At 38.7% G+C, this 62,420-nt stretch overlaps 1 protein-coding gene and 1 pseudogene across 1 annotated transcript; both read right to left on the reverse strand.

Annotated features, from left to right (window-relative positions):
• Positions 1–31,680: 31,680 nt before the first annotated feature.
• Positions 31,681–44,575, reverse strand: LOC107814162 (DNA mismatch repair protein PMS1-like; annotated as a pseudogene).
• A 4,866-nt stretch (positions 44,576–49,441) lies between these two features.
• Positions 49,442–59,260, reverse strand: LOC142176147 (thiamine pyrophosphokinase 2-like). Its single transcript, XM_075243230.1, has 7 exons — positions 59,128–59,260; positions 58,937–59,029; positions 58,748–58,754; positions 58,137–58,209; positions 57,056–57,154; positions 49,798–50,047; positions 49,442–49,575 (listed from the first exon to the last, which is right to left on the reverse strand). Exons 1-7 carry the CDS (start codon positions 59,258–59,260, stop codon positions 49,442–49,444), a joined length of 789 nt encoding a protein of 262 aa, XP_075099331.1.
• Between the last annotated feature and the right edge of the window lie 3,160 nt (positions 59,261–62,420).

The raw sequence follows: 62,420 nt of genomic DNA on the forward strand, positions 1-62,420 counted from the left end.
GGTGGGATTGAATCCCTTGATTTCTGGAATGAATAAAAGGATATATATGGGCCCGTCACATGCCATGTGAACCTTTTATTATTATATGATTTTAATAGATGCAACTATTGCATGGTTACATGTGCGTTTGTTATCAACTTGCAGTTTGGCTTTTGCAAGGTTGCTTGCTCAAATTATTAGAGCACAGTTCCAGAATGTAAATTGTGATGATAATGCTGGTTTAAATCCAAGTTGGTTTAGTAAAAATTGTATGCCTCCAAATATACTTAAACCATTAGTTATAAGAACAAAAGAAAATTTGGTATTAGATGTATTATTTAATATACATCAGCACTTGTACGCATCTAGCCAACAAGTTGTGATAAATTCTTCCTATCACAATTTGTTCAGGGTCAGGAGCTAAATAGTTTCCATCTAGAAATATGGATGTACTATATGATTTAATTGTTCTACCACAATGCACAAAGATAGGTCCACACAGAAGATTGGAGATATATGTTGGTGATCCCAACATTAGTGTAACTACCCGACCGGTCGTTTTGAGATTTTGCACTTCGATCGCTAGTTTTTGGGTATGACTTGCCCCGTGTGGTGTAATATGACTTATGTAAATCGTTGGTTTGAGTTTTCAGGGAAATCGGAACGAATTTGGAAGAACAATTCTCAATTTGTAGCTTGAAATTTGAAAGGTTTGACTTGTTGTATATGATCTCGGATCGGAAATTTTATGATTTGGTTAGCTCCGTTGGGTGATTTGGGATTTAGGAGCATGATCGGAATGCATTTTGGAAGTCCATGGAAGGTTTAGGCTTGAATTGGCGAAATTAAGATTTCGGCATTTTCCGGTTGATAGGCGAGATTTTGATATAGAGGTCGGAATGGAATTCCGAGAGTGACAGTAGCTTCGCTGTGTCATTTGGGATGTGTGTGCAAAATTTCAGGTCATTCGAACGAGATGTGATAGACTTTTTGATCGAAAGCGTAATTTAAGAGTTCTTGGAGTTCTTAGGCTTGAATCCTATGTTAAATTGGTGATTTGATGTTGTTGTGAGCATTCCGAAGTTTTGAACAAGTTTGAACGATGTCATGGGATGTGTTGGTTAATGCTGCACTGTGGGCCGGTCCCGAACCGGACCGGACCGGTCCCACGGTCTTAACGGGCCTCACGGGCCTGGTAGGCCGGTCCCGGTGGGCCGGTCCTGGTGGTCTCTTTAAGCCCGTGGCGGGCTGGTCTTTTTTGGTAAGCCCACGAGCCCGGGACCGTTTAGCCCGGGCCCAGCGGGCCTAACAGCTATAATTTTTATTTTTTATTTTTATTTTTTTTTAAAAACAGCCCAACGACCATATTTAAAAAGTAGCCGTTTGGGGCTTTTTTTGACCGTTTGGTATTTGGCCCCCAAACTTTATATAATTACACTTTTCCCATTTCTCAACTATAAATACCCCCTCATTCTTTCATTTTTATTCACCAATTCATCAATATATCTCAATCTCTCTCAATCTCTCTACTACAATTTCTTAATCTATTGTTGAAATTTCGTGAAAAATTGTGAAGTTGTTGAATTGAAGTTTTCAAGTGTTCAACGATTTTCAATTTTCAAGAAGTTGTTCGGCAATCCGGTAAACTCGTTTCAACTCTTACGTTTTAAGAATATATTTTTGTGTGGTTTAGATTGCATAATTATAATTAATATGGCATTTTCTTTGAAAAAAATATTTGGTAAAGGAAAAGATAAAACCGGTGAAAGTAGTGGCCAACCAACTACCCTTCCCCCGGCTCCCCGACCTAGAAAAGATAAGCAAGTTGAAAGTAGTCGTCAACCTAGACGTCCTCCTCCTTCTTTAATTCTTGATAGTGATCACCCTTGTTTTCAATTTACCGATAGTGAATTTTACCATAATGTTGCACCAGGTGAAAGATTAGATGATGAAATTATGAATGCTCTTTATCCTAATGAAACCATCTTAGAAAATATTGAGGAAAATGAGGATGATGATGAAACCCAAGCACCGGATTTAGATGATACACCTACTAGTCCTCTTAATAACCCAACTGATGCACCGGTCGACCCACCTGTAGAAACTCCTACTTTTAATAGAGAACCTGCTAAACTCCTAGAAACATCATTAGTTTGGAATTTTTTTACTCAAGTAAGAGAACAAAATAAGGCTAAGTGTAAAACTTGTGGGAAATTAATGTCGCATAAATATACTGGAGACCGTAGCGGCACGGGTAGTTTGACTAGGCACATAAAAACACACCCTAGAGATAAGGCTAGATTTTTTCAAATGAAAGCGCAGCTAGAGGGGACAAGTGTAGATTCTGCGGTTAACCCTAGTACAGGTTCAAATCTAGTTCAATCAGGAATTAACACTGTCACCGGAGGTATTTTATATTACGATCCAAATAGAGATCGTGAAGAATTAGCAAAGATGATTACTGTTATGTGCTTACCTTATACTTTTGCTTCTAATCCTAATTGGGTTCATTATATTAGAAGAGTTTTTAATCCTACTTATAAAGGTTGGCCTCGCACAACAGTTAAGAGTGATATTTATAAATTCAAACATGAATATGAACAATATTTGCGGTATTTATTTACTCATATACCTAATCGGATTTCTATTACTACTGATATTGGTAGAAGTGGTAGTGATTGTGATTATCTAACTGTTACAAGTCATTGGATAGATGAGGAGTGGATAATGCAAAAACGCATAATTGCATATAGAATAATTAATTCGCGTCACACAGGTAAGTTTATAGCTAACACTGTTGCAGATATTTGTAGATATTTTTGCTTTAGCGATAAAATAATGGCAATTTCTATGGATAATGCTTCTAGTAACACTAGTGCTATAGGCATGCTTACAACAACACTAAATCCTGCATTTACTAATATTTTCCATGTTAGATGTATTTGTCATATTTATCATTTAATTGTCGGTGATGGTATGCAAATTTTAAACATAGAAATTGAAAATGTTAGAATGGCTCTTAATTGGCTTTTTTATTCAAACCGTAGAAGTAGACTTAGAGAGTATTTTAAAAAATGTGATGAATATGGCCTTAGAGATAGAAAGGTTCCTAAACCTTGCCCGACTAGATGGAATTGTATGTACGAAAGTTTAGTAGTTGCCTATGAATATAGAAACTCAATTAATGCAACGTTTAATTCTCGGGTAGGTGGTGAGGATGATGATGAAATGCTTACTACTCAAGATTGGACGAATGTTAAAATTCTTTTAGATTTTTTAGAACATTTTCAAATTGCTACAAATGCATTTTCTAGGCAATATTATCCTATTATTTCAAACTGTTTAGTTTATATTGCAGCACTATCTGATTTGTTTGTTGAATTTGGTGAGGGTGGGGACATTTATGAACTTGCTATAAATGAAATGAAACAAAAGTTTAAAAAATATTTTTTTCCTATCCCTCCTATTTATGGTCTTGCTGCAATGCTAAATCCTACAATGAAATTGGGAGGTCCTCATTTTTGGTATTCAAATATTTATAAGGCTTTAGATCTTTCAAATGAGGAAATTGCTACACTTGCAGATGCAAAAAGTTTCAATTAAAATTAATGCTCAAACAGTTTATAATGCTTATCAACTTGCCTTAGAGCATGCTAGGCCAACTATTCCAACCCCTACTTCGTCTAGCTCACAATCGTCTAAAAGAGTTGCGGGCTTAAAAGCTCTTAAATCTTGGACGGAGTTCAGGGGTTCTCAAGGTGATAATTATGATGAAACTTCACATCTAAATGAGCTTCAAGTTTATTTGTCTCAGGGACTTGAAAAGGAGAATCCAGACGGCTCTTTTGATCTTTTGGAATGGTGGAAGGCAAGGGAAAAACATTTTCCGGTTCTTGCAAGGATGACTCGGGATATTTTATCAATTCAAGCTTCAATTGTTGCATCAGAGAGCGCTTTCAGTCAAGCAAGACTGCAAATAGGTGATCATAGAGCGTCTATGAGGGATAGCTTGGAAAAATCAGTACTGTTTAGAGATTGGATCCGCTCGGAAAGAAGAAACTTTGGAATTGCAGAAGCACAACCGGCGATAAATGAAGCTTATGAAGAAATGATAGCGGAACTTGCGGAGGATTTGGCTTCGCCCGGAAGTGGTGATGAACAAGCTTCTTTTCCACCACCACCAACGCAACCTCCTCCGAACCTTGAAGGCTTTATGAGATTTGTTAGAGATAATACATAGACTAATATGTAACTTGTATTTTGGCACATCTTGCTTAGTTTTTTTCCCTTCTAATGGTGGTATTAGTACCTTGTTGTGCTCATTCCATTGGGGGAAGGATGACTAAGAAAGATATGCCATTTTTGGTAATAAAATTTATTGCTTCTACCCTTGAATATCTTTTCGCAATATTTATTTGTCTTTACTTAGAATTATTTATAAGCTACAATATATACATAATATACAATATATATACTACAAGAAAATATATAAGAGAATATATATACATAAGATACAATATAATATACTACAAGAAAATATATAAGAGAATATATATACATAAGATACAATATATATACTACAAGAAAATATATTAGAGAATATATATACATAAGATACAATATATATACTACAAGACAATATATTATGCGAATATATATACATAAGATACAATATATATACTACAAGAAAATATATAAGCTACAATATATACATAAGATACAATATATATACTACAAGAAAATATATAAGAGAATATATATACATAAGATACAATATATATACTACAAGAAAATATATTAGAGAATATATATACATAAGATACAATATATATACTACAAGACAATATATTATGCGAATATATATACATAAGATACAATATATATACTACAAGAAAATATATTATGCGAATATATATACATAAGATACAATATATATACTACAAGAAAATATATAAGAGAATATATATACATAAGATACAATATATATACTACAAGAAAATATATAAGAGAATATATATACATAAGATACAATATATATACTACAAGAAAATATATAAGAGAATATATATACATAAGATACAATATATATACTACAAGAAAATATATAAGAGAATATATATATACATAAGATACAATATATATACTACAAGAAAATATATAAGAGAATATATATACATAAGATACAATATAATATACTACAAGAAAATATATTATGCATGACAATTTAGTGTTTTACTATTGTTTTGTTATTTTCTTTTTCGTCAAGCACTTTAATAATTAGATCTACATATATACTACATATATATTTTTAATATAGCCATGATACTACAAGAAATTGCCTTAAAAAAAAAATCCGCTAGGCCCGCGAAGCCCACGAGCCCGGCCCGTTTAGCCCAGGACCATATGGGCTTAGGCCCGTCATGGGCCGGTTCCACCCGTTGAGCCCACGAAGCCCGAGACTGCAAGGCCCGGGACCGCCAGAGCCCAGCCCCACGAAGCCCAGGCCCACGAAGCCCGTCCGGTTTGGCCCACGAAGGCCCGGGCCCGGTCCAGAATACAACACTAGTGTTGATACAATTGGTTTGAAGTTCCGAGAGTTCCGGGTAGGTTCTGGGATGTTTTAGGCCGAAAATCATAGCAGTAGCAGGTCCAGAAGGGTTGCAGGCCTCGAAACCCACCCGCGCGGTCCGCACAAAAAGAAGTGCGGCCGCGGTATGTGTTGTGCAGACCGCACAAAATGAAGTGCGGTCGCGGTAGGTGCTATGCGGACCGCACAAAATATTGTGCGGCCGCGGTGGGGAACGTTTCACTGGTCCTACTTCGGAAGCTCATATCTTTTGATCTACAAGGAATTTTGAGATGATTCAAAAACGAAAGTTGTAGCCCTTCGTGTCTAGTTTCCAGAAAAATAAAGATATCGCAATTTGGAGTTAACCTTTCTGTGTGGCGAGGTGTTATGATTTGTTGGTTATAGGCACACATGGTGCGGTTCTATTGGGGTCTCGTAGTGGAAGTCGAGCGGGAAGAGTAATTGGGTGTTTCTCGGTGAATGGCGTATTGGTTATGTCCTTTCGGGTTTGCGTGGTGTATGTTATTTACTTCACCGTGAGTATGATGAATTGCTTTGGTTCCAGATATCAAATTGTGCGTGGTTGTCGATTTCGAGCATAGTGACTTAAGGTGGTTCATGTGGAGCAGTATTGGATAGGATCGCATATCGCAGCGAAGTTATGTGGAGGTATGACCTTGCGGGTTAGATTCGTGTGTTTTGTTCCTATGATGTGAGACGGGTTCTCAACCTTGTGTTGTGGTGGTACCGGTGAGCTTGAGGTATAGCTCTTTCATTTGAGTCATTTTCATGATTTGAGTATGTTCGTACTGTTGCGTATTGGTACGTGTACCGTGCAAGTTGTGGCTTAGGCCTGTATGGACGTGTTATGTCACCAGAGTAATGTGTTGGATTAAAGGAGATCGTTGGGGATCATTAATAAATACGAACGGATGCAATTTCAGCATGTTGGAAGGATAGTATCAAGCTTCGGTTCAGAAATTTGCTGTGGTATTTGCCAGGGAAGAAGTAGCTTCATGAATGGTTGATCTGAGAAATAGTTATGGCTTACTGTGTGTTTCACTTATCATTGGCAGTATATGAAAGTGTTGGAATGAGATTTTAGTTGATAAGAGGTTTTCTACCGGTATTCGGTTGTTGTGGGTAGCTGTTATGAATAGAAGTTATCGATACAAGCGTTTGAGTTATGTGGTTTATCATGAAATGGCATCCGAGGTTGCAGGTATGGTTGGTTACAGCTGGTTCGGGCTTATTCACAGTATAAATGTGAGATTCTGATCGTATTGAGGATTTTAGAAGTGGAAATGTGATTCTATGGTTTATGGACTAGGATGGATTGTGAACTTTCAGTCATATTGTGTTATCGGACCTATGTGAGATAGAGTGACGTGGGATCACCCCCAGGTATATGCATGGTAAGGTTATTCGACAATTGGTTGGCTTTTAGAACAACTCTAGGTACGTTCGAGGACGAACGTATGTTTAAGTGGGGGAGGATGTAACGACCCGACCGGTCATTTTGAGCTTTTGCACTTTGATCGTCAGTTCTCAGGTATGACTTGCCTCGTGTGGTGTAATATGACTTATGTAAATCGTTGGTTTGGGTTTTCAGGGAAATCGGAACGAATTTGGAAGAACAATTCTCAGTTTGTAGCTTGAAATTTGAAAGGTTTGACCAAGATTTGACTTGTTGTATATGATCTCGGATCAGAAATTTTATGATTTGGTTAGCTCCGTTGGGTGATTTGGGACTTAGGAGCGTTATCAGAATGCATTTTGGAAGTCCGTGGAAGGTTTAGGCTTGAATTGGCGAAATTAAGATTTCAGTGTTTTTCAGTTGATAGGCGAGATTTTGATATAGAGGTCGGAATGGAATTCCGAGATCGACAGTAGCTTTGTTGTGTCATTTGGGATGTGTGTGCAAAATTTCAAGTCATTCGAACGAGATTTGATAGACTTTTTGATCGAAAACATAATTTAAGAGTTCTTAGGCTTGAATTATATGTTAAATTGGTGATTTGATGTTGTTGTGAGCGTTCCGAAGTTTTGAACAAGTTTGAACGATGTCATGGGATGTGTTGGTACAATTGGTTTGAAGTTCCGGGAGTTCCGGGTAGGTTCCGGGATGTTTTAGGCCGAAAATCATAGTTGTGCAGGTCCAGAAGGGTTGCAGACCTCGGAATCCACCCGCGCGGTCCGCACAAAAAGAAGTGCGGCCGCGGTATATGCTGTGCGGACCGCACAAAATGAAGTGCGGCCGTGGTAGGTGCTGTGCGGACCGCACAAAATGCTGTGCGGCCGCAGTGGGGAACGTTTCACTGGTCCTACTTCGGAAGCTTATAACCTTTGATCTACAAGGAATTTTGATATGATTTGAAAATGAAAGTTGTATTCCTTCGTGTCTAGTTTCCAGAAAGGTAAAGATATTGCAATTTGGACATCTGTAGCGAAAGTTATGGCTAAATTACTAAAGCCTGTCATTGTAGAGGAAAGCCTGTGCGGCCGCGGTCGTTTTTGTGTGGACCGCACTGGTTTTGTGTGGAACCGCGGTCGATTTTGTCCGGTCCACGGAGGTGGAAATCTGTGGGGTACTCTATAAATACGAGGTTTTGGGTTTTATTTGATATTTTGACCTAGAGAGCTCGGATTTTGGCAATTTTTCGAAGGTTTTTCAAGAAATTCATCGGGGTAATTGATTCTAACTCAGATTTGGCTAGAGTACATGAATCTATCATTGAATTCATCATTTAATTCGTGATTTGGGATGGAATTTGGGAAGAAAATTTGGGAATCTTCCAAAAATATAAAATGATGATTTGAAGGACCAACTGGTACCGGAATTGGATAATTTTCGTATGGTTAGACTCGTGAGAGTATAAGGATTCTAGTTTTGTGAATTTTGTCAAATTTCGAGAAATGTGCTTGGGGGTCGGGTTTGACCAATTTCTGGAATTTTGTGGTAATTCAATTGTTTTCGCTTGGGCTTTGTTCCCTTAGCATATTGTGACGTATTCATTCTGATTTTGGATAGATTCGACGCGCGTGGAGGCCGATTCGAGGGGCAAAGGCGTCGCGAGTTAGAGATTTAGCCGGTTCGAGGTGAGTAATGATTATAAATGATGCTATGAGGGTTTGAAACCCCGGATTGCACATCGTAGTGCTATATTGAGGTGAAGCACACGCTTGATGACGAGCATGGGGTCGTGTACTATTGGGGATTGTGACTTGGTCCATCCCGATTGATGATTTTACCGCGTATTTGACTGAAACTTATTTGTTTTCATTATGATTTGGGCTGGTTGCCATATTTGGGCTTCGTGCCAACTATTTGAACCCTTCGGGGATTTTTATTACTATTTCCTCACTGTTTTGACTTATTAATTGAACTCAGCCATGTATTTTCCACTGTTTTACTACTCAGCCATTTTTACTCCATTTGGAGACTTAAATGATATTTTAAATGATGTTTTGGGCTGAGAAATACTGTTTTACTAATGCCCGAGGGGCTTGTGAGTATTTTTGACTGAGTAAGGCCGAGGGCCTAGTTGTGAGGAAACACTAATACTGATTTGAGGCCGAGGGCCTGAGATACGTACACCACGAGGTGGCTTGTTGATATTGTTTATGAGGCCGAGCGTCTGAGATTTATACGCCATGAGGTGGCTTGATTGATATGAGGCCAAGGGCCTAAATTTGATGCCACGAGATGGCTTGATATTGCACTTGGGCCTTAAGGGGCCCCTCCCGGAGTTTGTACACCCCCAATGAGCGCGGGTACCCATTGTGATGTGAGATTGAGCCCGAGGGGCTGGTATTGTTCCATGTGATTGCCCGAGGGGCTGGTATTGTTCTGAGATGTTGCCCGAGGGACGGTTTTGTTGATATTGTGCCCGAGGGGCGAACTTATATTTGTTTACTTACCTGTCAATTACTTGTTTTACTTGTTAAAAAAGGATTTTACTCGATTCTCCATTGTCTACTGGTTTTAAGTGATTTTTACTGCTTCGGTATAGAATGCCTTGTGTTTTACGTGTTTTTTTACTTTCAGTCATTATTTATATTTATTACTCACTGAGTTGGAGTATTCACTTTACTCTCTGCAACGTGTGTGCAGATTCAGGCATAGCAGGTCCCGCTCCTAAGTGCTGATCCTTCCAGTCCAGGCGGTGTTTCGGAGACTACGAGGTAGTTGTTGGCGTCCGCAGCCCCCGTGTCTCCCTTATCATATTATTTCTAAGTTCTTCAAACAGTTGTACTATATATTGTATTTAGTAGACTCGTATCAGGATCCTTAGTTGCTCATGACTTGTGACACCTCGGTTAGGGCTGTGTCGGGTTGGAATTCCGCTTTGTTATCTCTATTTTCGCTAATTATGCTATTAAATCATGTTTGAACTGTTCTTATGCTATTTAACTGCTTAAAAGGACGAAATATGTTAGACTGGCTGGCCTTGTCTTCACTAGAGGTGCCATCACGATCGGGTTCGGGGTTAGGGTCGTGACAATTAAGGGGAGAAAATGGACAACTGAAAAATTAATACATGGAATAAATTATTATGAGTATACCTATCTTCGTACAAAAAAATGTGAACTTGAAGTTCAAATGATAATTTATTTGCAAAATATTGCTAGGCAAATTTGCTGACCCAAAGCTAAATATCATATTTCAGCTGCTAATGCCCCAAATAGAATAGTGTCCCGATGGACAGCGTCTATGGCACACATGAAGCGTAATAGACTAATCGGTTCCAAAGATAAAACTCCTTGAAGAAGGAGAGGATCAAATGATCAAGATGGTCATAATAAGGAGGCAAGTGCTCTAGAAGAGAACCACGACATAACACCTCATAAGACCTCATGGGAGAGGTTCAGGTACCTGAAAATAATAAGATAAAAAGATCTCAATAAGTTATGTCTTTATTGGGTAACGATGGAACCGCTATAAAGTGATCGTCAACGATATTGTTGATATAATGTAGTGCTCAATATTATTAATATTGACGAACATCTTGAGCTCAAATCTGTCATGGAATGTGGACAAATAAATGATTGACCAAATGAAAAATACGCAAGAAAGATTGACTTCACCTGGAAAAACATGAAGTTGGACGGATAGTCCCAAAACCTGAAAGTATAAAGCCAGTGAAGGTATAAATGTGTTCTTGTATGAAAAGTTAAATAAAAAATCAAGTCGATAGGCATAAAGACGACGTGCGGCACAAGAAGATTTGTATATATCCTGACATTGATTATATGGAAACATGTTCTCCTGAGGTGGATACCGTCATTTCAGATTTTGGTCAGACACTACATTTAATATACGTATATGAAAATCCTTGAAGGATTTAAATTATTCTGAAGCATATTAAGGTTCCCACGAAACTTATTAAATAATGCTTCAGCAAATCCTATGTGGATTAGAGCAATCATGGCATACATGATTTGTTTTTGTATCTAATGCAATAGGCTCACTAATGTATCTTGCTATAACCATGAGTATAACAATATGCTAGAGAGATAAAGTTTTACTCCTATGTGGAGATATTGAAATACGATTAGTGTTATATTACAAAAGGAATCCTTGATATAGATTTGTTTATTCTAACAAATATTGTCAAGGTTTTGTTGGTTATACAAATGCAGGGCATAGTTTGTTGTTCAAATAATCTATTTGTCTGTGAGGGTAATGCCATATTATGATATTCAATAAGATTTCAATATGCCATATTATGATATTCAATAAGATTTCAATTACATTGAAGACGATACTACATGCATAGCTCAATTGAACGGACTATCGAAGGAGACAAAATAAGCATATTTCACCAAAGTTCTATTTCAGACATGATCATTGTTCAACAAATTTGTTCAAGTGATAATTTGATAAACTCCTTCAGAAGGCATTGTCGATCTCAATATTAGAGAAGTTATACAAGCTTGGAATTCATCGCCTCCGAAAAATAAAGTGATATTTTCATCAGGGGAACAAATATGCGTTGTACTCTTTTTTCCTTAGCTAAGATTTTATCCCACTGGGTTTTCTGGGCAAGGTTTTTAATGAGGCAGCAAGTAATGTGTCACGCCCCGAGCTTGGGGGAGATACCGGCACCCGGTGCCTCATCTATTCTTGCGTACCAACTTGCGACTCAAGAATTCTGGACATATAATGTCATACTTTGGCTAGGGGCCACATTGCAAGACAATTTGCGAAGCAAAATATAAAACTGAATAGAGACTAACGCTGGCTAAATGTCAACATAAAGCTGGGTCAGTAAGGTTGTCATAACTAGTATAACTGAGAAGCCAACAAAATATACGTACAGGGCCTACAAGCCCAACATACTGCACTAACTGACAAGATATGTCTACAAGCCTCTACAGATGGATGTACTATGATCGGAACAGGGCCCAAACCTACCCATAATATATTTACAGATATACATAAGATGTACACAACACTTCTAGACCAAGAAACTTCAAAGGACGGGAAGCTTACCGATAAAGCTGAACTCGGGAAACACCTACTGAGGAGGTCTACCCGTCTGTCTGTCTAAACCTGCACGCATGAAATGCAGCGCCCCCAGAAAGGGACGTCAGTACGAAATAATGTACCGAGTATGTAAGGCAATATATAGAAAGCTGAAACTGAACTGATAATCTGAACATCTGCTTACCTGCTAATACTGACTTAACTCACTCAATATAGTAAGTAAAATAGTTGTCTGGCCCTATAAGACTCGGTGTATATATATATATATATATATATATATATAACTGCTCTGCCGTAGTAGACTTGCTCATAGGCGCTCGGCCTTACTAGGCTCTGTATCTCGACCAACTGGGCTCTCTCATAGGCTCTCAGCCACAGTAGGCTCAGTATATAACTTACCATCTGATCAGAGGTTGCCCAATAGGGGAATGTCTATCGATTATAGCTCGATGGTAATGAAAATACTTTAATATTATATAAATAAATTCTATGCTCTCATGACTGAAAAAAAGAAATACTCAATTGAATATGAAGTCCTAATAAGGAGAATATTGTAACTTACAAGACTAGGAAAATATATGTAAATTTCGGGATATGAATTTTTCTTTATGACTCATTATCAAACTCGTGTAATTACGAGATCATGCCAAAAAGAAGAAAGGGCTTCGCCTTAACGTACCTAGAGTAGGGGAAAATCCGTATGATATTCTTGAAAAAAGGTTGCACCGTACTCCTTTAGAACCCAAAATTCTAAGTTGCTATAATTTCAATAATTCTTGTTGGAATTGTTTTGTTGCAAGAAATTTTGGTGACACTTGCTAGATTATAGCGTCTGTTTGAATGTTTGAATTAGGGAGGTGTTATAAGATTTCTTACAGAAACTTGCTAGATTGAGGGACGTCTGTTTGAAATGGTTGAATTAGGAAAAATGTTATAAGATCTCTTACTTTGTTTCTTTAAGTCCAATGAAGCCAAATACTACATGACTTACACGTATTCACTTATGATGCCACCTTTCAATTAAGATCATTAGTAACTTATTTTAAATGGAGAGGCTGCCACATTTAGTCATTATCACATATATCCCTAATTAATTAGGTAATATCCCATTAACCAATAATTAACCAATTACCCACATAATTAAGAATTGTCTTAACTTACTTAAAATACTACTCATTTTTAATATACCTTATACATCATATTATTGTGGTCATATGGTACCTTGTATGGTACTAGTCCATAAGTATCGGGTATTATAGCTCGGACCATATTTTATCCAAATTCGACAACCTTCAACGAAACTCATTTTCTTTAATTCATGTACCCTTTCCTTTATGGCAGTTATTGCTTGTTATAAATAACATAAATATGCTAACTGATAATTTGTATGGGTCCACCAAGTCTTAGTGTACCTGGTCCTCTACAAGTTTCTACTGAGAGCACTTAGTAAAGCAGTAAGTAAATGAGGGAGAGGATTTTTACGTGGAAAAATCCCGCACAAGGGGATCAAAAAACCATGACCTACACATGTAGGCTTTTAACTTTACTAACTTGTAATCTTACCTATTACAAACCACTTTACAATACTTCCGATTGCAAAGGATTTACTCAACTAACTTGTGGTACCTTTACCACAAGCCACTTTGTGACTATCCTAGTTACAAAGGCTTTTTCTAACTTGTGGTGCTATCACCCCAAGCCACTTTGCAATTCTACAATTACAAAGACTTTTCTTTATGACTAAATCTAGTCACAACCTAAACTCAGCGAGTTTGAGGATTTACAAGAGGACTCCTAATTAGTATGCTTCTAAGTAAGCGATTTAGGAGATATAGTAAGTACAATAACAAGGTTACAACTCAACTAGGATAACAACAATCAATTTTTTAGGAACTGGTCCGTAGTGGCGTTCAACCTTGTTCTTCAAGCTTGAGAGGATGATGAGTTTTCTGTTTTTGCAAAGAGCTTGAATGAGAAATAGAAACCTTCCAGTGATGTTTTTGTATGAAGCTTTATGGGGTACATATTGATCACATCACTTGAGGTGATGTGAGTGCTTTGTTTGATTAGAGAGTGAGTGGGCTGACAGTGTATTGCAGTGCGGCAGAAAGAGTGCCGGCAGTCACTTCAGTTCCAGCTGTGTCCACATGACTTTGTACTGCTACATAGGAACCACAGGAGCACCAGGTCCTTGATTGGTTCCTAGCTCCTGAATCTGTAGCAGTTTATCCTTAGCTGGAATCCGTTTAAGTTTGCAGCAATCCAAGCAGGTCAGGTTCCCTATCTGGTTCTTATCAGTAAGTTTGTTAGATCATCAGAGTATTTAAGATCTATCAATTTTTCCCTTTTTGATGATGACAAACTTAAATAGTTATAAGTTCAGAATTAAGGCAGCAGAGAGCAGTGTCAAAGAGTTCCCCATGAGACGATGCCTTAATCTTTTTCAATTTATATATAAATAACCAGTTCCCCAATGTGATTCCCCCTGAGTCCATATTAATCTTTTCCCCCTTTTGGCATCATTAAAAAGAATAAAAGCACAAAGACGTCTAGCTAAGCTAACTCATGCCACATATGTGCACACTAGCATGAGAAAGAACAGAACACAAAGAGAAAGTAATAGACAAAATAAAAGAGGATTTAGATTAATAATAGTTTCATATGCCCCTTCCTTTGAAAAAGGAAGAGGCAGCATTTGGACTTGATCACGGGAGCAATAGTAGTAGTACATCCCAACCACAACAAAAAAAAATAACAAAATAATCCACCAATCATCAATAGGAAAAAAAACACATCTAGATAACTGGTCACTGAGGGGAAACTTAGGGGGCACTAGGAGGAAAAGGCTTGGAAGCAGCGGCAAGTGTCTGGAGAACAAGGTCTATTTGGGCATTTCCCGACTTTTGCTCGTTGAGCAGTTCGACTTTCAGGTTCTCAACTTGCGCCCTGAGGTAAGCATTTTCTTCAGTCAAACGGATCACCTCATCATTCGACATGGGAACCGCTCGAGCTTGCTGGCCTTCCAAGATGGCATTCCTGGCCTTCAGTCGACGTATCTCCTCAGCTGCGCTGTTTTGGGCATTAATGAACTGAGACATAGTTGAAGTGCTTCCTACACCCCCATACTTCTCAATACACTCGCACCTTCCAAGGTTGTCTGTGAGAATGTCTACTTACGGGTCCCTACTTTACCTGTTCCCAGCGGAACCTCAAAGTATTTGAACACTTTCTTGAGCAAGAATTCATAGGGAAGCCCGTGATTGCCATCCTTGAAATCAGCCACTTTCTGCATGTGCTCAATCATTATGGCAGGCAGACTCACAGGGTTGAAACCGTCCAATTGCTCCATTAAGAATAAATCAGATTTGGAAGTGACAAACCTCCTTTCTGCTCGAGGCAACAAGACTTTGTTCACCAGTTCAAACAACAACTGGTAGACGGAAAGCAGTGCTTTCTTATGAACCCGGTCCCCCTTCTGATTAGAGTTATCTTTCACGACTGCATTTCGGAAGTTGTATTGACAAACATCTCTTACACTAGACACCCCAACAGTAGGAACCTGTAGAATTTCCCCAAGTAATTTCACATCAAAGACAATATCCACCCCATTTACTAAAGCACACACATGGTCATTATCCACTAGAAAGATACTGGCAAAGAAGCTCTTGACCTCCTCCTCATACACTTTAGGAGTGTCAATGTAGAACAGATGCGTCCATTGCTGAAACTCCACCATTTCTAGAAGCTGACGCATTCCTTCCATCTCAGAGATTGTTGGGTCAAACATGCGACCCAGCAAAACCTTTTGATGCCTTAGTCGCTCCGATCCAAGGTAGACGTCACTTCTGGTTTTCTTCCCAGAACTGGGTTCTTCAACTGTTTCTCATTTGCGTTTCCTATGCTTTTCTCCACTAACTTTACCTTTCCCCTTGGACTTGACAAGAATATCTTTATCACTCACTGCCTCATTTGTCTTGGACTTGGAAGTAGATCCTTTTTCTATGGAGACAGACTCAACCTTTTTCGAGGACCTCCTAACAATGGAACCAGGTTCCTCAGGGGTTACTTCCTCCACTACAACGACAGGGATAGCTTCATCACTTACAAGGACACCATTTTTTACCAACTTTCTCCTTTTCTTTTTACTACTTTTCTTGCTATTTTGAAGTGCAGAATCATAGGCTGCTTTGACTTGAAGCCTGGTAGTAGGCCGCTTACTTTCAGACTCAGGAGTGGTGACAACCCTGCGCTGACTCAAGAATGCATCTAGGGCCACATTGTCCAGGTCTTCTTCACCACTAGACCTCATTTCTGATGCTTGAATTTTTAGGGGCGCAACATTGAAAGCAGGTATAGCACTATCCTGGGGATGAGAGTCCTGACCTGGGTCCTCTGAAGAGGGATCAAGTTCCTCATGAGATGCCCCAGTAGTGTATACTGTTGCATCCCTTTCAACAGCCAGAAGGGTCCCTTCTACCCACACGCTTTGTGACTCTTGTCTCTGAGAAATAACTTCATGCAGTATGCTATCCGCAGATACGACAAACACAGTCTTTTCTTCCTCAACAGTTGCTTCCACGACCATGGAGTCGATGGTAACGATGGCGGAGCCTTTTGTGAAGTCAGTATTTTCACCTTGTTTTCCAATTAGGGTTTTACTGGTGTGGGAATCAGATGACGTTGAGGAAGGAACAGTGGTTTCAGGAGTTTCAGAGTAGGGAGGAGGTTGGGAAACTAGGGAAGGAGTGATTGTAGTAGTGGAGGTAATACAGGGTGACACGGACTCAGTGAAGGGGAGAGGTTCCATGGATGGGTGGAGGTTTTCTAAGCCATTGGAAGAGGAGATGTGATGATCCTTCCTTTTTGGTCAATCTAGAATAGGGTTTATGGTTAGGAAGATCACACAAGAGGGGTTTTTTAAACGGAGAGGACAATTATGAAGTGAGAAGAATAGGTACCGGTTCTGAAACGGCGGTTGGGCGTGGAGAATCATGACGTTTCAAAGGGAGATGAAACGTTTTGAATTGAAGAGACGTGACAGCCGGATCTGAAAAGTTGATGACATGGAAGTTGTATTTTGTCCCTTTTAAGACGTGTATTAAAGGATGTATAGAACTACTAACCTTTAGTATAAGAACCTGGTTCTTGTGAAACATTTTCTTCAAGTTCTCCTTCCCTTTTTTTTGAAAAGAATTAATCCTCTTTTATCAGTCATGTACTGCATCTACTGCTTCTATGCTCATCATGCGTGTTTACCTGCAACGATATTGAAGTGAGTTAGGCAGGGCCAGAAAACACTTTGAACCTATTATTTCTTAATAACTCTAGCCAACTCAAAAAGGGATCAGGTTTTTAGTTTGGCCTCAACAGTCCCAACTTTACTCTGTTTCTTTCGAACTGTTCCCTACTTAGTGCCTTGGTAAAAATGTCTGCAATTTGATCTTCAGTGCTACAAAACTTCATGCATATCAACCCTTTCTCCACATTATCTCTCAGAAAATGATGTCTCACATCAATATGTTTGGTCCTTTTATGTTGGACTGGATTCTTTGCCATGTTGAGTGCACTGGTGTTGTCACATAGGAGAGGCACACTCTCAGTGAGAACTCCAAAATCCTCCAGTTGCTGTTTGATCCACAGAAGCTGAGCACAGTAGGATGTTGCAGCCACATATTCAGCTTCAGCTATTGAAAGAGCCACTGAATTTTGCTTCCTTGTACCCCAAGAGATAACACATGATCTTAAGAAGTGAGCCATCCCAGAAGTACTTTTTCTGTCCACAAGATAACCTGCATAGTCTGCATCAGCATACCCAATTAGATTAAAATTGTCACCTGATGGATAATATAGCACCAGGTCCTGCGTGCCTTTGAGATATCTCAGTATTCTTTTGGCAGCCTTCAAGTGAGATTCATTGGGGTTTGATTGAAACCTCGCATACAACCCCATGCTGAAAACTATCAATTCGACAGGCGGTGAGATAGAGAAGAGACCCAATGATGCCTTTATACATTGTTTGATTCACAGGAGATCCTGTTTCATCCATGTCCAGTCGAGTGGCAGTTGTAATGGGAGTGTCTATCACCTTTGATGCTTCCATGTCAAACCTCTTCAAGAGTTCCCTGATGTATTTTTGCTGACAGATGGAAGTACCTTTTGGGGACTATTTTACTTGAAGACCCAAGAAGAAATTTAATTCCCCTATCATGCTCATTTCAAATTCACACCCCATAAGTTTTGCAAATTCTTCACATAGAGAGTCAGTTGTTGCTCCAAAGATGATATCATCAACATAGACCTGAACAATGAGCAGGTTCCTTCCTCGTTTCTTTAAGAAAAGAGTGTTGTCAATATTCCCTCTCGTAAAGCCATTTTCTAAGAGAAATTTTGACAATCTTTCATACCACGCTTGAGGAGCCTGCTTTAGCCCATACAGGGCTTTGTCCAATTTGAACACATACTCAGGGTGCTAATGACTTTCAAACCCAGGTGGTTGCTTCACATAGACTTCTTTTTTAAGTAGTCCATTCAAGAATGCACTTTTGACATCCATTTGGAACAGAGTGAATTCCATATGAGAAGCAAAGGTGATCAGAATTCTGAAGGCTTCCATGCGAGCCACTGGAGCAAAAATTTCATCATAGTCAATCCCTTTCTCCTGATTGTAACCTTGAACCACTAGCCTGGCCTTGTCCCTTGTGGTAATTCCATGCTCATCGAGCTTGTTTTTGAATACCCACCTAGTTCCTATAATGGTTCTATCTGGGGATCTGGGTACCAGGTGCCACACACTGTTTCTCTCAAACTGATGCAGCTCGTTTTGCATGGCTGTAATCCAATCTGCATCTTTTAGGGCTTCCTTGATGTTTTTGGGTTCTATTTGGGAGAGAAAAGTTGAGAAGGCAAGTGAATTTCTAGCTCTTGACCTGGTTTGGACTCCGGAATCTAGAGGAGTGATTATGTTGTTTATGGGGTGGGAACTTTGATGTCTCCAGTTAGATGATTGGGGTTCATTCTGAGAAGAAGAAGGTATGTTTGGCTGGTTTTCCTCTATCCTTCTCTCAGATGCAAGTGGAGTTCCCCGAACTGCATCAACCACTCTTTCTTCAGCTTCAATGGTTGTAATTGAAGTGCTTGGTTCTATAGATGATGAGGCAGTGTTGTCTTCATTTGATTCATCATATCTGCCTTTCTGTTTGTCATGTCAATGACTTCTCCAGGAACAAGTAAGGGTTCTCCAATTTGATCTTCTTCAGCGTTTTTCTCAAATGATGGGTGAGATTCATCAAAGATAACATGGACGCTTTCTTCAATACATTGAGTCCGCTTGTTATATATCTTGTAAGCCTTGTTTTGAGAAGAGTAGCCAAGAAATTTCCCTTCGTCACTTTTGGCATCGAACTTACCAAGCTGATCTTTTCCATTGTTGAGAACATACCATTTGCATCCAAACGTTCTTAGGTAGGTCAGCTTGGGTTTTCTTCCATTCAGCAGTTCATATGGTGCCTTTTTCAGAATTGATCTGATCATGCACCTGTTCACTAAGTAGCAGGCAGTGTTGATAGCTTCAGCCCAAAAGTTCTTTGCAAGTCCACTGTCAATCAACAATGTTCTTGCCATTTCTTCCAGAGTTTTGTTCTTTCTTTCTACTACACCATTTTGCTGAGGAGTTCTGGGAGCTGAGAAGTTGTGAGAGATACCATTTTCATTGCAGAAATCATCAAATTTGACATTGACAAATTCTGTCCCATGATCTGATCTAATGCATACAACTCTAGACTCCATCTTCACCTGAATTTTCTTCACAAAGGCCACAAATACTTCAGCTGTTTCATCTTTTGTTCTGAGAAACAGAGTCCATGTGAATCTGAAATAGTCATCCACGATCACGAAAATGTATCTCTTTCCTCCTCTACTTTGTACCCTCATAGGTCCACACAGATCCATATGTAAGAGCTCAAGTGGTTTTGAGGTGCTCACATCTCTTTTTGACTTAAAGGAGGACTTTACATGTTTTCCTCTAGCATAGGCATCGCAGACTTTTTGAGTTTTGAATTGTGACATAGGCAAACCATGGACCAGGCCCTTCTGAATAGTTTGTTCAGAAGAGAGAAACTTGCATGGCCTAGTCTTTTGTGTCATAGTTCAGCATCATCGTCAACCGCCTTCAGACAACTCAGATCACCACTCTGTAAAGATTCGAAATCAGCAACATAGATGTTCTTGTATCTTTTGGCCACCAGGACTATTTCACCAGTCACAAAGTCAGTGACTGTACATATTTTGGGCAAGAACTCCACCTTGTTTCCCTTATCGCAAATTTGAGAGACACTTAGGAGACTGTACTAAAGTCCATTAACATAGTACACATTTTCAATAGAGTGAGTGAGTGACTTCCCAACTTTTCCAACTCCAAGAATGTACCCCTTTTGCCATTGCCAAAGGATAGACTCCCTTCATACAGGGCTTTTAGTGAAAGAAAGTTTGTGGTGTTCCCAGTCATGTGTTTCGAACATCCACTATCCATGAACCATTGTTGACCACTTCCCTTCATTGTCCCCTGCACAAGAATTTTCGGAGTTATTTTTAGGAACCCAAACAAGTTTGGGTCCCTTGCAGTAACCAAGAGGATGAATAAGAGCTCTTTTAGTCCATGCAGATAATGTGCATTTTCTATAAGTGGAACCTGGTCCCTTTTTGTGATCACAGTTTCAGCAACCACTTTATCTTTTGGTACTGATTGATTTTTGGCCTGGACACCTTCCTTGGAGTGCCCAGTGTTCCTACATTGGGTCCGAGGCCAGTTATCAGATGCAGTGGCGCACTTACTGTGAGGGTTGTAAGGATCCTTTTTCCTTGAAAAACCTGCTCCCCGCCCTTTTTCACTATCATTAGTGAACAAGGAAGTGGTAGCCTCTACGGACCAGGTCCACTTTAGAGACTTTTCAAGGTCATCCATTACTTTTTCTAGATTGGCTTGGAGGAGCTCGTTTTTCTCAATTTCAGCGCTCATCCTACATCTCAAGGCCTTCACCTCATCTTCAAGCCTAACATATTCCTCACTAACTATCTCTTTTCCTCTTTCAGGGTTTTCAGGTTTTGACTTAGTCAAAGGCTATACTATTTGTTCCTTTTGGTTAGCAGCTTCTGCCAAGAGATCACTCTTTTCTTTTCTAAGAGTTTCAATGGCATTCTTTTGATCAGTAATTACAGCCACTAAGTTTTTCCTAGTATGTTCATATTCTTCTAGTTCTAAGAACAAGGAATCCATATCCTCCGCAAGACTACAAAATGTAGTAATTAAAACATCAGCTAAACACATGAGTTTTTTTGGAGAGTAGGATTTCAAATTTTTCTGAACATCCCTGAAGTTTACCTTTTCGTTGCCATTGTCTTCATCATTGTATGATTTCCCCATCAAAGCAAGCATTGAGTCATATCCAGTCTCCTCGTCTTCAACTGTCATCGTAGAACTATCATCCAGTCTCCTAGCTTTCCACCACCAATAGCATTTTCCATCAAACTTGGGTGGGTGGTATATGGATTGACCTTCTTCAAGATTTAGTGGAGCCGTCATGAGGATCCTTCCTAGGTGTTAACCTGATAGGAGGAACCTGCTCTAATACCAATTGATAGTTTGTATGGGTCCACCAAGTCTTAGAGTACCTGGTCCTCTATAAGTTTTTGCTGAGAGCACTTAGTAAAATAATAAGTAAATGAGGCAGAGGATTTTTACGTGGAAAAATCTCGCACAAGGGGATCAAAAAACCACGACCTACACCTGTAGGTTTTTAACTTTACTAACTTCTAATCTTACCTATTGCAAGCCACTTTACAATACTTCCGATTGCAAAGGATTTACTCAACTAACTTGTAATACCTTTACCACAAGCCACTTTGTGACTATCCTAGTTACAAAGGCTTTTTCTAACTTGTGGTGCTATCACCCCAAGCCATTTCGTAATTCTACAATTACAAAGCCTTTTTTTATGACTAAATCTAGTCACAACCTAAACTCAGCGAGTTTGAGGATTTACAAGAGGACTCCTAATCAGTATGCTTCTAAGTAAGCGATTTAGGAGATATAGTAAGTACAATAACAAGGTTACAACTCAACTAGGATAACAACCATCAATCTTTTAGAAACTGGTCCGTAGTGGTGTTCAACCTTGTTTTTTCAAGCTTGAGAGGATGATGAGTTTTTTGTTTTTGCAAAGAGCTTGAATGAGAAACAAAAACCTTCCAGTGATGTCTTTGTTTGAAGCTTCATCACGTACATCTTGATCACATCACTTGAAGTGATGCAAGTGCTTTGTTTGATTAGAGAGTGAGTGGGCTGACAGTGTATTGCAGTGCGGCAGAAACAGTGCTGTCAGTCACTTCAGTTCCAGTTATGTCCACATGACTTTGTACTGCTACATAGGAACCATAGGAGCACCAGGTCCTTGATTGGTTCCTAACTCTTGAATCTGTAGCAGTTCATCCTTAGCTGGAATCCATTTAAGTTTGCAGCAATCCCAGTAGGTCAGGTTCCCTATCTGGTTCTTATCAGTAAGTTTGTCAGATCATCAAAACACAAGGCAAGAGTATTTAATATCTATCACTAACCTCAAGATAATCTCATCCCCGAGTTTATGTCAATTAACTGAAGACGAAAATTTAACGGACAAAAAATGTGAGATGTAACATAATGCGTATTACAAGATATGTGTACTCTTTTTCCTTCACTAAGATTTTTTCCCACATGGTTTTTTCTTAGTAATGTTTTAACGAGACACATTATCTATAGACATTCAAGGGGGAGTGTTATGAAATATTATATTATGCAGTGGATGTCTATAACTCCTAAAGAAGTTACTCCCACTAATCTTCTATATTAACCTCCCACTACTTCTTACCATTATGGTTATAACTCCCACACCTCTATAACCTCATCCATCATCTTTCCCCATTATCTCAAAATTTACCTTGACATCCCTTTGTATTACCTAAATATCATCCTATAAATAGAGGGTTTGGGCATCACATTATACATATTTCAATAAGAATCTCTCATCTCCTGCTCCCTACATTCTTGTCTATTTTATTGTTTTACATTATTACTTTGAGCAAAGTTTCAAAACAGATTTTAATTAATTTAAGATCGAGGCTTTGGTTCATTGACTCTTCATCTGACTGTTGGCGCAATAAATTCTCTTTCTGGCAAGCAATTGTTGGCACAGTATTTCAGCCTTCCATACTTGCGCATTTCATGAAGTGTAACTTGAGAATCCACTCAATCAGTTAATTAAATCTCCTGCTCATTGTGGAAATGGAGAAAATCGAACAAACAAAGAAATAAACACCGTTAAAGGAACAAGATAAAGTGTTTGCAAGAAAGGTAGGTAATAAAGATCGCTCTTTAAACAAAAACAAAAAAAGGAATGTATAAAACGAAGTAGATGGAAAGCAAAAAACCCCTTTCTATGTTCTCAATTAATTCTTCAACATTTTGATAATTCTAGGCAAAATGCAGCCTTGATTTACCGGTTTCCAATAATTTACAGAAAGAAGTACCCGCTTCAGTTTGGTGGTTGTGTTACCAACTGGAGAGTATAAGGTGGTCACATTCTCATCCGCTTCTATTCTTCTATGTACAGTCCTCAAATCAACCAAGTGATGCATTGTTGGTCTACCATGTGGACAATTCCACGGAGACTTGAGTCGTGATAGATTTTCAAGTATCTGAAACAATGAATTTTATATCTCGGGTCATGAAGCAACCAGAGGGAATAAGAACAATTTTTGGCCAAAAACTCCTGATAGTTGTTCTCAAGCAAGTTTTCAGAAATATGTAATGTTTTTAGAGTTTTGGAGAAAAAATTATAGTTTTTTTGGCATAAACTATCAAGCAAACACTTCGAAACTAGAAATAGTATTTGGCCAAAATTCTTTTTACCTTTTTTCCCTTCTATATTAAGCTAGACAATTGCAGAAGTGCAATGCAGAGAGGATGATACCAAAGATACTATGATATGAGCATAAATTTCAAGAGCACAGTAAAATGGACAAAAATACCTTTTGCATCTCATTTCTCCCGAGTGGATCTCCAATAACAATAGATGATTTGCAGGCATGTGATGCCAACATTGCACGAACTCTAGGAGGACATAGTGAATTGGTGGTATCATCCTTATACATGCCACACATAGGCACTGTCTATAAATAGCAACACTTGGCTTCACACAACTGTCCATTATAAATTCTGAGTGTAAAAAATGAGAGCTTACCTGATGACCTACTAGCCTGAATAGAGTTGTGCTGAGGTATCCCACCTCGAGTCATATCTTCAGTTTGAAATAGGTGGGGGTATTTAGACTTCATTTCTTCCTCCGCTTCCCATGTCATATCTTCCACATTCTTGCTTCTCCATAAGACCTTCATGGAGGTTACCTCTTTATTCTGTAGCTTGCGGATTTGTCGGTCTAGGATTGCAACCAGAATTTCCTCATATGACAAGTCCTCTGTAATCTGTACATCATCCGTGGGCACCACTTGGGTAGGATCGTCAATGCACTTCCGTAACATAGATACATGAAAAACCGGATGGACAGACTCCAATTTCGAGGGCAATTATAACTCATAAACTACTTGGCCCACTCTCCAAATGATCCTATAAGGCCCAATACATGGGCTAAGTTTGTCTTTCTTGCCAAACCTCATCATACCCTTCATAGGTGACACCTTTAAGAATACCCAATTATTAACCCCGAACTCTAAATCTCGTCGTTGCACGTCAGAATATGACTTCTGATGACTCTGAGCTATCAACAGTCGCTCCCGGATAAGCTTTACTTTTTCTATGGCCTGCTGAACCAGATCTGGCCCATGTAACCTAGATTCTCCAACATCAAACCACCTTATAGGAGATCTGCACTTACGCCCATACAAAGCCTCATACAAATCCATCTGGATACTAGAGTGGTAACTGTTATTATATGCAAACTCGATAAGAGGTAGATGTTCATTCCAACTTCTTTTAAAATCCAACACACATGCTCGTAACATATCCTCGAGCGTCTGAATTGTGCGCTCGGCTTGCCCATCAGTTTGTGGATGAAAAGTTCTGCTAAGATTCACTTGAGTCCCTAGACCTTTCTAAAATGATCTCCAAAAATGTGCTATAAACTAGGCCCACGGTCAGATATAATAGATATTGGTACTCCGTGTAGTCGTATTATCTCTTTATATATAATTTTGCATAATCTTCTGCTATATATGTAGATCTGACCGGTAGGAAATTAGTTGATTTCGTGAACCTATCAACTATCACCCATATGGAATCGAGAGATGATTTTGCAATATTTTGGAGTACAACTCCACCATTGCCAGAGTCTACTAACCGAACCCTCAAACAAACCAATTGATCAATCTCTCTAGTTAATTGTCTTTTTCGGCCTCTACATGTGCTAAGCTACCCATAGAATAGCGACTTAAGGCATCTGCTACAACATTAACTTTCCCTGGATGGTAGAGAATGTTAACATCGTAATCTTTCAATAACTCAAGCCATCGCCTCTGTCGCAAATTCAACTCTTTTTGCTTGAAGATGTATTGCAGGCTTTTATGATCTGTGAATACATCAACATGAACGCCATATAAATAATGCCGACATATCTTCAGCGCATGGACAACCGCAGCTAATTCGAGGTCGTGGGTCGGATAAATCCGCTCATGCTTCCATAACTACCTTGAAGCATACGCAATTACTTTCCCATGTTGCATCAGGACACATCCTAACCCGACACCTGAGGCATCACAATATATGACATAACCATCTGGACCCTCTAGAAGCGCTAGAACTGGCGCTAAAGTCAACATGTTTTTAAGCTCCTGGAAACTCCGCTCGCAAGCCTCCGTCCACTGAAACTTAGTTGCTTTCTTCCTCAACTTCGTTAATAGTGCCGAAAGAGAAGAAAAACCCTCTACAAACCTCCGGTAGTATCCTACTAAGCCTAGAAAGCTACGAACCTCTGTTGGAGTGGTAGGTCTAGGCTAGGATTTCACAGCCTCAATCTTCTAAGTGTTTTCCTTTATACCTCCATCGGATACAACGTGCCCTAAGAATGTTACAAACTTCAACCAGAACTCACATTTAGAAAACTTAGCATATAATTTACTATCACGGAGGGTTTGGAGTACCGCTCGCAGGTGGTCCACATGCTCATCCTCTGAATGTGAATAAACCAGAATATCATCAATAAAGACTATCACGAACAGATTTAAATATGGCCGGAATAGGCTATTCATCAAGTCCATAAATATGGCAGGTTCATTCGTCAACCCAAAGGACATGACAAGGAACTCGAAGTGGCCATATTGGGTCATGAAAGCTGTCTTGGGAATATTTTTCTCCCGAACTCTGACCTGGTGGTAACCCGACCTCAAATCTATCTTTGAAAAGCATCTAGCTCCCTGCAACTGATCAAACAAGTCGTCTATCCTTGGAAGTGGATACTTATTCTTAACAGTTACCTTGTTCAGTTGCCTATAATCGATACGCATCCTCAGCGAGCCGTCTTTCTTCCGTACAAATAGTACCGATACACCCCAAGGTGAGGTACTGGGTTTAATGAAACCTTTCTCCAGCAAATCTTTTAACTGCTCCTTCAACTCCTTCAATTCGGCAGGTGTCATTCTATACAGAGGGATGGATATTGGTTGCATTCCCCGAAGCAAATCGATGCCAAAATCAATTTCTCGCTCTGGAGGAATACCTAGAAGTTCATCTGGAAATACATCTGTGTACTCTTTGACTACTGTAATAGACTGAAGTGTAGGTATCTCAGCATCTGCATCTTTAACTTGCATAATATGATAAATGCACCCTTTTGCGATCATTTTCCTCGCCTTCAGATAGGAAATAAACCTACCTCTAGGTGTCGCTGTATTACCTACCCATTCAAGGACAGGCTCACCCGGAAAATGAAATCTATCTATCTTTGCTCGACAATCAACTGTGTCATAGCAAGCTGCCAACCAGTCCATGCCCATGATAGCATCAAAATCCAACATCTCTAGCTCAACTAGGTCGGCTGAGGTCTGATGACCACAAACTGACATCGTACAACCTCGGTAAACCCGTCTAGCAATAATAGATTCTCCGATCGGTGTAGATACCGCAAAAGGATCACTTAGTATTTCAGGCACTATACCAAATTTCCCCGCAACAAATGGGGTAATACACGATAAAGTAGATCCTGGGTCTATCAAGGTATAAGCATCAAGAGAGCAAATGGTCAACATACCTGTCACAACATCTGGTGAAAACTCCTGGTCATGTCGACCCGCTAACTCATAGCTACGATTCTGGTTACCACCTGAACTGGAACCTCTGCCTCGACCTCTACCAGTCGAAGACTGAGACTTGCGCCCTGAAGGATGCACGGACATAGATGATCCTATTGCTGAATTCGCTGGTTGTGACCCCCCCCCCCCAAATCTCTATTTGGGCAATCTCGCATCATATGCCCCGGACGTCCACATGTATAACAAGCATCTAAACCGGCTCGGCATTGGCCCAAGTGTCCTCTACCACAGATGGCACACCGCGGCGAAAATGACCATATCTACCCCGAACCTCATTGTCGCTGCAAACTTGACGCCTGGGGGCTCTCACCTGGTCCTGACTGAATATAATGGTTATACATGTAACCCTGTGACTGAGGTGGCGGAGGTCTAGGTGGCCGTTCAAAGTACTGGGGCCTATAACTACCCTGAGACTGCTCCTGAGATCTGGCAAATCTTATCCTCTCACATTGCCCTGACTCAATCCTCTTCGTACCCTGCTGCCGACGCCTACCCCTTTCTATATTCTAGGCAAAAGCATGAATCCGGAGATATCCATACTATCCTGTAATGCAGCGGTGGCATATGCCTCGGTCAACTCTGGGGCCAACCCTGCTATAATCTTGTGGATCTTGTCCCGCATAGTAGCAACTATGGATGGTGCATATCTGGCCAGTGAGTCAAAACGGAGACTATACTCTCGAACACTCATATTGCCCTGCCTGAGGGCTAGAAGCCGATCGACTCGAGCCTATCGGATCTCCCGCGGTAAGCACTGGTCAAGGAAGGCATCTGAAAAATTCTTCCAAATAGCGAGAGGTGCATCACGTCCCCTGGATCTTTCCCATCCATCGTACCAAAGGATGGCTATATCTTTGAGATAAAAAACTACTAGCTCAACTGCCTCTTTCTCCGTGGCATGCATAACCCGAAAGATCCTGTGAAGCTGATCTATGAAATCCTGCGAGTCATACCTCTGATCTGTCCCAGTGAACTATGGGGGACCCAAAGCAATAAACTCTCGGACCCTTGAACTCTCAGATCCCTCAGAAGGTCCTGCACTAGTAGATGCCCTAGCTTGTTGCTGGGTAGCTACCAACTGTGCCAACAAATGCACCGCTCTCCTCAAGTCCTGATCTGATGGAAGCGGAGGGAGAACTGGATGTACGGTCTCCCTAGGAATCTCCTCAGGTGGCGGAGAAGCCGGTAATGGCTGAGTAGGGGTCTCTCCCTAGGCCTCCGATTGGTCCCCATCTACTAGGGGTACCCTGTTCGTCCCCTCACCTACTGTTGTCTCTCTCCTCTAGCTAGTCGAAGCCTTCCTAGTTATAGTCATTTGTGCATGCAACGCCAACACGTAAGTTTAACTCAAATTTCCTATAACTCAATTCTACAACACGATTTAGATTTGAAAGAAGGGTAACCACGCCTAAATGCCTTGTAGTCCCCTACTTATATAATGTGGTGCACCACACATCTATAAACAAGACCCTACTAGACACGGCTTGTAAACTCCCTAGGAAAGAACTGCTCTGATACCACTTTTGTCACGCCGCGAGCCTGGGGGCAAAACCGACACCCGATGCCTCATCTATCCTTGCGTACCAACTTGCGACTCAAGAATTCTGGACATATAATGTCATACTTTGGCCAGGGGCCACATTGCAAGACAATTTGCGAACAAAATATAAAACTGAATACAGACTAACGCTGACTAAATGTCAACATAAAGCTGGGCCAGCAAGGCCGTCATAACTACTATAACTGACAAGCTAACAAAATATACGTACAGGGCCTACAAGCCCAACATACTGCACTAACTGACAGGATATGTCTACAAGCCTCTACTGATGGATGTACGGTGATTGGAACAGGGCCCCGACCTACCCATAACCTATCTACATACATATACAAGATATACACAAAACTTATAGACTCAGCAACTCCGAAGGACAGGGAGCTTACCGATAAAGCTGAACTCGGGCAAATACCTAATGGGGAGGTCTATCCGTCTGTCTATCTGAACCTGCACGCATGAAATGCAGCGCCCCAAAAGGGGACGTCTGTACGAAATAATATACCGAGTATGTAAGACAATATACAAAAAGCTGAAACTGAACTGATAATCTGAACATATGCTTACCTGCTGATACTGACTCAACTCTCTCAATATAGTAAGTAAAATAGCCGTCCGGCCTTATAAGGCTCGGGAAATATAGTAAGTAAAATAATTGTACGACCTTATAAGGCTCGGTATATATATAACTGCTCTGCCATAGTAGGCTCGCTCATAGGCACTCGGCCATACTAGGCTATGTATCTCGGCCATGCTGGGCTCGCTCATAGGCGCTCGGCCACAGTAGGCTCGGTATATAACTTACCATCTAATCAAAGGTTGCCCAATAGGGGCCTGCCCATCATTATAGCTCAATGGTAATGAAAATACTGTAATACTGTATAAATAAATTCTCTGCTCTCATGACTGAAAAAAAAGAAATACTCAATTGAATATGAAGTCCTGATTAGGAGAATATTGTAACTTACAAGACTAGAAAAATATACGTAAATTTCGAGATATGAATTTTTCTTTATGCCTCATTATCAAACAAAAAAAAAGAAATACTCAATTGAATATGAAGTCCTGATAAGGAGAATATTGTAACTTACAAGACTAGAAAAATATACGTAAATTTCGGGATATGAATTTTTCTTTATGCCTCATTATCAAACTCGTGTAATTACGAGATCATGCCAAAATGAAGAAAGGGCTTAGCCTTAACATACTTGGAGGAGGGGAAAATCCGTATGATATTCTTGAAAAAGGTTGCACTGTACTCCTTTAGAACCGCAAAATTTTACGTTGCTATGATTTCAATAATTCTTGTTGGAATTGTTTTGTTGCAAGAAATTTTGTTGAAACTTGCTAGATTATAGCGTATGTTTGAAAGTTTGAATTAGGAAGGTGTTATAAGATTTCTTACAGAAACTTGCTAGATTGAGGGACGTCGGTTTGAAATGTTTGAATTAGGAAAAATGTTATAAGATCTCTTACTTTGTTTCTTTAAATCCAATGAAGCCAAATACTACATGACTTACACGTATTCACTTATGATGCCACCTTTCAATTAAGATCATTAGTCACTTATTTTAAATGGAGGGGTTGCCACATTTAGTCATTATCACATATATCCCTAATTAATTAGGTAATATCACATTACCCAATAATTAACCAATTACCCACATAATTAAGAATTGTCTCAACTTACTTAAAATACTACTCATTTTTAATACACCTTATACATCATACTATTGTGGTCATATGATACCTTGTATGGTACTAATCCATAAGTATCGGGTATTATAGCTCGGACTGTATTTTATCCAAATTCGACAACCTTCAAAGAAACTCATTTTCTTTAATTCGTGTGCCTTTTCCTTCATGGCAGTTATTGCTTGTTATAAATAGCATAAATATGCTAACCGCAAGATAATCTCATCCCCTAGTTTATGTCAATTAACTAAAGACGAAACTTTAACGTACGAAATGCGAGATGTAACATAATGTGTATTACAAGATATGTGTACTCTTTTTCCTTCACTAAAATTTTTTCCCACAGGGTTTTTTCTTAGTAATGTTTTAACGAGGCACATTATCTATAGACATCCAATGGGAAGTGTTATGAAATATTATATTATGTAGTAGATGTCTATAACTCCTAAAGAAGTTACTCCCGTTAATCTTCTATATTAACCTCCCACTACTTCTTACCATTATGGTTATAACTCTCACACCTCCATAACCCCCTCTATCATCTTTCCCCATTATCTCAAAATTTACCATAACATCCATTTGTATTACTTAAATATCATCCTATAAATAGAGGGTTTGGGCATCACATTGTACATATTTCAATAAGAATCTCTCATTTCCTGCTCCCTACATTCTTGTCTATTTTCTTGTTTTATATTATTGCTTTGAGCTAAGTTTCTTAACAAATTTTAATTAATTTAAGATCAAGGCTTTGGTTCATTGACTCTTCATCTGACTGTCGACGCAATAAATTCTCTTTCTGGCAAGCAATTGTTGGCACAGTATTTAAACCTTCCATACTTGCGCATTTCAAGGAAGTGTAACTTGAGAATCCACTCAATCGGTTAATTAAACCTCCTGCTCATTGTGGAAATGGAGAAATTCGAACAAAAAAAGAAATAAACACAGTCAAAGGAACAAGATAAAGTGTTTGCAAGAAAGGTAAGTACTAAAGATCGCTCTTTAAACAAAAACGAAAAAAAGGAACGTATAAAACGAAGTAGATGGAAAGCAAAAGACCCCTTTCTGTGTTCTCAATTAATTCCTCGACATTTTGATAATTCTAGGCAAAATGCAGCCTTGATTTACATGTTTCCAATAATTTATAGAAAGAAGTACCCGCTTCAGTTTGGTGGTTGTGTTACCAACTGGAGTTTATAAGGCGGTCTCATTCTCATCTGCTTCTATTCTTCTATGTACAGTCCTCAGATCAACCAAGTGACGCATTGTTGGTCTACCATGTGGACAATTCCACGGAGACTTGAGTCGTGATAGATTTTCAAGTATCTGAAACAATAAATTTTATATCTCGGGTCATGAAGCAACCAGAGGGAAGAAGAACAATTTTTGGCCAAAAACTCCTAATAGTTGTTCTCAAGCAAGTTTTAAGAAATATGAAATGTTTTCCAAAGTTTTGGAGAAAAAATAAAGCTTTTTTGGCATAAACTATCAAACAAACACTTCGAAACTAGAAATAGTATTTGGCCAAAATTCTTTTTACCATTTTTCCCTTCTATATTAAGCTAGACAATTGCAGAAGTGCAACGCAGAGAGGATGATACCAAAGATACTATGATATGAGCATAAATTTCAAGACCACGGTAAAATAGACAAAAATACCTTTTGCATCTCATTTCTCCCAAGTGGATCTCCAATAACAATAGATGATTTGCAGGCACGTAATGCCAACATTGCACGAACTCTAGGAGGACATAGTGAATCGGCAGTATCATCCTTATAAGTACCCATCATGGAACATTCTTCCTGACTATCGGCAAGAATCGCAATGAGTTCTTTCACATCTGCAAGGACAATAAAGTACTTTAAAAAAAGATGAGCCAAAGTTTCTTAATGCAATAAAGCAGATGCAGGAGCTAACACGACTTGTCCCCCCTTACATTCTGTAGATTACATCAGGCCCAACTGTCAATAGAATGACCAAAGGGAAATTTGTCCAGTAATGCAAAGCGTATTCCAGATTATGAAGTTCTCTCTTTAGTTATTTTTTATGACGCTCTTCTTAGCTATCTTATCAAGGATTGCCAACTTGTGTGGTCGTTTGTGAAGTTGCAACACAGATGAAACACTGACCAATGTCCTACAGACCTTCAAGTTCATGGAAGGTATGGAATGCATCTGAGTGATTACCTGCGACTCCAAAAGTTATATTTTTGCTGAAGGGAACTGCTTTTAGCTTAAATCGATGCCCCGGAGGAGCATGCAGATCCTCTTCCAATAGAAATCCATTTCTCCTGCGAGCCCAAAGACAGAAATGATATTTTCATCACTCTAAGAGAGGACATATCGCACTAAATAGTTTTTAAGCTAATATGATTAGTAGTTTATCAAACAGAGAAGTGCCAGATGCCAAGATGATTCTGTGGACTGCATTTTGGCTGCTATATTACAAGATCTATTTATTTCGTTGACCTCTATTTGATTAAGTAGATAAAGAACCTTCCAACTGTTAATTTTTGGCACTTCTATCTGACTTAAACCTAAATGGTTTTTCTTACTCTTATTCTCATTTGAAATATTTTCTTTTTCTTTTCTTTTTTAGTTTCTTCACCAAATTAGATATATCTGAAAATAGGTAAAAGGGAAACAGTAATACTCTCTCTCTCTCTCTCTCTCTCTCTCTCTCTCTCTCTCTCTCTCTCTTTGTGCGCGCGTGTGTGTGTTAGGTGAAAGAGTGAAGACAGCAGACATTTTTTTTTTCTTCTCTCTCTCTTTGTGCGCGCGTGTGTGTTAGGTGAAAGAGTGAAGACAGCAGACATTTTTTTCTTTCTTTTTTGACAAGGTAAAGTTTTATTGATAAAAAGTACCAAGTACAGAAACATAAAAGCACCAGACAACACCTACACAAACCTCCAATTACATCTTCCCTAGCAAATCCAAAAATTCCATATATTGATCCATGTTTTCTAATATACACCTCTTACACCAAAAAAACAAGTTATGCAGACAAGAGTTTTGATTCTAGAAATCTGATTTCTTATGTTCTCAAAACAAACATAGTTCTTCTCACTCCAGATGGTCCAAAATTACATAATGGGATAGTTCTCCAAATCTGCCTCATTTCCTTTCTTATCTTCTGTCCTCGCCAGCTAGCCAACAGATTTCTAATGCTTGAAGGCATAACCCAAGTAACTCCACAAAGGTTCAAGAATAGCTCCCAACATTGCTTTGCAATTTTACAATGAATAAACAGATGGTTGACTGATTCCAAACCTTCTTCACACAGATAGCACCTATTGCTTAAATTGAAACCTCTTTTCTGCAAATTGTCTCGAGTTAAGCGGGCCTCTCTGATAACTAACCACTCAAAGCAGGCTACTTTAACAAGTGCCTTTGTACTCCATAGCATTTTCCATGGCCAATTAGATACGTAATGGTCTGCTTGTTTTTGAAGAAGTTTATAGTCACTATTGACAGAATACTTCATATTTGCGCTTGCTGTCCGAGCCATGGTGTCCTCCTTATTTTCCTCTATCATAACTGTGTCCATTAATTGAAAAAAATTGACGAACTTCTTCCATCTCCCAATCATTAAAATCTCTTCTAGAATTTATCTGCCAGCCATTGGAAGAATAATGCTCAGCCATACTTCCTTCTTTAGCGAGGGAGTAGTTGTATAAGGACAGAAATCTGTCTTTCAAGCTCAAATCCCCACCCATACTTAGACCGGAATCTGATTTTTGCCCCCTTTTCCCAACTTCAATTTAGCATGTTGATGAAATTCATTCCACAGTTTACTTATGCTGCTCCAGGTGCTCCCTTTGAGGAAATAATGACAACTGGAGGGCTCCATACTTCCTTCTTCTCATACTTGGCATTTATAAGATTCTTCCAGATGCTCTCTTATCAATCATTATATCTCCATAACCATTTATAAGCAAGCTTTTATTATGGAATCTCGAGTTTCTAACTCCCAGTCCACCTCATTTCTTAACAATCATCACCTTTTGCCATTTGACCAGATGTAACTTCCTTTTTTCTGCATTACCTTCCCACAGAAAATTGGTCCTCATAGTGTTCAGTTTCTTCTCCACACTCACAGGTATCTGAAATAAAGACATCAAATAAGTTGGAATCCCATCCATTACACTACTAACCAAGGTGAGTCTGCCTCTAAGGAATAAGTATTGCCTTTTCCATGGAATCAATTTTTTGCAACATCTATCAACTACCCCTTGCCAGATCCTCTGTTCGTTTTTCCTAGCACCCAATGGAAGCCCCAAATAAGATGTTGATAACTGCTCCACTTAACAGCCCATTAACTCGGCAAGATCACCTATACAATGTTCTGCATTAGTGCTAAACATGCTACTCTTTGCCAAATTCACCTTCAAACCCGTTACTGCTTCAAAGACTAGTAGGACCCCTTTGAGATAAAAGACTTGTTCTTCTTTAGCTTCACAAATCAGTAAGGAATCATCTGCATATAAAATATGCGAGATGACACAACTTGCATCACCCCTTCTTTCAATATTTAAGCCTTTAATCCACCCCAATTGTTCAGCTTTCTTTAGCATCTTGTGGGCTTCCATTAATAAGTACTAAAAAACTTACGGTAGAGATGCAATATTCAATCCATTTTATCCATTTCTCACCAAAATTCATCCGCCTCATGATATCCAATACACATGCCCAATTAATATGATCATATGTCTTTTCTAGCTCTAATTTATAGAGTACTCCTTGCTTTTTGTTTCTGATCAAATACTCCACACACTCATTTGCAACCATAGAATCAGCATCAACTATTTGCCTCCACTTTATAAAAGCATTCTGATTATCAGAGATCAAATTTCCCATCACCACCTTGATCCTTTTTGCCAGCAGTTTAGCAATTATTTTATATACACTTCCCAGGAAGCTAATTGGCCTGTAGTCTTTTATTTCCCAACATCTTTCTTTTTTGGTATCAAGGCAATAAATGTAGCATTAAAACTCTTAGTGAAATTACCTTCTTGAAAAAAGAAAAAAAAATTAGTGTTCCATACATTATTTTTTACTGTACTTCAACATTTCTGAAAGAAGTGGAGATTAAAACCATCTGGACCTGGAGCTCTCCCTTAAAATAAGACGTTTCCACTTCTTCCATTGTAACAGGTCTTTATACCCATTCTTTCTCCTCCTCCGTCAGCTTGCTTAGATCGTCTCCTAATCATTTTTGCCTTCATGCTTCAGGTTCTCTAAACAAACTTTTATAAAATCCCAGAATAGGTTCCTTTATTAATATATCATCTTCAGTCAATTCACCTTCTATAACAATCTTGTCAATGCAGTTGTACCTTTTATGCACATTTGCCTGTTTATGAAAGAAACTGGTATTTCTATCTCCATGATCAATCCATAAACATCTGGATTTTTGTCTCCAAGACATTTCCTCTGCTTTGGCAATATTTTCTAGCTCACTTTGGATAGCACACCTTTTAGCCTCAACTTGATCAGAACTTTGAGTCAAAATTGCTCTTTGATCCAAGACTTCTATTTTTTCCGAAGCCTTAATTTTCCTTTCTATCAGATTGCCAAAGACCTTTCTATACCACTTTTTCAAGTCTTTTTTCAATAATTTCAGCTTTTTAGCCAGGACTTCATCAGCTCTGCCAAGTACATTGTATGAGTTCCACCAATTATCAACCAAATCACTGAAATCTTTATGTTCAAGCCACATGTCCTCGAATTTAGAATAACCCATTCCCTTACTCCAATCCCCACATTCTAGCAGAATGGGACAATTGACTGAAGAAACCCTGGGCAACACTCTTTGTTTTAAGAGTTTAAATTGCTCATCCCATCGTTCAGCAAAAGAGGATTCTGTCTATTCTAGAGGCACATGTACTATTTCCCCCCCTAAACCAAGTGTATTTGCCACCATGAAGTGGAGGATCCAGTAAAGATAAATCATCAATTAATCTGGAAAATTCCCTCATAGCTCTAGTGTTTCTTGCATTCCCTTTCTTTTCTGCTTCAAATTTGACCACATTAAAATCTCCAACTATACCATGGTTGTGAAATCAAGCCATAGATTGCACCCATCTCTTTCCACAAGCTCCTCCTTATCTTCCGATAACAAGGTGCATATACCCCTGTGAATGTGCAGTCAAAGCCAGTATTTTCCTCCTCCATAAAAGTAGTAACAGAATGTTGTACGACAATTTCTCCTTGCATTTCCATCTCCTTTTGTCCCAATACACCACAATTCTCCCACTATTTCCTTGAGCCTCCAATTCAACCCCAACTTGTTTAATACCTTCCTGAATTAGACCACTTATCTTTGTTTCAAAAAGACAAACAATGTCTGCGTTCCAATTTCTGAAAAGCAAATCTACCAAGTTTCTTTTCTTTTTATCATTCATTCTCCTAACATTCCAAGGTATAATTCTCAACTTCATTAAGAAATAGCCAAAGCCCTCCTACCCTTGCCTCTACCCCCCCCCCCCCCCCCCCCCCCCAAAATAGATTTCCCTTTGAACTTCACCACAAATTTCAGCAATTTTTTTTCTCTCATATTTTTTGTCAGGAGAAATATGCGTTAGAGTGCAAAGAATGGGAGGAAAAGATAATATGCGTTAGGGTGCAAAGAATGGGAGGAAAAGATAATCATAACATTAGACCAACCAAATGAAGAAGAAAGTGTGATGTGACAAACTAGATAAAAGAATTAAACAACAAATGACATATTTATTTATTCTGATTTAAGTTAAAAAGTAAAGGACTGCTTATCGCTGACAACTGACTGATTGGCTTAAGCATCAGTGCAGTCATGCTTTTGACTTTTCAAACAGGTTGATAAAGTTAAGGATAGCATGCAAAGGTTGAAATCATGTCATCTTAACCTCAGAAGTTGAACATAACCATACTGCAGATCTTTCAGGCAGAAACACAACCAAATGATGAAAAGAAATGCCAATAAGAATTCACCATAAACAAGAGCAATAAGGATTCTCAATCACCTAAAAGTATCATTGTGGATGGAAATAACTATTTCTTCTTCAGGCGATAACTCCATCTTCAAGGGCCTAGATTCAAGAAAGAAAGAATTACATTTGGAGCCAGGAATAAAAAGTTCTCGAGGGATGCAGAAAAGAAATATTACAACTTACAGCAGCTCCAATCCACAACAATTCTACTATAGAATATAGCATTACACCTTCAAAGATAACTGATATTAATTACAACCCATAACCCATCCCTGTTGCCAGGACAAAACAGATGATATGGGAGAACGATAAAGGTTCAGCAATCAGAGCAACTAGTCATCATGCATAAATAACTTATAAACATGTAATTTCACCTGCAATATTCCGAACAGATTGCATGACTCTCAAAAGATCAACATGTCAAATGGAGTAGCATGTCAATTCGAGAACTTGCACCAGTACAGTGCGGTTACGTCCCACATTGGTTGAGGGAATGGGTTGTGGTCTCCTTATATGGTCTTGGGAAATCCTTCCCTCGTGAGTTAGTCCAAGGGCCATATTATCACAAGGTAACAGAGCTAGACCCATCGGTCCCTGTTGTTGTGTTTCTCAATCTTGGGCCCCAATTCACCCTGCAGTCGAGTTCTGAGCGTGTGGGGGAGTGTTAAGTCTCACAATGGTTGAGGGAATGGGTTGTGGTCTTCGGCAATCCTCCACTCATAAGTTAGCTTTTGGGTTGAGTTAGTTCCAAGGGCCATATCTTCATAAAAGAGACAGAGTCTTGGGACTCCCTTCTTTGGGGAGGGGGGCATATTTGTGAGAAATGTCCAAACTTTTCAAGCCGGAGAATGTAAATGTAGTTGAGGGATATGAACTCAATTTTGAGAGGCCAACATAAATGCTAATTTAGCATCTTTAGCATGAAATATGGAAAAGATGAATTACGAGGATTATAACTTTGACCTAGCATCTGCATGAGCCAACTTATGACATACATCAACCATACGGGCCTACTGATCTTACTTTTCAGATTATCTAGCCATGACACCGGGTGAAAGATAAAAGCAGAGATAATCACAAAATCATTCACCAAATCCTGCACCAACTCAAACCAGATAATAAGTTACTACTTTAAGATTGAAGCATCAAGATATGATTTGGCATGTAAACTTGTTTAGTCGCTTCGAGTAAAAGTAGCTCAAATCCCATTCGAAGCAATTAAAGAAACAAAACACAAGGGACAAAAATAAAGTCTTCTCTCAGTCCCTGCTTTTAAAATTTATGCTGCTCTTTTTATCGTGCAAAATCACTTATTGAGAAGGAAAAGGAGAAGGTAATCCCTTTATTCTTTTGGTCGAGTAAAGTAACATCAGTATAGATTTAGCTTAATAAAAACACATCATTTTCCAGCTACTATTGTGTTGGAGGGATTGCAACTATCTTGATCCATTATGAACTTAAAAACAATCTTACACAAAACACATAGCAGGAGAATGAAGATCCTCACCGAAGCAAAGGTTGCTGATTCAAGATAGTTGACTGTGACAGACGCTGAAAATTATACTTCTCGTCTGCAGCATGCTGACCAACCAAAGAAAAATGAAAAAAAGAGAGAGAGAGAGAGAGAGAGAGAGAGAGATCATCCAATTCAAATCACATAAGCAACATTCAAAAACCAAACTCAAATGATAGACTAATTTACTTTTACTACAGAGAGGTCAGTATACAAAAGCAACAGAATAATACCTGATCAACAATAAAAAGGTCCTCATCCAACCTGCCTATAATGAATCCAAGATTGAATTGCCCAATCACCTGCATAACCAAATTTGGAAGTTGAGAATTTTCAAATGCTGATACTAAAACTCTGCATTTCTGCTTAAACTACTAATGACAAAAGTAAACACGGACATGGAATGATTGCCAATTGCACGTAAATAAACTAGTGCTTGACCGCATTTAGTGTTGGAAGCATGATAACCAAATAGCATGCAATAAAATTCACATTTTACAGATATATAGCACAAAAACAGCTCCACAAATACTAAGAAGTTCAAAAGAGCAGGTTTATATCAGCATATCCAAGAGAGGACGACAAAAATCACCTATTATGGACTAGCAAATCTGTTACAATAATTTAAGTCAGAACACTGAAGGTTTCATGGTGTAAAGAGAGGAAAAAGAGATCAGACAAATTCCAAAATGCAAATAGTGACTCCTGTCATGCCTTGGATTGAATTGATTTTACAAAGAATAGCTGAAATTGAAAATGAGTATTATCTAGCGTTAAATCAGGGAACATGTTTAGACTGCACTTCAGAGTTGCATTACGGAGTGAAGAAGTGGGTTTATAAGGTACAATTAAACTGTACCTTATCCGAACAAAGAAAAAAAGAAAAAGATTTGAACTGACACCTTTAAAGAAGCAGATGATATTATTTACGACACAGAAGAAAGAGGTGGACATATTCAATTTGGGACCAAGGAATGCTAAGAATGTCAATTGGGGCGTTTCTAAGTGCTATTGACTGGAAAAAACAATGCAGCGTGAGAACACCCCAGTGCCACAATATCCTCAATCAAACCAACTACGGAATATTTAACTGAAACATTCAGATGCAAACAAAAATCAGAAAACTGCAAATTTTTTTGTTAGAGGTGGGGTCTAATAAGGTAGGGGTGTGGATGAAAGAAAAGAATGCTCCATGGAGATCCTAAAACAATCTTACCTTCCAGCCAGAACAGGAAACAAACTTATTGGCAGATTAAAATGATAATACAGGTTTGCTTTTGAATACTAATGGATGAGTTTTGGACCTTCATTTTAGTAAAATCTTCTTTCTTGAAAAGTCTCTCCAGCTCACTGGTAGCAGCAATCAAAGCCTTTTCCTTGGCCATTTCATTTTCTGATTCGGTGAGCTCCAGTGTAGCTGCAGCATAATCCCTACCGAAGCCATTAAAGAATTTCTTTTAACTAATTGAAAGACCAAAAGCTCTTTTCCCAAGCCAAAGGAAATTACTGTATAGTACCTTTTTGTTTTCATTCTTTGAGATGTACGATTAAGGAGTTGCAATCTTGACAGTCTCTGCTTCCTTCTTGATATGAGGTCATTCACACTAAATTGCAATGTCGAACCAATCTTTAAATCAGATGAAGCCTTAGGAGCATCCAAAGTCAGACTAGCAGGCTGTTCAAAAGAAACAGCATCTACCATATTTTCTGACACATCGTGAATGTTGTTGCAAGTAGAATTAACAAGCACCGATTCAGTCACACATAACTCGTTCATTTGAACCTCATGCTCCTGAAAATGAAATGGTTCAAAACTAAAAGGACTAACAAAAATAGCATAGAGAATGAATTGAAATTGTCTCCTGTTGCAACTATAATTCTAATCCAACAAAGCAAGGATAGTTAAAAAAACTCAGAAAGGAAATATCTACTAGTTCTCTCTTACCTCCTCAAATTTTCCATTTTGTATACTATTTCCAGGCCGAATTAAATTATTTGTTTGATCAAGGACTGTGTCCATTCTTGACTGCTTCACATGATGAAGAAATCTATCCATCTTTGTGAACTTGGAAGATCCAGACTTATCACTGGTTACTTCATCACACTTATCAGCCTTAACTGGATTATCTGGAGATCTTAAGGATGTCGTATCCTTCAAATAATTGTCTTCTCCTGAAGGACATAGAGTCAATCTATTTCTCAGGAGAGGTACCTCAGATAATGCAGTACTCATACTCTCGTGCTTTCTCTTATTTACTGTAACAAATTTGGTGAGTGATGACTGGACAATGGTTGCACGATCCACATAATGTGCATTATCGATACAGCTTTTATCTTTTGATCCTGGGGTGAGTGCTTGTCCATCAGCAGTAATCAGACCTCCGACTTCCTTCCAGGGACTTCTGGAACTGCGATTGTCTTTCTTCTTTCCATGGAATAGAAGACTGAAGTCTTTCTCTGTTGACCTGTTTCCATCATTTAACATGCCCGTGACAGAAGTATCTTTTAATTCCTTTAGAGGTTTTTTGAGATAGTGACCATCTTTATGTAGCTCCCCAATGCAGTCACTTTCCTGAGTATCATCGCTATCTGACAATAATTGCTTGGATTGAAACTGAAAGGCCTCGAGTTGGGAATGAGTGGATGTATGTTTTTCTTCAAAAACCTCTTGGAAACTATTAACAGCATAACTAGCATGATTTGATGAGTATATCTTCTCTAAAGCTTCTCTCAAAGAATGCAATATGGAGCCTTCATCGGACAGAAATATTTTTCTTTTATCAGGAGTTACGTTGACATCAAATGCTCTGGGTGGGATCGTGAAGTCCATGATTGCAATGGGATATTGTCGAGAGTTTGCACCTCTGTACAACTCATTGACAAGCTTGCCAACTTTTGGCATATCTACTGGCCGTCCATTCACAAAAAAGTATTGTCGATCCCCTATATTGCGTCCACTACCATAACCAGGCTTGGAAATGAATCCTTCAACTGTGCAACCATCAGAAGTACATACTTTAAGAGGCTCCAGACAAGTAAAGGTTCTCATACCAAATACTGTTATGATGTTATCTTTCAGGGATCCACTTCCCTGAGTCTTCAGAACTACAGACTTTGCATTTCTTACAGCTGTGTTGGTGCAAACTATTCTGACTCCCTTAGAAATAAGAGCATAGGCCTAGGAGTGCAAGAAAGACAAAAAAATTAAATAACTTAAACAACTAAAGCATAAAAATACTTCTTCAACAGGATGTCATGCCTATAATCTCTTATTAAGATTAAAAATATTGACAAGAAAAAATTATATAAGAAGGCTAACATGGATGATTTGGTCACCAAGGTTATAGCAAAATGCGACTTAGAATTGCCAGAAGCAAAGGTTTTTTTTGATGAAGTAAATCAATTTCATTACAGTGGGAAAATCTCCCTTATGATGTATACCAAAAAAGCAGAGAACTTACACAAAAATATGGTTCTCTACAAATTGCACCCAATCTTCTATATAGACAGGAACCTCATTTTCCAAGGAAGATCTCTATTTTGCACAGTTGCATCCCTCTTAGAATTTGAGTTTATAAAGGGACTCAAATTCAGTCAGGTATTTCCAACTTACTTTAAGCATTTCCGATCGAAAAAAAGAGGAATATAAAAAGAATTAGCAGACATATAAAGAATATTCAAAAAACACTACAGCACAAACACAGCACAACTGCTAATATACAAATTCATCTACAATACGGTGTCAGTTAGATAATTATTCATTATCGAGATACCTCAAATAGAATGATTAATAATATATTTCCAATATAGTGAAGAAATTTTCTTCTTTTAACTCTTTTTTTTCCTTTTTTGGTTGAAATAAGTATGTTCAACAAATTTCTAAGTTTAAAAATCAATGTCCTCCAAAATGTCAAAGACAGGAGTGCTACTGTAACACATAAAAGTTTGGAGCTTGAAGTCTGAACCAACTTGAACTGAATCGAATTATACCACCACGAACTGTCCTACAGTTTTGAAGGCACCAGTTGAAATTTTGATCTTCAATTATTTAGTTGAATTACAATTAAATTCTTCCTAAGAAATCAGTAGCCAAAGGCAAGTAGATAATGCAGATTAAAGGCATCATACATTCAGCAATGTAATAAGCTTTCCATATTCCTTTCGGATGTTGCGGTGAAACTCTTTACTTCGCACTGGTAAGTGGAGAACAACTTCTTAACAGTGACAGTGGTACCAACTTGGCGAGCTGTGTTCCTTTCAGCTAACAGAAGGCCCGAACGATCAAAAGTCAAGTGTGTCGCCACTTGCTCATTCTTTGTTCTTGTTTCAACCATCAAATCCCCTAAAGCACAAAGTGAACTCAATGCCTCCCCTCTAAATCCAAAAGTCGATGACTGAAGATCAGGAAAATCTGATAGGTTTGAGGTATGATGTTTTATCGTCAGTACCTTCAAAATCAAACACACACCACTTTGTACCATTAGACCAATTCTCAATGAACACGACAAACAGTGCACTTAATCAGCACAAACTAAGAAATATTAACAAACAGTGAAAACCAGTAGCAAGGGAGCTACAGAGGACAAGAGACAACCTTGATTGAAAATAGAGATTAGCATAGAGAAAGTTTAAATGTCATACATAAGGAAATACCACACATATATATACACAATTACACACACTGGCACACGCATCTACATAAACACACACAAAACACACACATGACACATATACATAAAGACACAGAAAACACACACAAGACACAAATTGATTGAAAATAGATAGTAGTATGGAGAAAGCCTACACACATACACATATACAGGCATAACCGCATAAGTGTGGGTGTCTGTATGCATAATACACACACACACACACACACAAAACACAATTTTACTGGCTTATTCACAAATAACAAGCAAATGGAAGAGAAAGTGACAAAAATTTAGGACAAGAGCAGAAAATAGAACGGCAAAGAGAGACCTTGAAATTGTGAGGCGAGATGCCACAACCGTTGTCGATAACCTGGAAGGATTCAGCGCCATAGTCTTTGAGCGAAACCTCGATGCTGGTGGCGCCGGCGTCCAAGCTGTTCTCAACCAACTCCTTGACGGCGGAGGAAAGGTCCAAAATAACTTGACCAGCACAAATTCTATGCACGACGCCCTTGTTTATGGGCTTTATAGTCGACGGTGAAGCTGCTGGTCCTCCGTCCATTTCAATGGCGCTCAATTACAGGGCAATGCCGGTACCTGTAAGGTATCAAATCGACTTCATGCTGAGAACTTAGGGATGCATATCTGCAATTTTTATGCTTTTAACTGATTATTGAATAGTGGAGCTTCAAGGACCAGAAATTAAACCAAGCAACAAAACCCTATGGTTTCAATTTGATTACTGTTCAGAAAATCACTTATTTACCGCCAAAAGAGAACCTGTCCGAGATATAAAATATATGGAAATGAGGTAACGCAATACTGTCGTGGTGTAGTTGGTTATGACGTCAGTCTAACACACTAAAGGGTCATTTGGTAAAATGCTTTACATAAAATAATGCATGCATTAGCTTTGTGTATTAATAATACCTTGTTTGGTAGATATTTTAAACCTATGTATTAGTTATACAGTCATTAGTTATACATGTTATTTGGTATTATCATATGCATAACTAATGCATAGAAAACAATGGTATTAGCAATGCAATAGGTTTTAGTGCATGCATTAGCTTAGTTAAAGACAAAATTGGCCTTCAAAATTTATGCTTGATTAAATATGCCAGTTAATATATGGTAAAATGCATAAGCACCCCCTGGCCTATACCCGGATTCCCAACTACACATTTTTTCTTTGCGGGAATCCTATTACCCCCTGAACTTATTTTAAATAGAATTATTCGCACCCTAAAACTAGACAACCAAACTCTTGGCAAGTAGTGAGGTACACGCGCCCCCACATGTATTTTTAGTACTTTTTTTATTCTTTCTTCTTTTTCTTATCCTTTTTTCTTATTTCTTATTATTCTCATTTTTTTGGCTTATTTCATTCTCTTTCATTTTGTTTTGGTCACCGACGGCATAAAATGGTGGTCGTCGGAATTTTACAAACACCATTTGTTCTGGCAATTTTTTTCAAATGGTGGTCGTCGGAATTTCACAAACACCATTTTTTCCGGCGACAGATTTTTATCCCGATCTAAGTGTGTTTTGTTTTATATATATATATATATAAATTTTTCTTGAAAGTGTAATTTATGAGTGGGAGGAAGAGCAAAAGAAATAAAAACGAATATAAGCTGAGAAAACTTTTTCCAGTTAAAATTTCAATACATCATTTTTTTCCGACGTGGGAAGGTTTTCTCATGATGAAGTTTTTCTCCCAAATCTGAGTGTATTTTGCTTTGCTTATGAATAGATCTTTTTGAGAGTTTAATTTTTGTGTGAAAAGAAAAAATGGAAGAAAAACGGTTAGACAAAGTCACCAGTGAATGAATATCCACCGGAATTAGATAAGAAACGAAAAAAAATAAAAGAAAAAAGACAAAGAAAAAAGAAAAGGAAAAAAAAGTAAGAAAAAATGGTAAAAAAGAATAAAAAATAATCTGAAAATCATTTTTTCTTGCTTCTCACTCTCCCAAGGGAAAGTGAAATACACACACTCTGTCACGTCAGCGTTAAGGGTGCAAATAATTCCATTTAAAATAAGTTTAAGAGGGTAATAGGATTTCCGCAAAGAAAAAATGTGTAGTTGGGAATCCGGGTATAGGTCAGGGGGGTTCTTATGCATTTTTCCTTAATAAATTAATGCAAGTATAAAATAATCCAAATAGTGAAAAATAAAATTATATCTCTAGTAAATAAATAAATACTTAGCATATTTCCTTTTTTATAAATAAATATTTGGTTTCATATTACAATATAGGTAAACAAATCAAATAATTTTTTAAAACCTTTTCATATAAAAATATTTCTCAACATATGTTTCTTTTAAAAAGTTAGAGTGATGGAATGGTTTTGAGGGCATTTTTGTAAACAAACAATTCTATTAGAAATTGTGCAATGCTTTAATATATCAAACCACACAATGGATAAGAAATATGTCAGCATAACTAATACCATGTCATGACCCTAACCCCGAACTCGGTCGTGACGACGCCTCTCGTGAAGACAAGGCCAGCCAAACCAAAACAGAACACCTCTTTTAAACAGTTAAATACCGTAAATAGTTCTAAAACATGATATAACAACCATAATTTGCGGAAATAACGATAACAACAGTAGAAACCATCCCGACACATCCCTAACCGGGGTGTCACAATTCACGAGCATCTATTAGAGTATAAATACAACTACAAGGTCTGAAATATACAAAAACAGGACTGATGAGCAAAAAGGGAGAGAAAACGGTGCTGCGAACGCTGGCAGCCACCTTGCTAAACTCTGATAACTCTGCCACCGATTAGCCAAAACCCACTACCGGGTGTATAAATACCTACATCTGCACACAAGGTGCAGGGAGTAAAGTGAGTACTCCAACTCAGTGAGTAATAAAGGTAAATAACAACTGAGCAGTAAGAAATCATGTAAGGCAACCCAACATGTTGTATAGAAGCAGTGTAAAACCTTTGAGAAAAACAATGAAGTTGTGAAATCTTTAGAAGCATCTTAGCTCAGTTTAAAACCTCTTTCGAAAATGACTTTTTCAATAGTTACGCAAATAAATGCAAAATAGTTAGTGCCGATAAGCACAGAGCATCCGCCTCTCGGGCACAAATACCACAGTATAACAGGTAAAATGCCAAGTAAATATGAAAGATGAATACATAAAGGTTTGCCCCTCGGGCAATCTCTCAGAACAGTACCAGCCCCTCGGGCAATCTCTCAGAATAATATCAGCCCCTCGGGCTCACTCTCAGATCATGATGGGTACCCGCGCTCACTGTGGGTGTGCAGACTCCGGAGGGGCCCCTTACGACCCAAGCACTATATCAAGCCACCTCGTGGTATCATCTCTCGGCACTCGGCCTCACATCACTCAAGCCACCTCGTGGCGTATAAAAGTATATCAGGCCCTCGGCCTCATATCACTCAGCATATCCTCACATATGGCCCTCGGCCTCACTCAGTCCGAAAATCATCACAAGCCCCTCGGGTATTAGTAAAACAGTAGTTCTCAGCCCAAAACATCATTTAGAAATATCATTTAAGTTTCAAATATGAGTAACAGTGGCTGAGTTTTGTAAAACAATAAATATCAACAGGACTGAGTTCAAGTAATAAGTCAAAGCAGGTCCCCAAACCGCAGGTGCGGAAATACCAGAAGCAGCAATCTTCTGAAATCTCTTAAGTCCAAAATCTTCCCGTTAACCATCTGAATTCACCCCGAGGCCCCCGGGACCTCAACCAAAAGCACCAACATAACCCAATACCTTATTCAAACTTGTTCCAATCATCAAAGCACCTCAAACAACATCAAATTACTCAAAACACATCGGATTCAAGCCTAATTTTTTAGAAATCTTCCGAAATACGTTTTCGATCAAAAACCTAACCAAAACATGTTTGAATGACCTGAAATTTTGCACACACATCCCAAATGACATAGCGCAGCTATTACAACTCTCGGAATTTCATTCCGACCCCCAAATCAAAATCTCGCCTATCAACCGAAAATCGCCAAAATATTAGCTTCGCCAATTCAAGCCTAATTCTACTCCAGACCTCCAAAACTTATTCCGATCACACTCCTAAGTCACAAATCACCTCCTGAAGCTAACCGAACCATCAGAACTCACATCAGAGCCTTCTAACACAATAGTCAACATCCAGTTGACTTTTCCAAATCAAACCTTCTTAAAAGAGACTAAGTGTCTCATTCCTTACCAAATCCTCTCCGAACATAGACTAATCAACTTGATCACATAAAACACGGATAACGGAGCATAAAGAAGCAGAAATAAGGGGAAAATGGAGAGGTAACTCATGAGACGACTGGCCGGGTCGTCACATACCAGCATAACTAATGCAAGCATTACTAATACACCATATTCAACATTATTCTTATGCACCCTACCAAACGACCCCTAAAGATCTCCGGTTCAAGTCCGAGCGATGCCACTATATATTTTTTAGTTGAATTTTTAACTTGGAACTGAAAGTTGGAAAAAATAATCCTTTTTCCTTTTCAAAGTTGGAAAAAATAATCCTTTTTTCTTTTTCATAGTCCATTCCTCTACTGAATCGCGATATCAACTGTTATTATTGCACAAGTAGTAGATTATTATTCATTACTCGATATCATTTGGACTTTGGTGTTTTCCAAAAGAAATTGTATTGGTCTTAATCGAAAAAAGTTTACTCAAAAATATAGACATGTCTTTGTATATTAAACATAGTTATGTTTCAAGTGCAAGTGATATATTTTCATTCAATTTTAGAAAACTATAGTAAAGTAGCAAGGTTCAAAGGAGCAGCAAAGTTTGTCGGATATGTACTTGCGCTTCAACTTGTCACTCGGTTAAAATGCTTGATTTACGCACACACTTGGTGTCTTTTAACCTTTATTATCTTTCCTTTTCATGTCGAAGACAGAGAGATATACTATATATGTTATTGGTGCATATAAACATATAACACCTTAAAGAGAGACATGAGCTAGCACTCCACCTTTCGCGGAATCAGATTCGAATATGATTCTTCACCGTTACATTTTCTAAAACGAAATCGTCTACCATCTTCTGGTCATTCTAATTTTTAAGTAGCAAATATTTGGTAGTTCCTCTTAAGCATGCTGATTTGTTGGTTCCCGAGAATTAAACACCATTAGGAACAATTTTCAAACGATCCCTTTCTACGAGCAATTGAACGAGCGAACCCTTTCTCTCATTTATATTGCAATCTTCCATATTTACCAACTGTAAACATGTCAGTGTATCACCGTAAAATAAAAAATTTACTTCTCCATGTTTCATTATAATAGTAAAAGAGTTATGTATACAAAAGATTAGAGAACTGCTGGACCAAATGTGTTTAATGAATCAAGAACATAAACAGAAGTTGATAATCAAAGTTAACCCCCCACAAGTACTCTTTACTCATAAGACCCCGTGTTATTTGTTTCCCCAAGACTACTGCAATACACGCACTTGATGCCAAAGAAATCTGTTGTGTGCCAGCACACAATCGGACTGGAGAGATACTGTATTCCCAAAAAAACTAAGAACCCCAACAATTTTCAAACTCTGTGAAACTTCTTTATGTGGAAAGAATTGAACAGAAAATGGAGGTCAGCACCCACGATTCATCTAGCAAAATTTGGCTCTTCATTTGTGTCATCTGCAAGATGCATCCTTCATTCTTTTTTTTATAGAAATCGTCCATAGGAGGTCAGATTGCATTGTTACTATGTTCTCTTTCACGATATTATATGTACTGACTAAACCACTAAACCTCATTTCTGTCTTGTCTAAAATAAAGCCAAGTGAACACAAGTTAGTCTAGTAGAAAAAGTAGATACCACCAGTATGATGACATCAAATCTGGAGAGAAATTTATCCTTCTTGTATTGAACCAAAAACAAATAGAGATATGCAACATATAAAGCATCAACCTATAACAAATTGAGGCAGGTTGAGTCTAAACTACCATATTAAAAGTTAATAAGAAAAGAGTAGATGGAGCTGCTCACCCAAATTCCATTTGAGACCTGTGGTTGTGGTTCTTCCAGCAGTCGTTCCAATGGGTATGAGTCCGCAATGTGGGCCCTCAATAGAGGACTGGATATGAATCTTGTGATGATGTGTACTCGGAAGAAGTTGGATGAGGCAGTCATCAGAGAGAAGAATAATCAGCATGGGCGGGAAACGGCATATGACATTAATATTTCCCATCTCATGGTCAAACCTTCCACCAAGTGCTCCGGTGGCTAGAATACACAACTATAATTACAAGCAGATACAAGTCAATCCCACTGAAACTACATTATGACATTTTTCCAGTAATGGGGTCCTATAATCTTCTAATTGCTTTGAGATTATGCTAAATTGTATTTTGGCTCTCCCTGTGTGTGCTTGTAATTATCATTTTACTATGTTAGAGTTGTAATATTGTTCCACTCAATATATTTATAATATTGGCTTTTCTCTAATGTTTGTAGATCCACTCAAAATAATAATAATGGTAATCATAAAAAGACAATAACAAATATATTGTTCCTTTTAATACCATTTTATACTTCGCCATCCTGTGAAATGTTTATCATTTGTCAACTTTTAGTTTGATCCAGCACCCTTAGGTGGTGGTAGAGATGTTAATTAATTAATGACGAAATGGCTTCCTGACACTTAAACTTGTAAGGCTTTTGAAAGCCGATACACAAACTTTGGACTTTCCCATTTGAACACTCAAACTCGTGAAACCCTTAACTAATAAACACATTTGACCTTTGACCCTACGTGCGTGTATTACATATTCACAGATGTGTCCATCCAGTCAGCAAATGACCAATGGGATTGTTACACGTCAAGGGAAACAAACCCCATAGATGTGCTAGAATAAATTTATTAATTTATACTTTTTCTTCTTTACCATAGCTATGCAACTTTTACCTGATGGGGACGGAGCAAAACGACGTCACCAAAAACGATGACGCTGCCTGAATCGTCCAACATCTTTGCAAACTCCAAACCCTGTTCTCTGTTGCTACAAACTTCACTACAGATCTCAACGAATTTAGAGTACGAAATGGAGTTCATCGGCATATCTCTAAGTCTCAATCTCACTTTCTCTAACTAAGAAAACCTCAAAATTTTCCTAGCATCATTCACTGTAATTCTCCCCATCGTCTCCCCTGGAAAATTCGTTGTCTCCGTCGTCGAAGCCGATGGAGCTCGACCTTCAAATCTAGTCCTTTTTCCGGTAACATTCATAGACCTCAATTTTTCTCTCAATTTATCTCCCATAGGAATTGATAAAAATTCTGGCAGTCTAGCTGCATGGTTGATTTCTCTTTTTTGGAGGAACCGGCGGAATAAAACGGAGTCAATAAACCCAGCCACCATTTTCTTCTTCTTTTTTGGTTTTCCTTATAATTTCTGTTTTTTTATTTTACAATCTTTTTAATGAATAATAACAGATACACGCGCCATTTGAATGTGGCTTGTACGCACTATGTCCACGTAAGATAAGCTACGGCCACATAAGCATAGTCAATGGTCAAAGGTGTTTATTAGTTATAGGTTTCACGAGTTTGAGTGTTTAAATGGGAAAGACGAAAGTTTGTGTATCGGCTTTCAAAAGCCCTACAAATTTAAGTGGCCAGGAAGCCATTTCGCCTTAATTAATTGTTCAATTGGTTACAAAACACTTTACTATATTTGTTTAGCAAAAATAATAGAAGTTGGACCAATCATGCTTACAAGTAGAAAACTTCCACTATATATGAAAAGGCATATCACATTTTTTTTTCATAATAACCTTACAACTACCCAACTAGAGATGACAAGGAAGATTTTTTTAATAAGGTAAATTGTATTAATCAAAAGGGAGAGAACTCTCGTATACAAGAAGTATACCAAAAAGTAAAGAATTTACATAAGAACACGATTCTCTACAAAAGACTCCCAATCTTCTATATAAATAGGGGCTATATGAGTGAACCATAAAGCGATCAAAGATAAAAGACTATTCTTAAGATGTGAAAAAGGAGACTCAATCCCCTCAAAAGCTCTCCTATTTCTCTCCCCCCAAACTATCCACATGAGAGCTAACGGGGCGAACTTCCACGCCTTTTGCTTTCTTTTCCTATGGAAACCGGCCCAGCTATATAACATTTCCTTTATAGTACTTGGCATCATCCAATTGAACACCAAAAAGGTTCATGATCGCCTTCCACAAAGCCGAGGACACAGGGCAATGCAACAAAAGATGATCAACATCTTCCCCTAAGCTTTTACACATATAGCACCAACTAACAAGTGTAATTCCTCTTTTTCGCAGATTCTCAGCAGTCAAAATCACTCCCCTCGCCGCTAGCCATGCAAAAAAGCACACCTTCGTGGGCGCCTTAGGAATCCAGATCGAGGAGTATGGAAAAGAGGCCTCCTCTCTCACCAACATACTTTGGTATAAGGACTTTACGGTGAACAGACCATCACCACGCAAACCCTATCTCCAAGAATCACAAGATGGTTGGGGTCTGTCTTGCCTATATAGTAGTGTCAATAAATCTTAGAGCTCCACAATCTCTCAATATTGCATGTTCCTTCTAAATGAGAGGTCTCACACTACCCCCCCCCCTCCCGCCCTTCATGCTCCTTACGAATCTGTTGGATCATCAATTCCTTATGGTTTGAAACTTTGAAGACGTGTGGAAGGAGACCCTCAGAGTATCCTCTCCACACCACCTATGATTCCAAAAATTGATTCTCCTTCCATCTCCCACCCTGTGAGAGATGTTGCCACTGAACGATGCTCCTCCACATGCCACACCTGAAATGTGTTGTGATTGCCTTGGTCCTCCAACTCCCTCCCGTGGAATCGTACTTTTCTATTATGACCTCCCTCCATAGAGTATGGTCTTCTACCCCGAATCTCCACAGCCATTTCCCCAACAAAACTTTGTTTAATACCCTAAGATCTTTTACTCCAAGTCCACCCTACTTCTTTGGGGAAGTGACTGTCTGCCAATTCACTAGATCATACTTTATAGTTTCATCCGCTGCATCCGAAAGAAAATTCCTTTGACGCCGCTCTAGTTTTTTCGTGATGCTCACACGAGCTTGCAACAAGTACAAGTAATAGGTGGGCATACTCGATAAAGTGCTTTTAATGAGCACTTCCTTTCCACCTTTTGACAAGTATCATTTCTGTCAGCCTGCTAATCTTTTTTCAACCCTTTTGATCACTGGATTCCAAACTATACTATCCTTATGCGAAGCGCCCAATGGGAGACACGGGTAAGTAGTAGGAAGGGAGCCCATCTTACATCTGAGAACATAAGACAAAGCATCAATGTTAGCAACCTTACCCATAGGGAAAATTTCACAATTGTCGAGGTTGATTTTAAGAACTAATACTATCTGAAACCACTGCAGGACCTGCTTCAGGTAGGTCAACTGATCCATATCGGGATCACAGAAAACTAGGGTGTCATCCGCAAAAAGCAAATGAGAGACTCTTCGGGCACTGGGAACCCCGATCGAAGCTGAGAATCCTCTCAAGAAGCCTCTGCCCGCCGCACGATCCATCATTTTACTTAAAGCATCCATCACTAGAATGTATAGCATGGGGGATAGCGGGTCTCCTTGCTTGAGACCCCTGGAGCTGCCAAAGAAACCAAACGAGCTACCATTAACCAGGACAGAGAATCTGACTAAGGAAATGCAGAACTTGATCCATCCCCTCCATCTTGCCCCAAACCTTATCTGCATCATAATGAAATCCAGGAACTCCCAGTTGACATGGTCGAAAGCCTTCTCAAGGTCCAACTTGCATAGTAACCCGTGATTTCTATTTTTCCTTCTAGGGTCTACAAGTTTATTTGCCATCAAAGCTGCATCAAGGATCTGCCTACCTTCCACAAACGCATACCTTCCACAAACGCATTCTGGGAGGACGAAACAGACACATCAAAAACCTTCTTGAGTCTGTTGGAAAGCACTTTAGAAATAATCTTGTAAATGCTCCCCACGAGACTAATAGGCATGTAGTCACTGATACAAGATGCACCTTCTTTCTTAGGCACAATAGTAATAAAAGAAGCATTGATACTTTTCTCGAAAACACCATTCACATGGAACTATTCAATGGCTTCCATCAACTCCCCTTTGATGGTGTCCCAACAGAGCTGGAAGAAGGCCAAGGAGAAACCATCAGGGCCAGGGGCCTTATCACCAGCACAACTCGACACAGCCTTGTGCACCTCCTACTCCTCGAAAGCCCTTTCTAGCCACTCACTGTCTCCCTCCCCTATGTGGTTGAACTCTGTTCCCCCCAAAGTCGGCCTCCAACTAACTTCTTCTTTGTATAAGTTCTCATAAAACCCCACTATCGCTCCGTTTACCTCCTCATCTCCCTCAATCCTCTCCCCATCCACAAAAGGACTCTATGAAATTTCTCCTTCGATTTGCAACCGCCACCCTGTGAAAAAAATTGGTATCCGAATCCCCCTCTTTTAAGCATAGCGCCCTCAAATTTTGTCGCCAACTAGTCTCCTGAGCTATTGCTAACTCGACTATTTCCCTCTTAACCTCCCCCGGTCTCACTTTCTCAGATTCATCTAACTCTCTCGCCCTTTCCCCTCTCTCTGTAGATCCCCCAATTCATGCATAAGCTCCCTTATTTAACCTCTACCCTCCCGAAAAACCTCCTTATTCCACCTAATAATATCTCCCTTGAACAATTTAAGTTTTTTCGAATGATACCCCGTAGCTTGTCCACCATCCTTCACCTTGTCACCAAATCCTAACACTTTCAACCACTTGTTCTCGAATCAGAAGGGAGCACGCACCCCTCCCTCTGCATCCATCAAGCAAGATAGGCAAATGATCTGAAGTCAGCCTAGGTAAGGAATTTGCAGCACATTCGGCACCAGCTCATCCCATGAGGGTAATATCAGAAATCTATCAAGTCTAGACCTTGAGTTGGAATCCTCTGCCCTGGCCCAAGTAAACCTTTCCCTTGGCAGAGGAAGATCAATGAGAAAATGATCATTGATGAAGTCGGAAAACTCCTCAATGGCCCTTGAAATCATACTACACCTTAATCTCTCCTACGGGAATCTAATAGTGTTAAAGTCTCCCCCTAGAACCCATGGAATGTCCCATTCCCCCATCATATTGGCCAGTTCCTCCCAGAAAAATACCTTGGACACTTCTCCTACCTGTCCGTACACTCCCCGAAATCCCCACTCCACCTCACTCATTCTATTTTTGACAAGAGCTGTTAAAGAAAAAACTCCCTTCTTAATCTCCTTTACTTCCAAGCTTCTATCATCCCATATTAGAAGAATGCCCCTAGCACTTCCCGTTGCTGGAACCCAGTCATATTTTGCCCAATTACCTCCCCAGACACTCCTCACAATCACATCCGACAAAACTTTCATTTTTGTCTCCTGAAAGCAAATTAGGTTAGCACCCCACTCTCTAACTCCCACTTTGATGATGGCCCTTTTGTTTGGGTCATTCATCCCCTCACATTCCATGAAAGAATCTTAACTTCCATAAGAAACAATATCCCTCTTCTCCCCACCCCCTCTAACCGAGCTCCCTTCCTCCCTGTCACACACCCGACCCCTTCTCTGTTACACTACTACATCCCCTAAATTATTTTGCTTAACACCTTGACCCAACTCTCTCCCTGCACCATCATAACAAGATTGTTGCTCAATCTCCCTCAACAGTTCCAACACCTTATCTTCCTTCCCTTCAAAAGAAACACCTAGAAACTTCTCAAAGTTTAATAGTTTATCCTCCATCCAGAAAGACATATCCCCTCCTCCAGTCTGTGACGAAATTAAACAGACGTCTTCTATATATACCCTTTCCTTGCCCCTACTGGAGGAATACAAGACCATAGCATTGTTAGCAATAGGAACTTTAAGTGCCGAAAGGTTCTCACCCTTTCCTTGACGGATATAAATCTCTAAAATTAGCACCCCGCTGCTATAGGAATGACCAAAAATACCAGTAGGGTGGCAGGAAGGGGGAGAGCATAGAACCCTTGGTGGCATCTTAACTAGAAATACTGGTCCGGCACTAACATCAGATGGGGCATGCTCAACAATCTTCCTAGAAAAAGAAGAAGCTTGAAGTGTATCCTCAACACAACTAAGCCCAGAAGCAGATGAAGAGGCGATGGAGTTGGGTCCATCAGATGCGGGAGGCCGTGTAATAACAACACCATCTATAGTCGGTGCTGCCCCTGAAGCAGCGACCATCGAAGATGGGCGCAGGTCACTAGAGCTCGGTGTAGAAATGCCACTGTGTGTAGCACCACTAGCAGAAAAAGCCTCAAAGGATAGAAAAATCAGTAGTCACAGTAGGTGAAAAGCAGAATATAGGGAGGGAAGGGTGTTTTCTGGTACTGAACAACTGAAACAGTCGCCGGAATTTGGGGTTTAATGGCCGGAAAAAGAAAAAGTCACCGAATTTTGGTGGAACTGGGACAGGGAGACTCGGAAAAGCCTCGAGAAGAAGTTGTTTGAAGAAAAAAGTTTGAAATAGTTGCCGAAAATAGCCACACGCGCCGGCGCATGGCTGAGATCTCACCGGGAAACAGGCGTGTTGCCCGCGCGTAGTGGCGCGTGAGAGCTCGGTTGACGGAGGGTTTCACTGGGGTTTGGTCGCGGTAAGCTTGGCTCTTGATAGGGGTGGTAGAGTCTTAGGAAGGAGAAAAGAGAAAAGAATCTCAGGGAGAGTGCCTAAGAGCATTTTTTAAATTTGGATAGAAGGGTTTTTTCACGCAGCAAATTTGGGGGGATAACAAGGAAGAGGTTAAAAGGGTCTTATTGAATTTATTGATGATTACTACACCTTGCCACTTTATATCCTCACTTTCTTGAAGATTGTGCATGCAATGGTGTCCCTGGTAACTAGTTTCACTTTCATTTTAAAGGAATGAGTAAAAGAAGCAATAAATGAAGCTTATACCAACCCAGATTGAATAATGACGAATAAGCAATACATCTGATCCACCATGTGAAAGATTTTCTAATGAATTATTTATTTCAAATATCTATTCTAAATGAATAATATCCTATTATTAGAAATAATCATAAATAAGAAACAATTAGAGCACAAATATCCCACAATGAAAAGATGCAGATATAGTTTGAGCAATTATTTGGTGTAGAGATATTTTTAATGGATATAAACTAGAATATAGCATATTAATAAACATGGAAAAGGGTAAAAATTTCCAGAGATATGTTAAAAGGCTTAACTTACATTTGGATATTCTGGGTTTAGTAATTCACGAATATATGTAACACATTTATGAAGATCTGTGGTATCTTGATCATGAGATTCATCAATTATCTTGGTCCCCTGCAAAGTCACCAAGCTATACATCCTCAAAATATGGTTCTAACCATGCTTTGTAGCGAATTGCACAAACATATTGCACAAGAACAAGACGGCAAAGAACGATCTTGAGCCACATTGCTAATTATATCCAAAAATATAATAACTATCTAGTAACTGAAATGATATACGCATGTAGTCAGGTAGCTTAGAATCCTCACTAACATGCTTGAAAATGAAAAAATGCACAAGTTTAATTACATACTACATTAGAAATAATTTAAACAAGACCAGATATTATTCTCTTGATCTTTACACAAAAATTAGTAAGTAGAAGTGTGGTAACTGCTCGTACACAGGGCAAAAACTTGAACTCAACAATATATTTGGAAACCACACGGTTTTAACAAAGTGGGCCTCTCTTCCATACTCAAGAATATATTTGCATAGCTCAATTGTACTGTAAACAAATTTCTCACTCTCGGATAAGGTGAAAGACAGGGAAGCTCTTAACACACCATACACTTGGTAAACTATCACATGGAGCTCCACTCCATTGCATATCAAAGAAGATCCACCACAAAGGTTCTGTAAGGCCAAGGGTTCAAACACCAGATTCTTTCGGTAAGGTCAAACACCAAATTCTTTGAAGGTTGACGTCCCTAGAGGTCGGCATTTAACACAAAGTGATGATTCAATTCAAAGTAGGATAAATCATACTAGTAAGGGAGACTTGTAAGTATATATCAATCAGGACTGCCTCAATCCAAATTAATTGAGATCGACTACATCAATACAATGTATCTATTCTGCCACACCATTCAGGTTCCATTTCATTTCAACACTAAATATTCTGTCTTTTAAGGCAAATTAGTTATTCTCCAAAACTAGATGTTCTCTTACACTTATCCCTACATAAATATAAAAATGTGGATGCTTTTAAAATTTATTGGAAAACATACTTGCTAAGAAACTAGAGAACCATCACAAGCAAACTCCAGCTTACCAAGACTCTATAAAAGTCAAGAACATCAGTTCTGATTGAATCCATATCTCCTTTTATAGCATATGGCTTGTACCTGCAAAAAAATAATGGTTCACTCAAATTCAATCTAAGACGACAAATAAAAATTTCCAAATATTAAGAAATCGTGAAAAAAGAAAAAGAGAAATTCTGATGCTTTTACATATTATCTGCATGTGTTTTTTTACTCACTTACAGCTCAAACTTGAATCTCAGTATTTGTCCTATGCTTGGATTACTAATATGGCATGAAAATTTTCAAATAGTAACTTATTAACTCATTCTTTCCTCCAACAAAAATCCAAGTTTTAGTTTCCTTTTGCACATTCTGGTCCAAGAAAAAAAACATCAAGGCCCACGTGAGGGGAGTGCAACAAACCTAACACCAACTCATACTCTTTTTTTAAAGTAGATTTTTCTTTTCTCGAAATGGTGGAAAAAAGTAAATACTTCGCCCTATAAAAATCCCTGTTTTATTCAGAGGCGGAGCTAGAGTGCCAGGAGAGGGTTCGGCTGAACCCAGTAGCTTTGGTTTGAACCCTGTATTTGTCTAAAAAAATCCATTGAATATGTATAAATTATTAATTTAGAACCTAGTAACTTAAAACGATAAAAATCTCGAACTCATAAGCTTGAAATCGTGGCTCCGCCTATGGTTTTATTCCTTATTATTTTGCCAATTTGCAAACAAGTTTAGAGATTGAAGAATGAACCAGCAACAAGCTGCTACGTATAATTAGTAACAAGAGCAAGTGGTAAGTGAATTCAGAATCATCTCTTACGAATATCAGAAGGGTCGTCATGAGGAAAAAAGCGGGGCAATTCATCAAACACCCTATTTGCTCCACCGTCCGCGCAAACATGAACATGTGTTGCTCTAAAAAACAAACATATGCCACCATTTTCAGGGAAACTACAAGGCACCAAAGAAGTTCAAAAAAGGTTGAAAAAAGGAAGGCGCAGGGGCCATTACCGTGATCCCAGAGCAAAGGAGTGAATCGAGGGAGGCGTTGGTTAAGGATAACAAGCGCATACGTTAGAGCAGGTCCGTTGTCGGTAGGAAGATTTGGGAGGAGGAAAGTAGATGAATGAGACATCGTCCCCATCTTTGCTAACTTGCACCCCTCAAAATCACCTTGCTGTTTCAGTTTTTTCAATTAAGAAAGAGAAAACATACGAACACCATTATATACCAATCAATAAATTGATTAATTAACTACGTCTTAATCCTAAAATTATTTAGTATAGACAAGGTGCTCTAAATCTCAAGCTTATACAAACCTCAAAGGATTGAGGTTAAAGACGAGATTGGTAGAAGAAAAGAGAATATTAGAAGCGGTCAACAATTGAGACGGAAGAAATTTCAGGTCAAACACTATAATTATTTCACACAAAAGTAATTTTAATGTAGAATGTAGAACTTCGTGGAAATATTTCGATTGGTCAACCCCTTTATTACAGGTAGATTTTGTGGTTGTGTTTAACCAAATTTTAAGTCACGTTAGGAAGGAGATGTACGCATTTGCTTAATATTATCTTAGAAAATAATTTTTAGTGATTTATTTTTAGAGACTTTGATTAAGTTTTTCAGTTTTACTTAATTAAAATATTTCATCTTTTATTTGAGATTTGATATGATTAGCACAAAAAAAGAGTTGAAGAGATAATGAAAAAAAAACACATACAATGAAAGAGGAAGAGACCAAATTTAATGGTTGATTTTCTTGTTGAAATGAAGAAGTACTTTTGTAAATGAAAGTTATTGATAAGAATATTTTTTATTTTGAAGAATAAATTTTTTACTTCTTCTTCTAGCTTTTTTCAACGACAGAATAACTGCAGTTCAAAAATACTTTTTTGTTGGCCAAATAACCTCAACTTTTCACAAAAAATATTTTCTTGTTTGTTTTTCATTTGGTGTCTAGTATTCGTATTGGCTGACATCCAATAAAATGCAAATATGCACCGGAATGTTCCACATTCCGAGTAAAGCGCAACCAAACAAAGATAAACTCCATGCTTAGGCCGAACCCGAGATTCTAGTTAAGGATAAAAGATATTTATCACTCCACCACAATCCTTTTTCGATCACAAACAAGTACTTTTAGCTTGCCAAAAACTTGGTCAAACAACTCTATTATGACCTACGTGAAAGGAAATAGACACAAACTCTGGTAATTTCTTCTTATCCCAAAAAAATTAATCGTCGTGGCATTACCCCGCAATAGAAATATGAAGAATTAACTCAAATAGTAGTCCACCTAATTTTTTAAACTAAAAATAATCTGGCGGATGTATAATATATGTAAAATTCATATATAATATGTGTATAATCTTTGTACATCGGCTAGAAAAAGTAAACAGTAAATCTGGCCTGCTTTTTGTATAATCCCAAGAGGTATTCTACTTCATCAGACAAATTAACCTAAAAGCCTTTGGGAGTTGGGAAAAGTCAGGTGGCTAAATACAACAATTACAACTATACTAGTAATCACAAGTTGTAACCTAAAGGTCATTTTGCTCACTACTAAATCACTTGTTCCTTTCTCTTCCGCAATTTACCTTTTCAGGTTGGCATAAAGGCCAAATTTCAGACTCGACTTTAGTCCTCTTCTTCGACCGCACTGAACCATCTTAGTTTGTGACTTGTGAAGTTTTGCACTTTTCTTTTACTTTCCCCATTGTTTACTTAGTTTCCAATACGATCTCTAATTTCTGTTTAGCTCCGCCATGATCGTTGAGATCTTTATTCATCTATAAGTAGTGAATATGGCATCAATGAAACTATACACTTTAGAAAACGAAGAATACTTTCCCTTGAAATATCAACATTTTCCGTACTTTATGCAAACATTGGTGCTGAAGACATTACTAAGTAATTAAATTGCACCCTCTAATAACCAAAGCTTTTAAATGAAGTAGTCACAAAATTCTAACAAGATATCAAACTTAACTAGCTGCTCTCTAATTTCTTACACTGATGACCTTGGAAAATTTAAGTGGAATTACAATTGTCAACAGTAACATTAAGAAAGGAAGAGGGAAAGCTACACAAATATAACAAAAATATATAATAAAAATAGCATTAAATAAGCATAGCTTAAGATCTATTGGTCAAAGCAGAGAGCTAGCTGATACTGATACAGCAAAATGAAACCACGCAAATAAAGCTAGACAATGTCAATTTGACTATGACAGGTCAGTATCAGTTATGAAATTTATGGTCATGGCAACCACCCAAAGGAGAAACAATGACCAAAAACAATGACCAACTGGGAATGAATGGGGAACCATAATAAAATCCCACCTAACAATTAATAGGAGAGAGTTTCACACAGGCTCCTAAATAGTCGTCCCAGTAATACAAACACAAATTAACTTTAGCACTAACTTTAGTCCATGGATATCGATGACCTTATGCCAAGACGTGATCACAATTCGCAGATGAAAGCATTTGCGGGCAATCCCGTCAGAGAGGCCAGTTGTTGAGGTGGTAGAAGTACTCAACAAAGCCAAAATATTATCCAAAGTAAATAAAAACCATTCAACGGAACAGACATATGGAGGCCAATAAAATAATCTGTAATTACTCCTCCAGTTAATCCCAACAAGTTTGCCCGCTTCATCATAAGAATTCAAACTATACATCTTCATAATACACATCCTTAATGTCATGATACCTCTTCGTCAACCCAGGGTGAATAGAGTACCACGAATAATGTGCCTCTGACATAATCCTGTCTCGTAGCCCTGCTACATCTGGAACACACAAACGACCGATGTTTCTGAGAACCCCATCTCCCTTGAGTTCTAACAACGGCTTCTTCTGTTACGGAACTCGCTCTCTCAACTCAACCAACTCTAGGTCCTCGTACTGCCTCTCCTTTACTTCAGCTACGAGAGATGATTTTGCAGTACTTTGGAGTACAACTCCACCATTGCCAGAATCTACTAACCGAACCTTCAAACAAGCCAATTGATTAATCTCTGTAGTTAATCGTCTTTTTTCGGCCTCTACATGTGCTAAGCTACCCATAGATCAGCGACTTAAGGTATCTGCTACAAGATTAGCTTTCCCTGGATGGTAGAGAATGTTAACATCATGATCTTTCAATAACTCAAGCCATCACCTCTGTCGCAAATTCAACTAGTTTTGCTTGAAGATGTATTGCAGGCTTTTATGATCTTCGAATACATCAACATGAACGCCATATAAATAATGCCTCCATATCTTAAGTGCATGGTCAACCACAGCTAATTCGAGGT

The sequence above is a fragment of the Nicotiana tabacum genome, chromosome 22, assembly GCF_000715075.1.
Source record: "Nicotiana tabacum cultivar K326 chromosome 22, ASM71507v2, whole genome shotgun sequence".
NCBI lineage: Eukaryota > Viridiplantae > Streptophyta > Magnoliopsida > Solanales > Solanaceae > Nicotiana > Nicotiana tabacum.

Coding starts and splice junctions, on each gene's coding strand:
- LOC142176147 (XM_075243230.1), bottom strand. CDS start 59,260: ATGGGGACGATGTCTCATTCATCTACTTTCCTCCTCCCAAATCTTCCT. Junction 59,030..59,127: donor TCCTTTGCTCTGGGATCACG/GTAATGGCCCCT, acceptor TGTTTTTTAGAG/CAACACATGTTCATGTTTGC. Junction 50,048..57,055: donor TAAACCCAGAATATCCAAAT/GTAAGTTAAGCC, acceptor TTGTAATTATAG/TTGTGTATTCTAGCCACCGG.